This window comes from Muscardinus avellanarius (assembly GCF_963383645.1).
Source record: "Muscardinus avellanarius genome assembly, chromosome: 1".
Lineage (NCBI taxonomy): Eukaryota > Metazoa > Chordata > Mammalia > Rodentia > Gliridae > Muscardinus > Muscardinus avellanarius.
This window is the reverse complement of record NC_137786.1, coordinates 85,297,101-85,369,189: the sequence shown is the minus strand read 5'-3', so window position 1 is coordinate 85,369,189 and position 72,089 is coordinate 85,297,101.

The window sequence follows — 72,089 nt, the reverse complement described above, 5'->3', positions numbered from 1 at the left end:
GGTATCCCAATTAATCTCAAGCCTCCACATATGAGAAAAAACATGTGATCCTTCACACTAACTAATATCACTTAACATAATCTTAAATCCATCCATTTTTCTAAATATTATATAATTTGTTCTTTTTGTTTGCTAAATAGAGTTCTATTGTATGCTTATCCCATAGTTTTATAGTGCATTTGTTTGTTGATTCATAACCTAGGTTGGTTCTATAATTTAACTATTGCAAATTTGGCTGCTATAAACATGTTTATGCACATATTACTTTGGAAAGATATTCCAGAAGTGGTATATCTTGATTTTATGATGGATTCTTTACCAATTTTCTGAGGAATATCCACAATGATATTCATAGTGACTCTACTAATTTGCAATCCATGGTGTAGAAGAGTTCTTATTTCCCCAAATTCTTGCCATTATTTATTGTCTTTAGACTCCTTGATGATTGCCATTCCAATTGGAGTTATATGGAATCTTGGTGTAGTTTTGATTCGCATTTTCCTGATTGCTAATGATGTTGAACATTTTTCACATTTTTATTAGCCATTTGTATTTTTCTTTTGTGAAGTGTCTAGTTCAATTTTCCATTTCTTGATTGGGTTTTTTAAATACTAGGTTGTTAATTCTTTAAAGAACTTTGTATATTATACTATTACTCTGATAGAAGATTAATATGGAGAATGGGACACTTTTAAGGAAACTGTTACCAGTTCAAAGTGCTCTTCCTTAATTTGAGAGATGAATACTTACTTGTAAGTGGCGAATGCCCTCTGCCCCGTAGGCAGTATTCTTCTACACATCAGAGGTATGTGAAATTCATCAGGACCTCCTTGTTTTAAGCACATTGACAAGGAAGCAACAAAACATATTAAGGAACCTTATAGGGAGAAAATTTCCAGCAGTGTACCGAAATTTTCCCCAGTAGGGGAAAATTAAGTCTTTTCCAAAAACCTCTTCAGCTGAATAGAACTGACGTTTTTCTGCACTCTTACAAACTGTTATTTGAACATTATAATTGTCCCATTAGTTCAAGGAAAAAAGAAAAGAAATCTAAGAATAAATAAAGTTAGGTTTGAACAATTAACTTAATTATTATTTTGCCATAAGTTAATATATTTTCCATGCAGTCCTCCTTTTTCTAAGAAACATAAAACATGTAAATAAAAACAAAGCATACACTGTATTTTATGATTTTAAAAGCTCTCTTTTAAATTTTATAGTATGATATTTTACTTTTCTGTTTCCATATATTTAATATTAAGAAAATAAAATTTGACTAGGATCTATACCCTCACCAACATCGTTTAATAGTTCCTTTTAATCCACACAGGACTGGGTGGAGCCAGTCTTTGTTTTTGTTAGACATCTTAATTTCTACAAATTATGAAAAATTAAGATTTAAATATAGTCACACAAAGTAGTTCTGAATAAAAGCCATTAATATCTGTGAGACTGCGGTACATGTTTAGTAATGGCCTGAAAATGAAAATTTTATTAAGAGGTTTTATGTTTTGTCAGATATAAGTCCCACATCCTTTGCTTAATATTTTACCTTAATGTGTCTAAATCTTTTTGAAAGAACATAAGAAAAAAAATCTCAGTTGAATAAATACAGATAATTTCTGTACTTAGTGAAAAGTAATAAATTGTTCAAAAGTAAGTAATCTAGAATTTAGCAAAAACAAGATTAATCAGAAATGACTTCAGATCAAATGAAGTAGCTCCATTCAAAAGGAAAACATGACAACAAAATGTACAAAGGATCATGAACCTTCACCTCATACTCCCCAGACTTTTCCTACTACACTCTCCCCTCATACATGCATGCATATACATATGTCAGAGTTCATATTCATAGCAATTTTGCTTATAGAACTTTCTTTTCTTTCATAGTGTACTGTACACCTGACCTTGGCAATTTTATCAATGCTAATAGTTTCCTATATAGTATTGCCTCTGAAATAACTTTTCAATTTTAAATTATCTTTGCTTCTCCTGCATAAATCTAAATATGTAGCAATGGACTGTTGCTTCTTGACTCCAAGCTTTCTCTTGCTCATCTACTCCCAGATTTGCCCTTATTGTGATTTTGCCTTAACATAAAGACATCACCATTCCACTTCAAACCAATTAGCAGTTTCCCATTAATTGTAGGATGAAGGCCAGATCCCTTAGTGAAGCAGAACACATCCAATACAAGCTGGTAATTTCTTACATCTTTCATCTGAGCTTTTCATCCCATCAACCTTTTCTCTAAATCTCCAATGTGACCATATCGAGTTACTATCAATTGCTCATGCTTGTTCTGCCTCAGAATGCATGGAATGCCGGGGCAACATGCCCTTATAGAGATGCTTGTCCCCTCCTGTCTACTTGCCAAACTCCTCTTTATTACTTGAAACTTTGTTCACATGGCATAACTCTGAAAAGTTATTCCATCTCCATATAGATATATAATGACTTATTTACCTATTAATTTTTCACCCTGTCCATATGTTTCTATCACACACTTAATAGTTATTTATAACTATTTTTCACTTTTTTTGTTATGGGCTATTAAGAAAAAATATATACACAAGAAATATAGAATATAAATATAGAATATAAATAGAGGAATAGAGGAACTGATGGTTTTATTTCAAAAGAAGTTTGAAATTAACATTTCCCATCATGAGATTCATTCTTGAAAACAGACTCAACATTTATTCCTTTAAAATATGAAGCTTTGAGAAGAAAAATTACAAATTCTGAGGCAGCGAATATATTAGTAGCTGAATCCCTCATTAAGTTTCCATGGGGTATAAAAATATCCTAAGGACAAACCTCCTACACTCTGAAATGTAGCAAACTGGTTTCTACCCACTAATCAGCATCAATACAGTAAAGGGTAAGTCAGCACTTTTATAATGAGGCAGCTGTTCATAAATAGTTACAACATGTTTATATTAGTTCCTTTTGGGAAAATGTTCAAAACATCTATACTGAGAGAGCCAGCTATTATTAACTTACAACATTGCATTAAATTAAGCACATACATGTATATAAACACCTTGGCACAGTTTGGATATCTCTATCTACATTAAATTATGCTCATATAGTACAGAATGTGGTTAGATTAAAGTAGTCTTCTTGAAAATAATTGCTGCCTCTAATTTTTCTCAGCTCATATGTCCTGAAGTTAAAGAGCAAAAAAAAAAAAATGCATGTATTATATGTATTATAAAAGAATAAAGAATTCTTACTTGTACCCTTGAACATACCTAGATGAAGATCTAAAGGGTGCTCTATGTTTGGAGTGATTGCTGTGTTTCACAGCCTTATTCTCAGCTTTTATGGTTCAGTATTTCAATTTTATAACTATATTTCTAAGCTCTCAGGTGTTGAATTAAGGTAATCAAAATTACTAGAGAACAGTATATAAACAAGAATGAAAATTTATTGCTGACTATATCTTTCAAGTATGTTGAGTTCCCATTTCTTGCTCTTGGGACAGGACCTTTCTGAGCTATGTACCTGGGATATTTAGTTCAAAATCTTAAATTTCCTTAGTAAACTACTTTCCATCCCTTACAGCAAACTGAAAATACAAAACAATATCCAAAACTATACTCTTCTAGCTATAAAAATCAAGTTTGCATACTATCTCCATCCTCTGTTTGTGACTCTCTCCTTTGTTTCCAGCCTGAATCATCAGAGCCCAGTGGAGTGCAGCTGTGGTCAACAGTGAGATTACGAGCAAGAAGAAAACATGTGGAGGACAACAGTAACTTTATTCCCAGAACCATACCATAATCTGGGTTCTGGGAAAAATGGTGCATGTCCAAATCAGAGTGATGTGGACATGCCTAGTAATATTTAATAAGTATGTACACATTTGAACCAACATTCTTATAAAGGGTATTTCAAAGAACATGGCCCATAGTTGTGGGAACCTTACACTTCTGTGAGTGGTGTTCTGCAAACCAAGGAAACTCTTGTACAGCATCTTGTGCTTGAGTGTGGGTGAGAGGCAGTCCCTACCACTATACTTTGAGCCTCATGGTGCAGGTGTCTACATATTGTAGCTTCTTAGGTAACCAGAGTGCTACAGGTAAGGTCTCCATGGGTAGTCAAAGGACCCAAACTTTTGCTAAAGCATCAGCTGCATCATTACAAGGTGCCAGGTAAGCCTATTCCCCAAAACATGATGTACAATAGCTTTTTCCCACAGGTCCTCCCACATATCCTTGCAGAACAATGGGTGGTGCCAAATCAACCAGTCTTGTAGTGCCCATTGGAATAGCAACTAGGTTAGTATCTGGTAGACTTCCCTGCTCTCTATACAGACATGCAATGGCCTAGTCTCCTTCATGGGAACTAACCAGATCACCAGGAGCTTGGCCCATTGGCTGGAGCAGCCAGCACTAGGGCCCTATCAAAATATTTTCATGGTGGGCTATAAGGCCACAGCTGATCACATGGGCAGGTGCCTACTGTAGATTCTGATACAATGCTTCCATAAGTATTGGGGCGTTCCCTTTCTCCCAGGAATTTCAGGCATCTGGGGTGTTAAATGCACTGAGTTCCAAGGATGTTATCACTCAGAAATGCCCTGGCACCATCAAAGCTTTCTCTTCCACAAAGGGACTTGGGGCATCTTCCGTTTCCATGAGTTCAGAAGGGGTAGTCACTTGGAGCTACACTGGTCCCATCAAACTATATAGTTGCTCAAAGAGTTTCAATAAACTATGCTCAGTGCTTTAAATATGTGCCCCACTTTTTCAGTGTGGGTTTTGGAACAATCTTTATCCAGGAGGTTTAAGTCCAGGATCTCAGACCTTTCAGTACTGGAGGTTGTCTGCAGCATCACTGACCCAACAACTGCAATGGCTCCACAAGCTAAAAGGACAGCATATATGGCTGCTGTTTTTCAATGAGCAAATAAGCAGTATGCATCTGCTCTTTCCCATAGCTGTGAACAAAATCCAATTGGTCTTTTCCTAGCATCTTGCTTCTGTCATAACCCCCATCCAAAACCTGCAGTATTTACTGACTGTTGAGAGGAAAGGAAAATCATTCATCTACATGCAGAGTTTGTGTCTGTGTTGTCACCCTCTTAGTGGCAGTAAATGCAGTTTTCATTTCATGAGTCTAATCCCACATTGCCCCTTATAAACAAAGTGGTTTCTGAGGCGCATAAGTATGGCTAAGTGGGATATATATGTTCACCTAAAACGCCAAAGACCCAGATACTTCTGTAAATGTTTGGCCATTTCTGACTGAGGATATCCTTGTATCTTATCTAACACTGCTTTGGAATCACCTTTGTCTCACTGGACCAAACAAGTCTCAAGAATTTAAGAGTCCTCAGGTCCTTGTACCTTGTACTTGCTGGCAGCCCATTTCCATTCCTGGGGAGGGACTCAAAAACTGCATGCAGCTCCTTCTCTAACTCTGTAAAAGAATCAGAGGTTAGTGTAATTCCATCCATATAATGGTACAACCCTACAGACTCAGGCTTCTGCCAAGAGGCCAAATCATAGGACATACAGTGTAACTATGCAGGTATCTCTAGGGCAATACTGAAAAGGTCCATTACCACTCTTCTTAGTTAAAAGCAAATGGTTCTTGACTTATCTATGTAATGTCAATGAAGTAAATAGCATTTGCGAAGGCTACAACATAATGAAACTTCCCAATTCATCCCAACTCTGAAATGTTGGGTACTGCTGCATGCAAAAGTGGTGTGACTTTATTTAACTCCCAGTAATTCACTGTCCTATGCCAAGAATCATCAGGTTTTCTCACTGGCCACATAGAAGAGTTGAATGAGCTATGATTGGGTTAATTACACTCGCCTCTTCTAGCTTCAGTGCCCTTTGTCCGATTTCCTCATGCCCTCCAAGGTGACTTGAACTGTTGTCATAGCTTAGGGAAGCTGAAAAGAATCACTTTGGAGATATCCTCTAGTAAAGTTCTTTAACCACATGCAGCCATAGCTGGAATTCTATAATAGTTTCCTGAACAGTCAATTCCTGTAACATACAAACACAAGATGCATTCAGCTATGGGAGAATATATATATATATATATATATATATATATATATATATATATATATATATATGTGTGTGTGTGTGTGTGTGTGTGTGTGTGTGTGTGTGTGTGTGTGTGTGTGTTATACATTATATATTTTAATGTACATTATAATGCTTAGGAGACAAACATCTAATTTCCAAAGTCACTGAGACATGTCAAACTTTAATGAGAGGGCCCACATAACTTTCTATGGAAGCCTTTAGTCTGGTAAATTTGTTCAGATTGCCAAAGAGTAGGGTGCTATTGCTCCCATAAAAACTAATGCCCAGGATGTATTGCACATTGTTGGTGGGACCAATAGATAATCAATTATACATGTGACCTTAGGTCAGCTGGTTTTCCAGATAACCAGGTACCCTGGCTAAGTCTCTTCTAGTCACCACCAACCACTGCCACCATGGTAATCCCCACCATGTGCCATCCACCAGAGTCCTGACTCTCATCCCACACACCTGCTGGGACACAAACTGGGGCTGTCATGCCAGATACTCCATCTCATCCCCACTCTGAAATTGAGCTGTCCTCTGAGCCTCCAAAGTCCACATCTCCACGATTGCAGCTGGGATGTTCTGTCCCATCATCAGAGCTGCTGAGGTACACTAGAATGTCTGGCTCCAATACTTTTAAAGCCTTTCAGATTTCTGGCTGGGGACATGCCTAATTCCAAATCCTCTGGTGGGGAAAAACAGCCAGATATTCTGATATTGGGAACCACAGGGAAATAGGGAACAGATTCCCTCCTATCTGGATTTTTACTCCAGAGGCTGTTCCTATAGAAGGGTCCTAGGGGCACTCACCTCATTCTGTCGATTATGCCAATTGTCCGAGACCAGCAATGACCAGCTTTTGTTGCAGAGGAGGTTTTAGCAGTGATATCCCCAACAAAAAGAATCATATGGAATCACCATCTGGAGGAAAACAAGAGCAACTTTACTCACAAATTTGTCCTTCATATAGGGTTCCAAAAAAACGGCACAAGCCAGTGTGACATGTGCCTGAATGTTACACTTTGTCTAGTCATACATAACTATGGACATATCTTCAGCTGTGCAAGATGGGTGCACATCTGTGGCTGAGCAGGGTGAACTGGGTCATATCCTCACCACCAGCCTGTATTTCCTCTGGGGCCTGAGACTCCATCCTCTGCTTCAAACTCCCTCCTTTATTTTCATCCTAAAATAATCCCTTGCCAGGCTCTATTTCATGATGCTTCTTCTCTAATGCAGTAATTCAGTGTCTTTCAGAACACCTGGTATTTCCACACACAGGAATTTGCCTAAAATTAACCCTTTCCATCGTCTTTCCCAGACTTGACTCTGACATTTTATCTTTATTAGTATTTTCAGTGCTAGGGATCAAACACAGGGCCTCCTACATGCCAGGTAAGTACTGTACCTTTGTGCAACATTCTCACATTTAAGATAGCTTCACTGATCAGCAACTACTAAACTAACCTGTCATTCTTGTCTAGGAGTGGATAATAAGACATAATTTAAATTAAGGGATAAAAATAATTTTATTTTTTCTCTTGATTTCTTGTAGTTATATTACTTATAAAAATCTAAATAAATCTTTCAGCTTAACTTGCTTTTAGTTGACTAAACACACTAACTTTTAGACACCAGACAACTAAGCAATATATTGTTAGTATACCACTAACCTTGCTATATATAAAACACATCTGAAGTGTAGGTTATGATAATTTTGCCAAGGATACACTTCAGGGAACCAAAGGCCATTTTTACTAAAAATATTGGATCTTCACTTGGGCCAGCAGATGCCCAGAGAGTGATAGAAATAGGATAAGAATTTTTAGCCTCTGTATGTTTTTCTCTTCTGTGTTGCCTTAACTTTTAGGTCAAATTCTACTCAGGTTTGCTTATAAAAATGCAGATCACCTAAGAAATGCTATATGTAAAACTATAATATAGGGTTGACTTGAGCTAGATTTTTCTCCCTTGTCACTTTAAGGTTGCAGATGCTTACCAGCTGTCATGACCAGAAATATCAAACCACAAAATGAGTAGGAAGAAGTGGCTCCAAGTTTCTGGAAGATCACTACTTATACCCAGAAAAGACATCAATATTCTTCCCTTTTCTATTAAGTCTCTCCTTATTCCTTATTATTCCTATCCCATATCTGTATCCACTTATCTATAAACATTCTATGAAGTTCATAAGCTGATTTGTGAGCAAAGATCCCTCTTCTTCATTCCTTGGCTACTGATTAAATGGTTTCTTTTTCCCAACAATCATCTATTATACACTGGAAATTCTGTGGGATGAGCTTCTGAACTTGAGTTTGATTTGAGTCATCTCAATTTTTCTCATTTTGGGAAACTTGCCAAACATCTTAAATCTTGATTTTCCATACATTTTAACTTGCTATTTTTATAAAATTTTGCAAGTATGAGGGAGGTCAGGTAGATAAGGTAATTGAAACATTAAGAAGTGAATATAGAGAAACTCTTCTAATTTTTTTATTCTTTCCCACCATTATCATTATATGTGCCTTTTAGCTTCCTATTATGGTTTCCACGTAAGATATAAAGTAGTTTTGGTCCAGCAAATCTATTGTGTGATTGAGTGCTAAGATTTATCTTATTGAAGAATAGAAAATGATTCTTTGAATTTCTGGTTCATTAGAGAGCCAGCCTCAAAGATATTGTTGTAGGTGTTGATCAATTTTAAATTATATAGAAAGAATGAGTCAGGTGATCTATTGTACAACATGGTGACTATGTTAGTGAGCTCTTAATCACTGTGGACAAAGTATTTGGTAAGAACACCTTATGGGAAAAAAGATTGATTTTGGCTCACAGACTGAATGAATTCAGTACATGACTGATTGGCTTCAAGGCAGAAACATCACAGTGGAAGTGAGGTATGGTAAGATTATATATAGGTATATATTATGTATAATATATAATGTTATATATAAAACATATATAATATATAGAGAGACATATATTGAAACAAGAAAATGTATTTTTAATATGAAAGCCAGTGGGAAAATATCTCCAATACACTTTCTCCTTAACCAGGCTTGTTAGTTCCAAATTTCTGAGAAATGCATGTCATTACTAATCACCATGAGTGCTGTTGACTATTTTCATTGAATTATCTATAGATCAGACAAGAGAGACTACACAAAAGATCCAGAAAGATAGCCAGACACCATACTAGAAATTTGCTCACTACAGAAATACCTTGAACTATTAATTATCCAAACTAGGAATAGTTCATCAAGAGATATATCTATTGGTTAAAGGACAAAGGTCACACAAAAGAGAATATCCTTGGGCAATATTAACCACCCCACATGTAAATGGTTTAAAAAAAAGAGAAATCTACTTGGGCACTGTTAATCTTGTCCCTGAAGAGCCTAAGTAAAATAAATTGCTGCTGACAAGATAGTGAAGGCCCATCAGAATCAGAAAATGGCCAAAATGCTGTAATTATCTTGTGATTAATAGTTACCAGAATGATGTAAAATTATAATGCAGTAAATTTAAAACATCAACTACCAGACTGATGTAATCCTCAAATAACTCCTCCTACCCACCCCTCACAAAATACTTTTGTAAAAAATAATAGCTGGCAAGACCCAGATGCATTTCTCACTCTGGGGATGGCCCTGTTCTCCTTTGAATGTACATTTTTTATTTCCTACAGAAAATTCTGTGTCTGAGTGATTAGTGATAAAATTGTTTTTAAATTTTTATTTTATTTATTTACTTTTTTATTTTTAGCTTATTTTTTCAGAGAGTCTTTTTTTTTTTTTTTTTTTTGGTGGGGTGGGAGAGTCTTTTTGGAAGGAGGGATCAAAACCAGAACACCACACCTGCAAAGCAGGAGCTTTGTGACTGAGCTACATCCCAGCCCCACTTAGTTTTTTATTGATACATTACAATGTTACATTAGGATGACATTCAGAGTGGTACTGATGCATATGTACTCAGCACTTAGCCTCCTCCTGGCTCCCAGCTCACTTGCTCCCCTTCTCTGTACTTCATTGATAATTCTGTATGTGTATATCATGGCGTTTGAAGTTTTTCCTTAAACAGATATCCTTTCCCCACCCAATTCCCTCCTCTAGACCCCTTCCATCACATTTTCTGTCACATAAGCCAAAAACTCCTCTGGCCTGAATTTTCTTTCCTTCTCTGCCCTGTGGGAATTGCTCTGGATCCTTTATAGATTCGTGTCTTCTCCCAAGACAGAAGGCTGTGGTTTAGAAAATTCAGTTCATTTATGGCATCTAGGGAGAAAATAGGAAAAGACAGGAGCTAGGCAGAAGATATACCCCCAGTGACCTACTTCCTTCAACTAACTCCCACATACTTGAAATCTAATCAGTTATCAATGGATTAATCCATTGATAAAACAGATTCCTTTAAGCTATAATGATTCCAGTATTACCTAAAAGCCCACCTTTGTACACAAAACTTTGGGAAACATTCCATATCAAAACCATAATAGTAAATATAGTTAATAATAATATATTATTTTCGAAGATAACTAAAAAATAGAGTGTACCTTCTCATCACAAGAAAATAAGTGTGCAAGATAATGTCTAAATGTACTAAGTTCATCTATATATTCCACAATGTATACACATTTCAATACATCATGATGTATGTGGTAAACATATATAATTTACTGCTTAAAAATAAATTTATTCCAAAAACACACAGTTGAAAACTAGTGGTATAGCTCAGTGGTGGAATGCTTGCTTAGCATGTCTTGATAAAGCACAGCAGAAAGAAAAAAATCTAGTTAAAATAACAGATATATGCTACTCATGAAAGTTCATAAATAGAGGCTAGTGAACATCCTAACCTGACTCTAGTGAGAAATGTATCTATGTTGTAATTTATTAGAGATTAGAGTAACCTAAATATTTATTAGAATTAGGGTAACAACTTTTTTTTTTTTTTTTTTTTTTTGCAGATCTGGGATGGAACCCAGAGACATTTGACCTCCAAGCTACAACCCCTGCCCAATTTTTTATTCTTTATTTTGAAACAGAGTCTATCTGAGTTCCAAAGGGCCTCACTAAGTATCTGAGGCTGTCCGAGAACCGCGATCCTCCAGTCTCAGCCTCCCAAATGCTGGGGTTACAAGCGTGCGCCACCACGCCCAGCTGTCACTTAACTTTTTGTGGGGTATTTTGACAAATACCCCATCAATTTTAAAAACATGATTCTCATTGACAAAAATTTAACAATAAATAAAATATTAAAACGAAGTACAACGAATGTGAGGGTGATCTGGCCGCGATATCTGTCACCCCATTGGTTGCCAGGGTTGGTGCCCCTTATCTAGCTGGCTAGACATGTGTCCCCTTCCTCTCTCACCACTCTATATGCGTCCCTCCAAAAGCTGCTTCGTAGTTGAAGAGGATGACCTTCCCCGAGTAGAGAAGAACTGGCCTTCAGCTAAAGGTATATGAGTAGCTGCGCTCCCCTGCTAGAACCTCCAAACAAGCTCTCAAGGTCCATTTTTAGGAGAACGTAGGGTAGTCAAGCTTCCAGGACTCCAGAGACATCCAAACGAGGCGCTGCACGTGGCAGTCTGCCTTTCTTTAAATAAAGAATAAAAAACAATTAAGTACAAATCAGGCATGGTGGTACATGCTCACAATCCCAGTGCTTGGGAAGCTGAGGCAGGAGGATTGGATCACTGATTTGAGACCAGCCTCAACAAACTAGTGAGACCTGATTAAAAACTAAATAAATAAAAAATTAAATTAATAAAAAGGGCAGCCAGGCGTGATGGTTCACGCTTATAATCCCCATGCTTGGGAAGCTGAGACAGGAAGATCGCACAGGTTCGAAGCCGGTCTCAGCTACTTAGGCTCTCAGCAACTTAATGAGACCCTGTTTCCAAATAAAAATATAAACTAGGTCTGAGAGGATAGCCCGGAGGTAGAAATCCCCTGGGATCTACCCCCAGTACCACCAAAAATAAATAAATAAATAAATAAATAAATAAATAAATAAATAGGGCTGGGGATGTAGCTCAGAGATAGAATGCCCCTGGGTTTCACCCCAGCACACCACACACACACACACACACACACACACACACACACACACACAGATACAGAATATAGATGGACCTTCTAATATTACTTCTCTGCTTTCTGTGGGTTTCTCCTTTTAATTTCTTCTCCAAAAAGTTTCTTGAAGATTTTTCATTTTTTTTCTCTCTCTATGCCTGTAAAGATCTTGCCTAAGCCTGACAGGGTGGCGTACACTTGTAATTCCAGTACTTGGGAGGCTAAGACAGTATGATAGCAGGTTAAGGCCCAGCTCAGCAATTTAGCAAGACTTTCAGTAACTTAGTGAGATCCTGTATAAAAGCAAAATATGGCTGGGGGTGTAACTAGGTGGTAAAATACCCTGGGTTCACACGCATGCACCAAAAAAAAAAAAAAACAAGACGTACAAAAACACATTAATATATTATTAGGTCAGCACTCTTGTCTGACTGAGCAGAAAAGCACTCACATTTTAAAAGTGCATGATGCTGTTAGCAGTCAGTTGGCCCTCAAATTATAATTCTCCCTATTTAGCCTATGCTGACCACAGAGTATCTAGTTACTAGTGTTTACAAAGTACTTTATGTAAATTGATGTGCAATGGCTTTAGTTAAAAGAACATTTTAAGGTCTGTACTGCAAATAGCACAGCTCAAAGCATGTGTAACTATTTTCACTCTGGCTATTTCTTGTTATACTGGTTAATTAAAACTTTATGCTTGAAATAGCTTTGAACTACCCATAAAAATCTTTTTCAGAACTCAAAATAAAAATAAATGTCTGAGAAAAAGCTCTAAATTACTTATGCGCCAAGGGTAGTATTTGCATTTTTATATCAATCATTTTAGCATTTTTTTCTTGTCAAGCCTAATCACTTAAAGTCATTGCTCTTAGTGTTTGTAAACCAGATTGATTATATTTTACAATAGAATCTATTTATCAAAATAATTTATTTCCAAATATTTAAGCCAAATTTTTTTATTGTATTTGCAGAAAAAGATCCCACCTCCTAGTAGTCTATTGAGTTACAAATGAATTAAAGCAACCCACTAATAAGGTTGACTCCTTCTGATCCAATTACTGCCTAAAAGCCACCTATGTCCACACAAGACTTTGACAGTCATTCCATATCAAAACCATAGCTGTTGCCAGGCTTGGTGGCACACGCTTGTAATCTCCGCACTTGGGAGGCGGAGACAGGAGCATCGCGCAGGTTTGAAGCCAGCTGCTCTGCCTTAAGAGACCCTGTTTCCAAATAAAAATATAAAAAGTGTAGCCCGGAGGTAGAAGGAGTTCCAGGAACCCCAGTACCACAAAAAAAAAAAAAAAAAAACATAGCAGATATTGTAGTTAATAGTAATATATTGTGTTTGAAAAATAAGACAATTGAATTTTTCTTTTCAACACACATATGCATGTTAAGTGGGATTAGAAAGCAATTTTTAATTTTTACTGGTGCATTGTAGTCATACATCTTAATGGAATACAAGATGCTAGAGGCATATATGCACACACAAAGTGTCATTATTAAAGAACACTTTCTTTTAACTTTCTTTTCCCTTTCTAGTCCTCTGCATTATTATTTGCTTTCTTTTCTTTTCTTTCTTCCAAAATGAGTTTGAAAATAGTAATATTTAAACATAACATTGAAATTGTAAACATGAAGTATCAACTAAACAATTTGTATTTACCCCTGCCTCTTACACCTTCAGGTTGCTCCTTCTCCTCTCCCTCCCACCTGTCTCTCCCTCCTCCTCCTCCTCCTCCTCCTTCATTGTAGTTAAAAATAAAAATTAAAAAGTAGAACATAACCTATATTAGTGTATTGTTGTACATGCCAAAATATTTCTTCCTGTCAGACTAAAGCTTTATATCCATTACACAGCAAATTACCATTTTCTCTTTCCCCTAGTCCCTACCAACAATCCCTCTACTTTCTGTTTCTATGAATTTGGTGACCTTAGAAACCTCACATAAATGTAATCTTATAGAATTTGTTATTCTGTGACTGGCTTCACTTATCATAATGTCATCTAGTTTCATTCATATTGTAGCATATGGCAGGATTTTCTTCTTTTTAAGGGTGAATAATGTTGAATATACATCCCACATTCTCTTTATACTCTTCACAATGGACATTTGGGTTGCTTTCACCACATGGGTATTGCGAATAATGCTGTATGCCACAGAATCAATTTTAAATTAATGTTCAATTTCTAAAATTTTTTTAATTTTTTTATTGGTTCATTGTAGTCTTACACCTTAATAGGACAAAAGACTTTGTAGAGACATACATACACATATCACCCAATTACCCCTTACCTGATCACCACCCCATCCCCTCCCCATCCCTCCTACTCACGCTTGGCTTAGTGATTGACTTTGATATGTTTGTTTAAGTACATCATGTGCTTTAGAGAGTTTCGTTCTTCGCCCTCCCATCCCCTCAATTAGGTTGTTTTATTTGCTCCTCTATAGGATCTCCTTCTTCATCTAGAGTTCCTTCTGTTACACATTTCTCCCTAGCTTTCATATATTAGGGAAAGCATCCGATTTCTTATTTTTGTGACTGACTAATCTCACTTCTGAGGATCCTCCATACTGTTTTCCAAAGTGGTTGCACATATTTGCAATCCCACCAACAAGGTTTTAGAGTTCACACTTCTCCATATCCTCACCAGTATTTGTTGTTGTTTGTGTTTTTGAATGATTGCCAATCTATTTGGAGTTATGGGAAATATCAGAGTAGTTTTCATTTGCATCTCTCTGATTACTAATGATGTTGAGCATTTTTCATGCATGTATCGACCATTTGAATTTCTTCTTTCGTGAATTGTCTAACTCACTTGACAATTTTTGATTGGGTTATTTGTGTTCTTAGTGCTGAGTTTCTTGAGTTCTCTGTATATTCTAGATATTAGTCCTCTATCAAAGGAGTAGGTGACAAAAAATCTCCCATTCTGTTGGCTCTCGATTGAGGTTCTTGAGTTTTCTTTGTTATACAGAAGGTCTTTAGTTTCATGCTATCACCTTTTAGTTTCTTGTGCCCTTTGGGGTCTTGTTGAGAAAGTTTTTTATCTGTGCCTATATGTTACAGTGTTGGAACTATGCCCTCTTCAAGGAGCCTCAAGCTCTCTAAATAAAATATAAAATTAAGTCTCCTACTTTATTACCCAGCCACAGAAAAACCTTATAAACTTATGGTATAGTTAATTGAAATTTATATTTTTATTTTATAAATTGAATTTTGGAATAGAAAAGATAGCAGTTTCCAACTAAGAAAAAGTTTTATTCAACCAAATGCAGAAATGCTTCTTAATATATTATCAACTGTGTAGCACATACTTTTATTTGTTTCTTAAATATGCACCTGGTGTATTCTATTTTATAAATATTCAAGCCTATTTTGAATTTGTATTAAATGATTCCCAACACTAAGGAACTGTATTTAAAATATTTATATCACTCACTAGTAGTTCAGAAGGGTACGCCATCTTCTATTAATCTGCTGAGTTTTTACTCATCAGTATTTTTAAAAATACAAACACATTTTTTCATGTAAATTCATGCTAATTTGAATATAAAAGCAACAACTAGACTGAGGCTATATTAACAAGTAAAATATATTACTGATTAAAAAAACACCATTTATGTGCAAAAAATTTATTCTAGAACTATTTTTTAAATGTTAACCTACTCATTTTTCATATTTCCACTTTGGACAGATAATTCTGTGACTACCACAAGTAGAGATCTATACCTGCATCTTGGTTGTTCTGGTTACACTCAGACTAAGCTGCTCTGGTCTTTAATGATAATAAGATTATACCTTTTCTACAACCTTCCTCAAGCTAATTACCAGATTTGCCTCTCAATTTTATACTGTGAAGGAGAACACAATCTGCTTAGGCTGCAGAAGTAAAGAAAACTGTTCACTATAGAAAGGTGTATGTTTTGAGTGTTACTTCCCAAAATGCATCTTAATGTCCAGAATGTTCCACAGGCATGCAGATATTGATCCCCTTGTGAAGGCTAGGTTTGTTTATTTTTTTTTCTCAGACAGTGAGCAGCCTCCTACCTATTCCCAAATCATCAGTGAATATCTACCTTTGTAACAAAATGTCTTTGATTAATTTTTAATGGCAAATTAGCCTAATTCATCTCAATTTTATCTCAAATAGAATGTCATCATGACCACAACTATAGCAACTATGTTAACTTAATAACTTTAGCATAGAAACTCAGATTTAGACTATGGATAGGACAGAAATACATACCTATTTTCTGTGAGAACAAAAATAGTAGAATCAGATACCACTTAATCCCAGTTCACGGAAGACTAAAAGGGAGATTTTCAAGTTTAAGGCCAATGCATATAGTGACTTAGTGAGACCCTGCTTCAAAAAGAAAAGGGCTTGATGTGTAGCTATGATGTGAATAGCTCTGGGTTGGATCTCCAATAAAGAAGAGGAGGAGGAAAATGAGGTGGAAGAGGAGAAAAAAGAAAGAAGAAGAGGGTAGAGAAGTAATAATAATAATGACTCTTATAAATAATTTTTTCAGTATTAGTAATTTGTAAACTAAATTACTGCCATAAAATTTTTATTGAATTTGTGAGAAGCCAAGGCTGATTTTAGAAAATTTGCAGCGATTAGCAATTAAACACATATCATCTCTCTGTCATTCGTATCTCAGGCTTTAAATAAAAATTAAGACACATTATGAGTACTTTTCAACAAATGTTATTGAGCTTTCATCAGAGTAAGGGTCTTTGTGTCTTTGCTCTTAGAACAGCTTCTTAGCTCTTTTTTTTTTTTTTTTTTTTTTTTTTTGGTGGTGGTACTGGGGTTCCTGGAAGCCCTTCTACCTCTGGGCTACACTCCCAGACCTATTTTCTATATTTTTGAAACAGGGTTTCTTAAGCCAGCGTGGCTGGCCTCGATCCTCCTGCCTCTGCCTCCCAAGCGCGGGGATTACAAGCGTGCGCCACCACACCCGGCTAGCTTCTTAGCTCTTTATGTATAATAGCATGAACTCATAGTCTCCACCACCTTGGAAAGAGATAGAAATGTAAATATCAAGGGGTTTTGGATATCTGCTAAGCTTGGGGTTGGTTCCTCTCCTTGAGCTTTAAAGACTGGAAGGAGCTTGAATTCTAAGAGGAATGTCCTCTGTGACATTATCCTCTTCTACCTGGCCTAGACTGAGGAAAAGGTTTGCTTCACTGATCACAAATACCTATGAGATTGCCAATACTGGCTTATAACCTTCACAAAGCAAGAAGCAAAGCTGCTTTTTAATTAAGAAGGTGGGACACTGTTTGCTACTTAACTTCCAAAGGCTTAAGTGTTGAACTATAAAGGGTAGCAATTAATGTAATAAGAATAATGACTTAGCCAGGTGTGGTGGCGCACACTTGTAATCCCAGTACTTGGGAGGTTGAGACAGGAGGATAGCAGGTTCATGGCCAGCCTCAGCTATGTAGTGAGCCCCTCCATAACTTAGTGAGACCCTCTTTCAAAATAACAAAATAAAAAATAGGGCTGAGTGTGCCAGTATTGGGAAGAGGTTTCAAATGTATTAATGTACCAGTATTGGGAAAGATTTCCAATTTTAAAATATATCTTTGGTAGTAAAGAAAGCCAGGAGCTTCAGGAAAAAGGGCCTTTTTACGTTTCTAAAGAGAGGCAGACTCCCTCCAGGATGGAAGGAAATCCCAGATTCCAGATAAACAACTTAACACATTTTGGGAGTGTAACAAAAGTTATGGGGTCTGTGCCAGAGACAGAGCTGTCCCCCCTTGCCTCAGAGGGGCAGATCTGGCTGGGTTGGAGATAGAGCCCCATACCTGGACTAGAGATAGGGCAGCACATCTAAATATCAAAGTACCTGCCTGCCGCAGATCTGGTCGGGCTGGCTATATGAATGGCCCAAATATTTTGTATTTCAGTGAATTTGTTTGAACCACCCCCCTCATGTCACTCTTGAATGGCATTGGGCTATAACTATCTTCTGTATTTCTATCTTTTTAATAAACTTCTTTAAATCTTCAGCAAGAGTCCAGGCTAATGTGTGTTTATCCTTAGCTCAGGACAAGAACCCGTGCTTTTTATCTTTTTGTGGTTTGAGGGAAATTGTGTCCGGGACCCTAACAGGGGTCCCCTGGGACAGTTTTCCCAAACCGTAATATGAGCATGTAGTTCAGAGGTAGAATGAACTACCTCTGAACCCCTGGGTTCAGAACCTATTACCCAGAGAGAGAGAGAGAGAGAGAGAGAGAGAGAGAGAGAGAGAGAGAATGATTTATTTTCATATAATTAGACAGATACTAAAAATGTTTCAGAAAATAGAGCAGAGAACTCTGGTCCTATTCCATCATCTCTACATTAGGCAATTTAAAAATTCTTTCAGAGAATCTAAGGCAATATTTTAGAAGTGGTAGAATGGGAGGAATGCATCCCTATGTCCCAAGTTCTTTTGTATATTCATATATATTTTTTCTATTAGCCATTAAAATTTTTGTTTCTTTGGTATTAATAATCGAACCTGGGACCTTATGTATAGTAAGAACACATTCTGCCACTGACTTGCATTCCCAGCCAAAGATAGATTTTTGGATTATGCCCATTCTGGAGATAGAGAAATTAAGACTTAAGGGAAAAGAGCATTTGCCTTATCATATGATGAAAAAGTGGCTGAACCAGTATTTAGACCTATAGTTTAACTATAGCACCATATAAAATGTGTTATTTTTAATATTACCAGAGATCATAACTTTGCTTGAGGACAAAATACATTCCATTGACTATTTAGTTTGGCCTCCAGAATAATTTAGAACAATTTAAAATTATTTTCAAATACTCAAAAAGCAGAAAATCTTACATAAAAAAGAGCTGATATTTCTCACTGTGAACGACAAGCTGGAGCTTACAGTAGCCATGCTTTTTAGTTGGTAAATGACTTTACACCAGTTTCACTGATATTAAGATATACATACTTTCAAGACTGCTTTACTTACTGTTTTTGACTGAACTCCATCTTCCTACAATTTATAGATTGAATCTTTAAACTCCAGTATAAATATATTTGGATTTGAGGTGCTTAAGGGTGCTTAAGAAGAAAATTAAGATTGAAAGAGGTTATAAATCTGGGACCTTAATCTGATAGGATGAGTGTCCTTATAATAAAAAGAAACCCTAGAGATTTCACCCTCTCCAAACCGCAAAGAGGCAGTCATATATGAAGTCACAGAAAGAAGATGGCAGGCTTCAATCCAGGAAGGTTTTTTGCCAGAAACCATCCTTGCTAAGATGGTTTAATCTTTAATTTTGGATTTCTAATTTCCATAACTGTGGAAAAATAAATATCTATTGTACACCATTGAGTCTGTGATTTTGTTATAGCAGTCTAAGCAGACTAATACATTTACAACAAAAATTAAGGGATGTCTTACATTTTTGTAAGGTTTAAACTATTTAAAAGAAGCACATATTTTGTATTACATATAAAAATAGAGAAAGTCAAAAGTAGATGAAATATTATATTTCCAAATAGAATCTAATATCCAGGAGGATAAAAACCATGATCTGGTCCATTTATCATTGCATTCCCAAGGCTTACACATTATAGATGTTCAATAATTATTTATTAAGAGAATGAATCAATATTTAAGACCCATCAGAGTGGAAAGAAAGTAAATGGACTAAATCTAAGGGACTGGGTTCCATTTCTGATTTCTTTATTAGCTGTAAATATGCTACATAACTTCATAATCTTATGACACGGTGATTTTAAGTTAATCAAACTAAAAGAATAAATTCATTCTTAAAATTCCAGGACATTAATAAAAGTTTCACATGGAATTGTTACAATAAATTGCAGGCTTACTCTTGAACACATGAAAAACAGTCGTCTGAGCTAAAATTCCTACAAATATTATCTATCATTTAGATATTTCAGCTATAAAAGGATGAAAAAGAATTCACATGACATGTCTTTGTATATAAAAAACAATTTGAAGGGAGAAATCAGTACAAAGCAGGCATTTTTAATATGCTATAAATTTTTAACATCTTAAATTTCATTGAATATCTAAAAATCTTATAAATAAGTGGTTGTTATTGGACTCTGCTTTTGAATTTTTTTTCTTTTTGGATTCTTAAGTTATAATTATTAATACATATTAACTATGCATATTTATGGGATTAATTGTGATATTTTCATACATGCATACATTGTGCATTTATCTTGTCCAGCAAGGGGATCCAGAGAAAGAGGGGGGGTGAGGAGGAGGAACAGGAGAGATCTGATGATGTTGACTATTGAAATAATCCTCTATTCATACATGAAGTTACCTGATGTAAAGACTATCGAGTATGTTGATATCATATTCTATTATTTTAGTGGATTTATATATGTTCTAATAATTCTGAGGTATACATTATGCTTTTCTTTGATATAATTGTATCATCTTAAGCATGGATAATTTAACTTCATTTCTAATTTGAGTGCCCCATATTTCTTTATCTTGCCAAATGTTCTTGCGAAGACTTTAAATAGTTTATTAAAGTGGTGATAGGGGACATTTTTTTCTTCTTCCCAATATTAGGGAAGCACTTTCCATTTTTCCCTTTTTAATATCATATTAGACATGGGTTTTACATGTATAGTGTTTACTAACTTGATATACATTCCTCAAGTTAGTAAACACTATAACTTGTTTAGAGTTTTATCATGAAGGGATGTTGAATTTTAGCAAATGCATTTTAAACAACTTTCTGTTATCAGTACTAGAGATTGAGCCCAAGAGCAGTCTACCTCCGAGCTATACCCCCAATTCCTTTCTAACATATTACATTTTTCTGACATATATACATGTTAGATTCTCCTGTCTCATCCTCCCAAATGTTGGGATTACAAGCGTGCACCACCATGCCCGGCTGACATATTTTTATTCTTTATTTTGAAACAGGGTCTCCATAAGTTGCAGAGAACCTCACTAAGTAGCTGAGTCTGGCCATGAACTTGTGATCCTCCTGTCTCAGCCTCCCAAGTACTGAGATTACAAGCATGAGCCATCATGCCCAGATTGAGCATCTATTGAAATATGTTCTTGTCCTCCATTCTGTTGATGAGCTGTAAGTAAAATGTTATTAAAAGTAATATTTTAATACTGGAAATGCATTAATAAATTCCCTACTGCAGTCAATGTAATTTTTATAGAACTAGTAGAGTTGTAGAAGTATCTAATTTACTTTCTAGAACAATTAATATACTATAGCTAATAGAATTGCTTAGAATTTTTTTCTAACATATATACATGTTAGATCCTCCTGTCTCATCCTCCCAAATGTTGGGATTACAAGCATGCACCACCATGCCCGGCTGACATATTTTTGATAATGTTTCATCAGATAACCATGTTGATGATTTTTCCATAAAGGTACATTAATTAGCTATTACTTCAAATCCTGTCAGTGCATAAAAGTTACCCACCTTCCTTTATTCATAGCTAATCCTAACTTTCTTCTTTATGCACTGCTTTCATTAGTAAACCAAAGAAATATTTTAAGCAACAAATAATTGTATCAAATGATGAATGATGCTAGTAACCATATTCAAATAAGAGAAAAATAGGATGTCTATTCATTTAATTCACCTTTAAACATTCAGAGAAATTTTTAATGTTTGAATGAAATGTCTGGCAGAAAATAACAAATTTAAAATTTAAAAGTCACAAAAATAATGAAAAAAAATTTGGGGGGTACTAAGGATTGAACTCAGGATCATTCTCCCTCCAAGCTACACATCCAGCCTGTTTTATTTATTATTTTGAAGTATGGCCCCCCTAAGTTGCTAAGTGTCTTACTAAATTGTTGAATCTGTCCTTGAACCTGTGGTCCTATCTCAGCCTCCTATGTACTGAGATTATAGGCATATGACACTATGCTTGGCTTGATGGAAATATTTTTAAGAATGCAAAAATCAAACATCTCTAACATCTAAATCTATGTAAAACATTTATATTATATGTTACAATCAATTTAAGCTACATTTGGCATGTACTTTCATCATAATTGAATGGAAATAGTTTTTTTTTATTTCTCTAACAACAAACAGATTTACTCAGCCCACTTCCACATTTTTCCAGATATCCTAAAGAGTAATCAAATGAAACTTAGAGCTACATATTAAAATATTTCTATGTATTGGTCCATTTGTTTCTATGCACAGACCTGCAAACTAAGGTGTGTGTTTGTGTGTGTGTGTGTGTGTGTGTGTGTGCGCGCACGCGCGCACTTATGTTGTAATGCACTACAAAATTGGGAGAATATTTTGTAGTATTTTAGCAGTCTATCAATGGTCTTTTCCCAGGAGAAAGCACTTCCTATTGTCAGTAAAAGTCATATAATAAATATTCAATGTAACATGAGGTGTGGTGGGTGCATGCCTGAAATTATAATTTTTGGGAGCCAGAGACAGGTGAATCACAGGTTTGAAGCCAGCCTTAGCAACTTGACAAGGCTCTTAGTAACCTTGTGAGACCTTGTTTCAAAATAAGAAATAAGGCAGGGAGGTAGAAGGCTCAGAGGTAGAAGGCTCAGAGGTAGAAGCCCCTGTGTTCAATCTCTAGTAACACACACACACACACACACACACACACACACACACACACACTTCACGCACATACTTTTTGAGGAATTTTTATTCAACACTATGTGCCAAAGAACTTTTGCTAGGCACTAGCAATTCATCAATAAGTAAGAAAGACCTGATCCATGTTCTGTGAAACCTATTTCTTAATGAGAAAAATAATAAAGAATAAACATTCAAAACAAGCACAGAACAGTGTTAGGTTCTGTGGGAATATATTTACATGCATTTACATTAGTCAGGGAAGGCCTTAAGTAAGAATATGTTTAAGATGAGATTCACAGAATTAGTAGCATTTAAACAAACAATTATAGGGAAAAAGTATCTCAGGCTTGATGAGGAGTAGCCCAGCAGTGAAAACTAGCCCCATACTTCCATAAATCTGTGAGAAGTCATGGGAGCAGAGTAAGAAAGGAAGATGATGCAAAAAAATAAGAAAAAATAATGAATATTAGTTAGCAAATAAAAGACTCTAGAAAATGAAGAAAGATTAGAATAGCTTTCTAGTTTATAAAAGATAAGAAAATTCATTCTACAAATTGACAATCTATCCATAAAAATATATCACATGCAGAATGCATAAAAATATGTACAATATGTATAGGCTAAAATGATAAAATGAATAGTAATTACATGGTATATACCATATATAATACATAAATTATTTAAAATATTTTGATAATATCTTATACTTTTCCAATCTTCAAAATAATTAGGATATCATTTATGCATAACCATATCGCTCTTATTTTAATATTTATAGAAATAGAATGGATTGGGTAAAGATCCTTTGAATAATTTGAAAAATAACGAGTAAATAGAAACTCATGACAGAAAAAAATTAAAATAACAACATGATGAACAAGTACAAAATAGAGAGTAGCAGCAAGAAGATTTAAAATTTAAGAGTGCTCAATTTTCAAATAATTAAGAAAGAATCCGTTATCTGTATATTCACTAAAAACTGTGGCAACCATAGCCAGTTTAGGTCAAATGTTGTTTCTGACATTGGATCATGTTATATTTATCAACATTTTTTCCTTCTTTATGATTGGAAAATAAATTAATGTAACACACTATGAGTGCAGTCAAGGATAGTCTATGCGTCTGTTTTCTTGTCCAAAATATCCAATTCTAAGTAAACTGTCACTGAAAAAAGAAATCTTTCTAACTGCATAATTCCATTACAGTAGGGTATTGTGCTACACTCAGTCTACAAATGCTGTTATTTCTTGTGTGTGTGTGTGTGTGTGTGTGTGTGTGTGTGTGTGTGTGTGGTGCTGGGGATTGAACACAGGGGCATTCTACCTCCAAGCTACACCCCCAGCCCAATTTTTTATTCTTTGTTTTGAAACAGGGTTTCTTAAGGTTACTCAGTGAGGGCCTCATTAAGTAGCTGAGGCTGGCCATGAACCTGCAATCCTCCTGTCTCAGCCTGCCAAGTACTAGAATTACAAGCGTGCACCACCACACCCAGCTACAACTGCTGTTATTTTGGGGGTAGACGGGTTGGGACATCCTGAAGTGGTTGGACAGTTCAGATTCTTGCTTTATCAGAGATAAAACAGGCAGGTCAAGTGGTCTACTGGGTCCTTATCAGAGTGTAAATCTCTGAGAGAGCTTACTCTAGCTCAATTAACAATCAGGCCCTTTTCTTTTACATAATGCTAAGAAACCACAAATGAAAAACGATTTTGGATTTTTTCCCAGAAATGACTCTAAGAGCAAAGGCAGAAGAGGCAACTGTGGTTTTGTTCTACTTCAGCATAACCCCATCTCTTTTTTTGTAACAACTGAAGCAGCAAGCCAAGCCAGAAAATCCTGTGCTATTTAAAATTTCACCAATGACTCACAAATGCCTGCTGAGAGTTTTTCTTATTGAACCTGGCCACTGTTCATAACCCAGAGGAAATAGTTAGAGAAGCTGTGTTTCCTTTCTCCAACAGCAGAGGTTGAAAAGGTAAAGAGAATTTTAGAAATGTTTTCATGTGGCAAGAATCAAGCAGCCTAGCAGGTGTACTGCATCGACAGAACTGATTTCCCCCAAGCTTTATCCAAATCTTCCTGTCTTTTTGCTGTAGCAATAAAACTATAAAAATTTGAGGAAAGAAATAAAACTTAATTACAAGTACTTTCTAATACTGCATAAACATTTACTTTAAAGTGAAAACATAACAAAGATATATATATATATATATATATATATATATATATATATATATATATATATATATATATATTTCAGAGGTAGAGCAGTTGTCTAGCATGTGCAAGTCCTGGATTTAATACCCATCACTAGAAAAAAAAACATGCTAATAGAAATAGTAAGCTTGTACTGCTCATCTTTCTTAATGATATTCCAAGAAAGCTTTTTTATGTCTAGTTAGGACTTATCATTGCTAGCATGTTGTTAACAGGAAATCTGCATTCACTTATTCTAATGGCATCACACTAAAAGAGGATCCTGAGCCAGGCATGATGGCATACGCCAATGTACTTAGAAGACTAAGACAGGAGGATTGCAGATTTGAGGACAGCCTCAGAAATGTAGCTAGAATCTCAGAAACCAAGCAAGACCCTCTGTCAAAACAAAAATATAAAGATCTACAGGTGTTGCCTAAAGGTAGAACAACCCTGGCTTCAATCCCTAGTACCAAAGGGTAGGGGGAGAGAGACATATCTAGTACCTTTTTCTGAGGCAGAGGGGATCAGTTCAACTTTATTTATTAATTTTTAAAGACCAAAAGTTGACATTTTACATGAGGAAAAAAGGGAACATTTACATGCATAATCTTCTTTGGAGCAGATGCTGTTGGTACCCTGCTCATATCTTTTCACCTTCTTTTCAGTGTCACAAAGAGATATTTAAAAAATTCTTCTCCATGAAACAAACCAGACATAAAGAAAAAAACTATGGCCCCAAACAACTCTGACACAATGAGAATGGAAGTCCTAAGTATAAATTATGCATCAGTCTTTGGAGAAATTCTGAGGTGTTTTCTCTACATTCAGAGACTTCAAAGAAAAATTGATCATCAGCTACGCACTCAATATCACTTTTTATTACTTTTATCACCACTTTCTCAAGATGCTTCCTGAGAGTTCCTCCAAATAAGCGATTTTGTACCTAAATCATTGTATCAAGAGTCTGGTTTTGGTAGACTAAACCAATATCCAATACATTTGTATGTGTGTGTGGTATTGAGAATTGAACCCAGGGACACTCTACCTCTGAGATATACCACCAACCATAGTGTGTGTGTGTGTGTGTGTGTGTGTGTGTGTGTACCTGTGTGTCACTAGAAATCAAACTCAGGAACTCTCTACCACTAAGCTACACCCCAGTCCTTTTTAATTTTCATTTTGAAACATGGTTTTGCAAAGTTTCTGAGGCTGGTCTCAAATCTGGAATCTTCCTTTTCAAATACTGGGATTACATGTATATACCACTGTACCCAGAAATATCATGATACTTCTAAAACAGTATTCTGTTCCAGTAAAATTGACAATTAAAAATCCTTTTAATATTTTTTAAATACTAATTTCATATCAATAAAAAAAACTTGCTTAAGACAGACTCTCCTGTCTTCTTTGGTCTGGGCTTAAAGAGTAAATCTTTGGGAATAAGGGCAGCAATGTATAGCAGTCCCTTACCAGTTCCAAATCATGCTTGTGTTGTTTTTCTTTTCCTTATGTTGTTTCTTTAATTTTACCTTTGCAGAGTGACAAAGACAGATAACAAATACCAGAAAAACAGTTTGGACAAATTAAAACTTTCAGAGAATACTGAAAATATGAGCAATATAAGTAATATAACATCACCAAGAACAAAAAAAAATGTATTACTAAAAATATAGTCTGTAAGCACATTTAATCTATGTAGAAAAATAAATCCCAACCCAAAGAGCATCAATACAAATAAAATAGAAAGAGTAGATAATAAGGGATAAATCAATCCAATAATTATAGTATATATTCTCTTAAAATCTCAGTCTATATGACAGAGTTTGGCTTCCAAGATTCAAATGCATGATTTTATCGTGTAACTTTGAAGTTTGACATTACAGAAATTTTCTAAAAATTTAAAATGTCAGTCTGAACAGTAATTAAAGAATAAAGAAATTACATCAAATTTGAAAAACATATTTTATCTTTTAGTAGCAAATGGACAATTTCTTTTTCATATGAAGTCTTTGACACAACAGAATAACTGTTTACTAACCAAAATTGACCCTACCACCTGCTTTGCCAACTATCTTTATTTTTCTTGCATTTATTTTTTGTTTCTTATGTGTATGCATAGTACTGGGGATTGAATCTAAGGCTTTCTATCTCCAAGCTATACCTTCCGGCCCTATTTTATATCTTATTTTGAACAAAGGTCTCAATGAATTGCATAATGCCCCACTAAGTTGAGGTTTGCTGTGTGTGGACCTGCAATCCTCCTGTCTCAGTCTCCCAAAGTACTGGAATTACAGGTATTCACTATCCTGCCCAGCACTTTTTTTCCCCCTAAGGAACTCGCTGGCCATTTGATAAAGAAAAGAAAATGTAGCACCAAACTGTAAAACCTGAAACAATTTAAAGTCTAAGAAAAAAATTTCAATATTTCCCCTAAATCAGTATTCAACTTTATAAAATTCTACTCTAAATATGCACAACATTGAACACATTCTTATGATAGCAATGAAGATGCAAGGTACCTGTTAGGACTGTACTGGCTATCATATACTCAGGAAGAAAATGCTGAAAAGAAAGTGAGTGGTTGTAGCTCTCAAATAGTGTAAAAGTTGACATCTTGTTCACTCTATAAATGGAGGGAACATTCTAGGAAGAGAAGTTTCTTGATGAATATCTTGATGAATATCTTGATGAATATCTCCCCTTTACCTTTTGGAAATTCTTGAAAACTTAAAAATGAATACATTGAAACTGCATTTCCTTTTTCCAGCAACAGAGGTTGAAAAAGTAAAGGAAGTTTCAGAAATGTTTCATGTGGTGAGTATCAAGCAACCTAGCAGGTGTACTGTATTCACAAAACTGACCCCTCCCAAGCTTTATCCCAATCTTGTTGTCTTTTTGCTGTAGCAATAGAATTACAAAAATTTGGGAGGTGTCAAATTAATTACAAGTACTTCCTAATAGTGTATAAACATTGATGGTAAAGAACAATGTTTAAAAAGATGTAGCACTTTCAATATTTCTTGAGACATCCTCACATACTAAATATCCACCTTGATATATGAAGATTTTACTTCATGAAATGAGAGGAATTCATTCACAGGATATTAAATCCTTTCTATGTACAGATCAAAAGTTTTATTTATCATTTTACATTCTCAAGTACTGATACTTTTTAAAATTTCTCTAACGGTTTATTCATGATTCATGGAAAAGTCTTAAAAGCAATTCAGAATGAAGAAGGTAGAATTTCAATTTTTCTTCATACCATATTTTGGAGATTTTAGCAATTTTTCATTCTTTGTGTATAATCTTCCCTTGGCATCTTATATACTATCAGTCTTTTGAGAAATTAGAAACTTACATTGCCTTACCCAAAATTTTGGAATAAGATAAATAGACAAGATATATCTGTACCATTGAAAGTCTGAATTTAGTGTGAAAACCAGATGATTTTAATTAGTCATTATCTATATTTGACCAAAATAACTATATTACCTCTTAGTTAAAATTTTTAATTATTTCTTATTATGCTCAGAATAAAGAGAAAAATTTTAACATGGGTCACAATATTTCTTTTCCCTTTGCCCTATTAGAATAACTTTTATACATCCTTTAGTATTAACATTTAAAAGTTCTTCCTATGATAATTCTCAAATGCATTAGGTATCTTCATTATGATGATCCTTGCCTTTATATCTAAAACATCTATAGACTTTTCCTTCTAACTTTTAGATATATGCAAGCCATATTTATCTATTTTTCCATGTCCACTCTTTAAACCAGTATGATTTCTCACCAACTGCTTCAACAGTTTTCATTTTCTCTTTGCTGCTCCAGAGTCTATTCTATATGTAGCAGATAATAAGCTTTATAAAAAGAAGTAACACCTGTAATAGCCTCCTATTAAACTTACAGGAAGAGAAAAAAGCAAATCCCCTCCCATAGTCTACCACATATCCATTACCTCGTTCTTGCCTACCTCTCCAAAATAGTTTCACATATTTCCAACTTGCTCATTTTATTATAGTCATAAAGTCCATATTTCTGTTTCCTAAGCACACTAAATCCATTTCCTATGATGACTAGTCCTAAATATTCCTCTGATAGAAAAGCTATTTCCCTAGATTTTTTGCTAGCCCTTTTATGTTATTCAGTTCTGTTTGTTACCTCTCCAGAAGGTGATCAGATTTCACTGCCTAACTCAGCCACTTAGGATGGCTTATACATTACTCATTTTACTTCACAATACCTAATATCTTACAAAATCATTGGTGGAATAATTATCTCTAGAGACTTTGTTGATACTGTAATCAAACACAAGATCTGATCTGGGCACATGGAATAATTAGATCTTTTTGTCTTCTTTGTAAATAATTAAGTAATCAAAGTAATGAATTAATGGATGAATGACATTTGTTATATTGTACACCCATATCTAACACAATGACTAATTATAATAAGTATTCAATGAATAAATTTTGAATAAAGAAATTTGATTTTGCTGAGTCTGTTTTTGCAAGGATTACAGAGGCTATTTCTTTCTTAAATAGAACAAATGACTAACGGTGTTTTATTTTTATGCAATACATAATATGCAGAGAAATAGACTTCAAAAAAAAAAAAAAAACAGCCCAGCTGGGAGTGATGGCACATGTTTGTAATCCCCACTCTTGGGGGACTGAGACAGGAGGATTGCGCAGGTTCGAAGCCAGCCTCAGCTACGTAGTGAGACTCTCCGCAACTTAGCGAGACCCTGCTTCCAAATAAACTGTAAGCTGGGCATGGTGGTGCACACTTGCAATTCCAGCATTTGGGAGGCCGAGACAGGAGGATCTCAGTTCGCTGACAGCCTCAGCTACTTAATGAGGCCCTCTGCAACTCAGTGAGACCCTGTTTCAAAATAAAGAATAAAAAATTGGGCAGGAGGTATAGCTTAGAGGTCAAATGCCTCTGGGTTCCATCCCCAGACCCGCAAAATTAATTAATTAATTAATTAATTAATTTAATATAAAATAGGTCTGGGAGCATAACCCAGAAGTCGAAGGCCTGAAGATTCTATACCCAGTACCACCAAAAATAAATAAATAAATAAAAGACAGCCCTTCTGTAGACTATATCCAACACAGAATTTATGATAACCAAAATATGTTAATATGTTGTTAGTAAAGAAAGACCTGATTGAATCATGGTTTATATAAATTTTAAGCAAAATTATATTGATCCTTGTATAATAGAAAATTTAAAATATTTTAGATGATAATTTAGATTATATGTAATTAATATTTTAAATGAATAATTCTAAAAATATATGTTATGTAGCAGAATGGTTACTATTGACCAATAACTCGGTGTATCAGAAGAGAAATCCAAGAAAAATTTTAGTAAAAATATAATTTTGATAAGGATGATTGCGGGTTCAAGATCAGCCTCAACAACTTAGCGAGAACCTGTTTCAAAATAAAATAGGGCTGAAGTTATAGCTCTGTGATAGAATGTCCCTGGTTCAATCTCTACAAAAAGATGGGGGTAGGGCACATTAAAAGTCACACTAACAAGTAGAAAACAAACTAGTGCCAGCAATATGCATCCAAGAATCATACTTCTAATTGATATCCAAATATGGCAAAATCCTGCTGATGGTCCTTTCTCCTTTAATTTACTAAAGACTTCACTTCAATTGTTAGAATTCATAACTGTGAAAATAGTAAACAGACTTTGGTTAAAACTCTTTTAAGAAACTGCATGCTGACAAGGTAATAAGCCTGAGATCTGAGGAATTCAAAGTTGGTTAATTTAAAGTACTGTTTCAAATAAATACAATCATTTCACCAGTACATTAAAAAACCACCTACTTACTTGACATTAATAAAATAATTATATACTTAGGTTGGAGAGATTTCTGTGAAATTTAGTAAATGGCAGTACTGTCATCTCTAATGTTGGTTCCTGAAAATAACTTTATAAATAGTTACTTACTCTTACCTAGGAGGAATGCTCATAAAAATGTCCCCCATTTTTATAACATACAGACATATTAAATATTTTACATTCTCTGGTTGCCTGACTTTCAAATACATATCACTTAATTCTTATAATACATCAATAACCCTGTAAAACATCAGTGTTACTTAGCAAAGGGAACTGAGGTTTCTAGAAGTTCATAACTAACACAGAGCAAAGCTGGGATGCAAACTCAGGAGTTTTAGTTCCATGATTTGTGTGCTTAAATAGCATTTTACATATCATGTTTATATGAAGAAGCTAAGTATGAAGATCTAATGACTTATTTGTGCTCATGTTATGAATTAAAGGTAATGTAGGTTTAGAAAGCAAATTGCAAATATAATTTTCCAACTCAAACCAGGATGGTACAGGTGCTGTCTGCAGCTGAGGTCTTATTAGAACCTCAAATGAAGACTGGTCCCATTCCAGCCTTTCTCTGATTGTCAGCAAACTCTTCATGTGACCATGAAACTGAGGTTTCCGTATTATTCTTGGCTATTACCTGGGGGCTCCCAGCCCCAAAGCTGACCTCATCCCTTTGCCACCTCTGCAAAGCCAATAAAAGTGAGAGCCTTCTAATTTAGTGTTGCAAGAAAATAAATTCTTTCAATAATCTGACAGAGGTTGGAAGTAGAGTCCCCAGCACGAATGCAGCTCAATGGAAAAAGTGATTCAGGCTTTTGAGACCTCAAGTAGAGGAATCGGATAATCTATGCCAGAATTTCTCTCACACAGAAATTTTAATTGGTATAAACATCAGATCTAGTCTACTGAGATGATATTTTGGACTTTAAGCTGATGTTTTAATGGTATGATATTTGAGGAACTTTACAATGGGGGAAATATATTTTACATATGATCCCAATAATGCAGGTCCTTGCACAATCCCATCTTTTAAATATAACTGAGATGCATTACTTGCTTCTATCCAGTAGACATAAAGGTGATGGGATGTGACTCTCATCATTATGTAACATTATAGATTCTGCAGGCACAGTAGATTAAAATAAGTATATCCCACACCAAAAACCATATACAGATAGATAGATAGATAGATATAGATATAGATATATAGATATAGATATATAGATATATAGATAGATAGATAGATATAGATAGATGTAGATATAGATATATCTATCTATATGCATATATATATATATATATATATATATATATATATATGCATACATACTTAGGAATAAACTTAACCAAGGAGGTAAAAGACCTCTACAAAAAATTTATAAATTATTAAAAAAGTTAAGTAAGAACTTAGAAGATAAAAACATCTTCCATGTTCATTTATAGGCAGAATAAATATCATCAAAATAGCCATACTTTCAAAAGTGATCTACAGATTCAACACAATAACCATTAAATTACCAAGATCATAACTTATACACATAGAAAAATAAGACCTTAAATTTATTTGTAACAACAAAAGAAACCCAGAATAGCCAACGTAGTCTCAGCAACAAAAACCACACAGAGGAATCACAATACCTGACTTTATACTACAAAGTCATAGTAATTACAACAACATGGTGCTGGCACAAAAACAGATACATAGACCAATGGAGCAGAATAGAAGACTCAGAAAAAAATCTACACACTTACAGCCAATTGATCATTTTGGTTTTAATTTGTATTCCTCAGTATCACAAATATTAGGATTTCATTGATTAAATTCACATCAAAAGATACATCTCACTAGGAAAAAATATATAAATATAAAACACATAAAAACTTTGCCACCTCTAAATAAGCCCTATTGCAAGGATGGGGTTCATTTGAATAAGACTCTTCTTGGACAAAGTATATAGAAAAACTTTCACTGTGATAATCCAATAAATCCTATCTATTAGTTGATAGTTTTCTTATTATTTTTAGAAACTTTAAAATTAGTTCAAGTACTTTAGCCATGGAATTCTAAGAAATAAATCTTTCAAAGTAAGTATTACTAGTGTGTCCCTGATACTTAATTGTGTTACAGTTATAATTACATTAACATATAACATTTATCTTTTATAATTTTATAAGTACATTATAATTATACATGATATTGAAATTTATAATGATATATTCACATATGCAAATGTCATCATTTGATCTGCTCCCTTCCCAATATGTAACATAAAATTATATATTTAGCTCTGAGAAGACTGAATTTCTTTTAAACAGAAAACCAAACATGTGCTGATCTATGATGCCAATAATAACAAAAGAACAATTATATAAAAACTGAAGCCAGTCGTGGTGGCGCACGCTTGTAATCCCAGCATTTGAGAGGCCGAGCCCAGGGGATCGCTGTTCATGAACAGCCTCAACTACTTAGTGATGCCCTCTGCAACTCAGTGAGACCCGGTTTCAAAATAAAGAATTAAAAAACAGGGCAGGGGTTGTAGCTCGGAGGTCAAATGCCCCTGGATTCCAGCCCCAGACTAGCAAAAAAAAGAAAGAAAGAAAGAAAGAAAGAAAGAAAGAAAGAAAGAAAGAAAGAAAGAAAGAAAGAAAGAGAAAGAAAGAAAGAAAGAAAGAAAGAAAGAAAGAAAGAAAGAAAGAAAAAAGAAAGAAAGGGACAAGTCCATCCAGCTGTGGTGGTGAATGCTTATAACCCTAGTACCTGGGAGACTGAAACAGGAGGATCAAAGTTTAAAGACCAGCATCAGTAACTTCACAAAACTCAGTAGCCTAGTGAGACCTAGTTTCAAAGCAAAAAACAAACAAAATAAAAATAAAAAGAGTTGGGAGTGTAGCTCAGAGACAGAATCTCCCTGGCTTCAATTCCCAGTACCACATACATACATATACACACACACAAAGAAAACAAACAAAGAAACCTGAATTCATTTGCATGAAACAATACTCTAGATTTTAAGAAGAGTCAACAAAAGGCAATAAACGTCAATGTGGGTTTTAGGGCCAAACTAGTATGCATTTGACATCTGGCCATAAATGATCAATAACATGATTCTGGACCAGTTTCTCCATCTTGAATTTCCACAACTATAATTGTGATATTTATATTACTAATTGGCAAGGTTGTAATGAGAACTAAATATTATAAAACTCCCAGAACATGACAAGATCCACCTGAGAGCTTTTCTTTTTCTCAAAGAGAAAGAAACCTAAAAGTAATTTTTGTTCTAACTTCCTTTCCCTGGCCCTTTACTCAGTTACAAACAAGGAAAATAATTTGGAGTGACTTGCTAGAGAGGTACGGAGATGAAAGCTCCAGCACTTTCTTTACCATGCACATTATACCAGGCTTTCCATAACATTTTCAAGTGGCAAGATCTTACCCTATAGTTTCTACTTCATTTAGTATGGTATCCTTGAAAATAACTGGCATTTTCAGTCTGAAAAATGAACAGTTTTGCTTTCTAAACTGGTAGCTATAACAAAATCAAACTTAAATTCTTTTTTTTTCTGAATTTTTCATCTTAAACAGTCATAACTTATAGTTTGTATGTAAATAGTATTCTTGACATTGCAAAATTTTATGTAAAACAATCCAAATCACAGGATAATTGTTACTTTAAGTATTGCATTACTGTGGAAGTGTACTGGTTGTAAAGGGTGAAGAATGCATTAGAAAGCAGTTGAGTTTAATTGTATCCTTGGGACTGCTCTGTTGAGCCTGCAGCTGCTTTTTTGAAGAAAAAAAAAGAAAAGCCAAGGTCTGAGATGTATTTTTCAGTTGGTACTAGAATTTTAGAAAGATTCCATGGCTAACCTTCAACTACTGAATAATATGTACAGATAAAAAGGCTTTAAAATGTATCTTCAAAAACACTGAGATTTTACCCAGCAACAATAACCCATTGTTTAATTGTTCTTTCTCTCTCATCATCCTGCCTTCCCCATCAATCACAAGGATATCGAATGATAATCCTGAGCAATAAAATGTGTGGAAATGCAGACCTTACAAGTAATTATCATAGGAAAATGTGCATGTGTATGTGTATGTGTATGCGTGTGTGCATTTTACTTGGGATTGATCTGAAGGCCATTCAACCTCTTAGCTACATACACAGCTCTCTTTTATTGTTTTATTTTATAACAGCATCATGGTAAGTTGCTGATGACCTCACTAAACTGCAGAGGCTGGCCTTGAACCTACAATTCTTCTGTCTCAGCCTCCCAAGTACTGGGACTAGAGGCATGTGCCACTACACCCAGTAGATTTTTAAAAAAACAAGATTTTAAAAAATTAAAGGAACTATAAACAAAGTATACTGAATTTCAAAAGTATGTGTGAAAGATATTTGTGTAGATAGGTCACTATAGCCTAAATACAAAGAATTCTACAGTTGTCCTTTAATATATCACTAATGTGGAATCTTTCCCCAAAAGGCCTGAGGTATTCTATATTTATCAAATGGTTCTCAACATGCCACTTTAAGGAAAACAGAAGGAGCTGTTAATCTGCCAGAAGCTATTGAAGTAGGATTCTAAGCAGTTTAGCTGATTGTCTCAGGTGATACTAAACCAAAGAAAAATCCAGAGTGAGAGCAGAGCACAAGTGAACACTGGGTCCACTAGAACTAAATCTGTGACCAACCCCCAACAAACACACACACTGTGCTCGAAACTGTAATAGGAGGGAGGATGAGTCTGATGGGTGTCATATTTGTATGTCAGAAAAGTAGTTTCTCGGATTATCTTTTCCAATGAATAATAACGACTTTCAAAACCTTTTCCCAGAAGGTATGGTTATTTAGGGAAATGAGGAAGAGCTGCTACTAAACAATCCATTCATAAAGCAGAAAAAATAATAATGAATAATTACACTTGCTAGATATTTAGTCAGTTTCTCATTTTGTAAGATACATATGCGCTATCAGGAACAGCTCACTACCGAAACACATTGTTGCTCTGGTACTAATGGAATTTTACAGTGGAAGACTGGCATGATCTTGGTCTTAACTTTTAACAATGTCTCAGTTTGATTAAACTTTAGACAGGCTTCTTTCTGACCATAAACCCCTGACCTTCCTTTTCTCACAGCATTTATTTGAGGGATCATTGCAAATTTCTTATCTTCTCCTTTGAAATATAAGTGTACCCGCCTGTTGTTGGTTTTACCACTCAGAAATGTCTTTTTCAGGGACTTAGGAGCCATCTCTGAAATGTAATCATCTAAGGAGGTAAGCCAAACATGAGAAGGAGGGATGAAGAGGGAATGAGGTGGGAATTGGGTTAGGGCTCATTGAGTGATGTGTCTATGTACCTCTACCATCTTGTACCCCATTAAGATGTATGACTACAATGCACCAATAAAAAACTTCTAAAAAGACAAAAAACATGCCTGTTAAGTAAAGTACTCTAAACCACAGCACACTTTCTGCTCATTCACTTTACAGTGGGTTTTCAGTTTATAAAGTACAGGCCCTGCCCTAAGATCTTAGAAGGCAGCTCCACTTATGACATGACTTCTATTTTTATGGATGACAAAATGAAGAGTCCTGGCAGGTAAGTAGGTCACTTCATACTACATTGTAAGTGGATAAGCTAAGAATTAAATTCATGTCTTTTGATTAGCTCACAAAAAAAGATAAGAAATTAGAGACTTGACTGAAAAGTTGTAAGTGTTAATGTATGATATAGTCAACAAATGAATGTAAGGTATAGTCTATATTTGACTGTACAAAATAATTGAGTTTTATATTTCTATCCCATGCATAGTTTGTAAACAGTGTTACATGTAAGTTAAGTATTCTAGGTTACTATGGAATGAATCTTGAAGAAGATGAAGCTGGATCAAAGCTAAAGTTCAAAGAACAAAAGTAAGTGAAGATCAAGTGGTGTGTGTGTGTGTGTGTGTGTGTGTGTGTGTAAGAGAGACAGACAGACAGACAGACAGACAAGTCAGAAAACAGCAGGCAAGCTGGGCATGGTGGTGCACACTTGTAATCCCAGTATTTGGGAGTCAGAGACAGGAGGATCACAGGTTTGAGGCCAGCTGTGGCAACACTGCTAGACTCCACAACCTATCAAGATTCTGTTTCAGATTAAAAATAAAATTGATTCATATTTTAGTAAGAAGAAAATAATCAAAGCAAGAATATGAACTGACATTATAACAAAACTATGACTTAAAAATAGTTATCCTATCATATAAACAAAATCCAAAGAAATCAAACGACTAACAAATTTTCTATACTCTATGACTAGTACAGCTCAGAAACAGGATAATAATGTATGTAATAAGTGGCACAAATTTCATTTCTTTCTAAATAATCATGTTTAAAATAAATTAACCAAAATGTTGAAATGTAAAGCCATGCAGGAGAGAAACAGGTCAAGCAATTTTTTAAATTAGACTCATTAATTTGAAAATAGATTTTTAAGTCAGTTAGTTTGAAATCAATGTATGCACTACATCTTCTTTTTAAAAGATTCTAACTCTCAAATTTCTCCCAATACTTAGAATTTACTTTAAGTGCCCAAAAAAGTAGAAATCAAAGTTGTTCAGTTTTGATATTTTATGAATAAAATTAGCATTTAGTCAAGAGACCAGTTTTTAAAAATATGACAGTGTGTGTGTGTGTGTGTGTGTGTGTGTGTGTGTGTGTGTGTTATGGAGAATAGAAATATTATAATTTGCCGGGTGTGGTGGCATACGCCTGTATTCCCCACGCTTGGGAGGCGGAGACAGGAGGATCACGCAAGTTGGAAACTAGCTGCGCTGGCTTAAGAGACCCTGTTTCAAAAAAAAAAAAAAAGTATAAAAATAGGTTTGGGAGTGTAGCCCGGTGGTAGAAGGGTTTCAAGTACCACACACACACAAAAAAAAGACATATTATAATATTTGGCTAAATCTCTGCTATTATACTTCAGTTTCTCACTTTTTAAAGGCAATGGAAAAATTATGACTTTACATCAGTCTATCTAAGCAGTTCTGAATAACACTATTTACCTTGAATAACTATAATTTATTTATCATCAATATTAATGATTCAGAATGAGAATAAAATTGCAATAATGAAATCCATAGCTGATACTAAGTCTTCAACTTTTGAAACTGCTAAAACGAGATAAATATAAGGCACATGCTTGTAATCCCAGCATTTGAGAGGACAGAGACAGGGGGATCAGGTTCAGCATAGCCTCAGCTACTTAACTAGGCCGTTTGCAACTCAGTGAAACCCTGTTTCAAAAAATATAAAGACTACAAAATAAACCTGGGGATCTGGCTCGGAGGTGCAATGCCCCGGGTTCCATCCACAGAACTGCAAAAACAAAATGAGAGATAAATAAATGAAATGGCCTGCATCTCTTAGAACCATGGTTTATAAATTGAAGTGGTAATTTTATCAAGCATTTGTACTTTGGGGAATAATAACTAGAAAATTTTAGTGAAGAATTAAACTTGAATCTGAGAAAACCATTTAAAACCCATATCCAACAAAAGAGGATTAACTCATTTCATTTGAAGACTGTGTTATTGCTTGTCTACTCTTGGTAAAGGGGAAGAGCTATATATGACCTTTTTTACACTTTTATACTTTTATTGGTACATTATATCCCCACATCATAATGTAGTTCATAGTGAGAGTGACATACATGCACAGAGCACTGAGTTTCTTAGAATATCAGATTTTTAAAATCAGTACTAAAGAGTTAAGAGTCAATGATAATTCACACATAATTTTTTCCCTCTATTGCCTCTTATATGGTCTACCATCAGTAGTGCCAATGATATTTAATGACTGGGGTATTACCCAACTTAGAGAATGTCATGGGAACCATGTCTATGTATATATGACAGATATTTCGTCATGGCTGTAGCCAGTGAAAAATATTATTCATAAAAACTAGAGTGGGTTAATTTCTTCCCCATCTAGGGGCTAAAAGTTGGGTCATAGAAATATTAGGGGCAAAGAAATGATACATTGAGTAATCAGGCTATATGGTAGTTATTTTGTAGAGAATATTAAAGAAAAAAATTCTTAAAACAAAAAATATGAAATACACACTCAAATTCATGAAGAAAATGATGCTCTGAAGTAAGAACTTGATTAAAAGAAAACAAACATAAAAATTTTAAAATTATAGATCATCATCCTTAATCCCACCATGATTGCAGCTGTGATTTGCTAAGTCAGCTAGGTGTCAGGAATTCCAATGTTCGCTTTATACATATTGCACCACTGTATGGAAACCTCACCCCTCTAACAACAACCTGAGTAGCATTAAACATAAAAAACCAGTGGCTCTAAAGGGATGAATAATGTTAAGAAGATTATAGACCAGGGAGTATTGCTTTCAAACTTAATTTTTCTCGTGTGTGTGTGTGTGTGTGTGTGTGTGTGTGTGTGTGTGTGTGTGTGTATGTGCGCGTATGTGTGTGTGTTACTAATGATTGAACGCAGGGCATTCTACATCCAAGCCACACCCTCAGACTGACTTCCTTCCTTCCTTCCTTCCTTCTTTCCTTCCTTTCTTGTTGTCTTTAACTTTGAAAAAAAGTCTTACTAAGTTGCTGAAGTGGTCTTCATACCTTTCATCCTCCTAAGTCTCCAAGTACTAGGATTATAGTATAATAGTATTACGTACCACCATACCTGGTATCAAATTTAATTTTTCTTCCAGTGTAGTACCTACCTACAAAAAAAAAAATAGAATCTTTCTCCACTGATGTAGAGAAAGTGGTATTGGGACCCAACAAGGCTAAAGAACCTAAGATTTAATTGACTATGAATATTTACCAATGTATATTAAGGAGAAATAAAATATATCAGAATTTCACTGAAATATTTATAGCATTTAATATAATTGAACGTGTTAACTTAAGTACTAAATATAATTTTGTCCATTTTTTCTGTATCTTTGTATTTCTCAAAAATGAATAAAATAAGCCGGGCGTGGTGGCGCACGCTTGTAATCCCCGCGCTTGGGAGGCGGAGACAGGAGGATCGCGCAGGTTCGAAGCCAGCCGCGCGCGCTGGCTTAGGAGACCCTGTTTCCAAATAAAAATGTAAAAATAGGTCTGGGAGTGCAGCCCGGAGGTATAAGGGCTTCCAGGAACCCCAGTACCACCACCAAAAAAAAAAAAAAAAAAAAATGAATAAAATCCTTTCAGTACTTTTAAGTTCTTAAAATTTATATATGGTCCATATGACTATTGATGAAAAATTTCCACACAAATCAGCTCTCCCTTCTAGATCTGTGACTTAATAAGGTATCTGCCACTTAAAAAGTGAGCTGCATAATATCAAAACAGATAATATGGTATTCAGTCAACGGTAACACTGCAAATACTAAACATGATGATCCCTGTCTTAAAGCATATCATTTCTTAGAACTAAATCAAACTTGGTTAAATTTTTTTCTAAAAATAAAATATTGAACAGATATAAATTCAGTGTTAAGAAAAATTAAGTAAAAAGCAAGGCTTAAATTCTAAAACCCATTTGCTTATGCTACCAATCTCTGGTGAAGGGAGATGGAAAAAGTTTGGGGACTTAATATGAGAAGAGAAGAAAGGCAATGATGGAATCTCTTGCTCTGTTCTTTTTTTTTCTGGTTTTGGTTTTTGACTAAAAGATAATGACTTTTAAGAAGTAGATGAGACCACTGGCTTCTTTGTAATGAAGAAGAAGTAGTAAAGAAGAAGTTGTAATGAAGAAGAAATAATTTTCATAAATTATATCCAATTATTTTAAAATAGTTTCCCTTCTTCTAGTGTTATCTTCCTGCTCAAACAATGTTTGATTTCTGCATAGCTTCAAAGCTTCTTCAATATTAAGAAAAACAAGTTTGTCCTGAAGTTTCTATTTGCTGCATATCACATTCCTGTCCAAAGTTTCTCTGATAACTCTTTCCCAAAGACTAGTTAAAATCTGTAAAATGATACAGTATGACTAATAGTCAATTTCATTCCACAATTGCAAAAGGTCAAAACAATACACTGTATTATAGAAGATTGATGTATTCCACTGGCTATATAAAGCAGAAAATCTGAAAGCCTCATTTTATTGCCAAAAATTTCAATAAAAATGCAAAGTAATACAATATGAATTTTCTATTCAAATGACAACAATAGTGAGAAGTAATAAAAATAGATATAATATTTCTGAGTCCACTAAGTCTTTTTAGGCAAATAATGGGCCAAATCTACCTAGACTAATACCATAAAAAATATCAACTATCAGAAAGCATAGTAAGAAACTAAATTTTTAATCCAAAATTGCAGATTACTGAGATCTATCCTAGAATAAATAAATTAAAATTGCTACTACTAAGGCCTAGGTGTTTATAATTTTAATTAGTTCTTTAATTTTCTATGTTTATACTGAAATATAAAAGCCACAAATTTAAAGGGAAAGTAAAACTATCAAATCTAATGGAAATATATCATTGATTATGTAGTAAGTGAGGCTTCCCCCCATAGAAAAAATAAATAAACTTTATTTTATCAAAAACATCATTGTATGAGTTTCTAAACTATTTTCAAAACATATCAAGCATCTGGTTACTTATGTTCTTTACTTTTAAGAATATCTAATAAATAAGTGATAGAAGCAGAAAAATTAAGCATGTTTTATATTTTAGAGAAAATTTTGTAAACAGTGTGTGACTCAAAGAAACAGCACAGACATGAGAAAAGATATGTAAGATATACCAACAGTAGAATAATTCATACACCAAGAAGTAAGGAAATAAAAGATATTCTATGTAGCATAACTTGGGCAAGGAAATGTTTACAGGTGTCTCCAAGACAAGCAGCACACTCCATTGCTATAGGAAAGGACCCAGGCATAATCAAAAGAAGTCTTATTTTATTGATTGGTCCAGACAACTATAAACTACTAATTTGAATAGTCTATGAAAATTTAGTGATAACAATGTAATTTCAGAAGCTGCCTTAATTATCTAAATGATGCTTTGTGTGCCAACTAGATTAGTATGCCAAGAAGCATTGTGCTTCACAAGAAGATAAAAAATGTTGACACTTTTTTATGGGGTACAATGTCAGTAAAAACAAAAATAAATTGCAATTTTAAAAAATGTTAGTAATTTAAAGAGTCACACATAAGTGAGAAAAATGTCAGGCAAACAAAAGCAATAGTGTGGGGTGGTGATAAAAAAAAGAAAGTATTTTGAACTTCCTGGTGAAAGGCTTTAGGGAATAATGATAATATTGTAGACTTGATGTTCAATGCAATGGAAAATTGATTAAGAACTCCAGGTACAGAAACGTGGGTCAGCATGACAGATGAAGAAGCCAGCGATGACAATAATAGCTAGACAGATGAAAAATACTCGATCCTGGAAATGGGAAATCAAGTGAAAATGAGGTACTAGAAGCCAAGCTAAAGATAATCAAGTCTATTTTATAGTGAGAAAAAGAGAGAGAAAGAGAGAGAAATAAAAGTGCAGGAACAAGAACATTTTATTAAAAAGAGAAGATAGCGGTGGTATTGCTTCCCTGAGGAAATGACCAAAAGCAAGTGATCAAAAGATATTTCTTAAATAAACCAATTAGTGATTTGGTATGACAAAAAGTTATATTCAACAAATAGGTGTTTAGTACACATAAAGTATTGAGAATTAAGTTTGTTGCTAAATATTGGAAGCAAAAATGGTGTTAAAGCTTTTATTCAACACCATTAGGGAGACAGTGACATTGCCAACTGTGAATGAAAATATATATTTTAATCTTCATGCATTGAATTTTGGTTTCACTGTGACTTAGTCATAATGTCATTGACTGCTTGGAAAATATTTATTGTTGACTGCCAAAAAGAAGGCATCTCCAAGTGCAATTTGAAACCTTTCAAGCTTGCTAGCAAATTGAATGTTAAAGTCAATAGAATTTGCATTTATGAAGATTCATAGGCATTGAAGTGAATTTTTCAGAATGTTTCTATCTTTCTCAACCCCTGGGAAAAAAGGAGAAAAATGAGACATTAAACTGAGTCTTGCAGCTCACCTCCTCTGTCATTTATGACACCTGACTCTATATCTTGCAAAATTAGAGTATAATGTCAGCAAGCATTTGGTTGATGGTTGGAGAGAATATTAAATGATGCCGTTAGTCACAAACAAATGCCAGCAACAAAAATACAGCATTGATTTTCTCCTGGATTTGCATATTCCCTACCCACAGCCACTATGATACAGGAAGAAAATGAAAGTAAAAATATAGGCATTGTTCAGGGCCTATTTGCAAATAATTGTGCTTTTTATCTTGGAATATTATAAAGTATTTTTATATAAGGGATTTGAATCATATATGTATAAAATTAGTAGTACTGGAAAGCAAACATCATTAATATATCTTACTTTCCTCTGAAATAACAGTCCCTAATATTGGACCTTGTCAATACAAAAAGGTCACAGCTTTTTTGCTATTTATATGTCCGCTCAATATTGACACAGGTCTGGGGTAATAGATAGTAAAACTTTTAAAACAACCACAATGCATCAATGTGAGGAAATGCTTTTTTCACACATTTAAATCTCTAAAATCATGATCGGGAGAATTTTTACCTTCTAGGTCATTCACAAAATATAACATGGATTTAGATGTGATGAGATATAGTTAAGACTAATAGTAATATCCAGCAATAAATCCCCAAACTATCTTAAAATTTGTGACCTACCTTTAATATGGGGTACAAAAGAGGTGGGAAAATTCTTACAGGATCTATGAAATTTTTGTATGGGATGTGTTAGTCACAGAATTGGTGGAAAATTTTGCACAGTGAGGTCCTTACATGGCCAGTAATTTATTTAAAATGGCCACTTTCACCTTCACTTGGACACAAAATTTAATTCCTAAGAGACAGATAGAGCTTCTCAGGTAATTAAAGAATTTGTTTCATTTTATGTTTGGGGGGGAAAAAATAAGTGTCCAACAATGTGAAAGTAGCAACTATAATTACCATTACTAGAGCCATTGTAAATCACTCCTGTGACCATTCTATTTTAATTATATGGCAGAATGAAGTGGTATCACTGCCCAAGACAGAATGTTTGCTGTAAAATCTGCCACAAAGGAAGATGAAATACTAGAGTTAATGACTAAAACACCAGCATGGGAATCCAGAGACGATTTCTGTTTAATTTGTCTCCCTGGTTGCTTAACATGGCCAACATTCCCTAGGTTGTAAAATGGAAATGGTTATATTTTCAATCTCTATAAAATAAAATGCAAACAAAATAACCAAAATATGTAGCAACTGTTTCTCCTTGGAAGAAAAAAGATTATACCAATTGAAATAAAAGGAAAAATGCTCAGTATGATAATTAGATCAAAATTACTCCTCATTGAGATGAGTATCAATTTGAATTATGAATTTCCCAAGTTATAAATTATGATAAGGCCAGGCGTGGTGGCGCACGCCTGTAATCCCTGTACTTGGGAGGCGGAGACAGGAGGATCACGCAGGTTCGAAGCCAGCCGCACTGGCTTAAGAGACCCTGTTTCCAAATAAAAATATATAAAATAATAGGTCTGGGAGTGTAGGCCGGAGGTAGAAGGGCTTTCAGGAACCGCAGTACCACCAAAAATAAATAAATAAATAAATAAATAAATAAATAAATAAATAAATAAATTAGCATTTATTAAGAAATATTTGTAATTTTAAAGGTTTCATTTTCTATAACTCTGAGTATTTATGGCTTTATTACTCTCCTCCTAAAAACTCCTGAATTTTCCCTCTAATTCACTTGGTGAGCTGCTCACAGATCCATGAAGCTTGTGGCCAACAGATCTGGTATATCTCTAGGAAGTAGAATTTGTGCCTTCCAAACTTGTTTACGCAGGAGATATATAAATACAGGTGGTCTCCTAAGCAAGTTTCAATTGTATTTTTTATCTGTGGTCCTGGGAATTGAACTCTGTGCTCTTTCACTGAGCTACACTCCCAACACTTTATTTTTAATTGTAGGTAGGATCTCATTACTTTACTGCATGCTGGCCTCAAACTTGTGATCCTCCTCCCTCAGCCTTAAGTACTGGCATTATAGTTTTGTACCACCCATGTTCAGTTTCAATAGTACTTTTAATCTAAGGAGATAAAGGCATAATAACATTAGAAAAATATTCAATAGAGTGATATTTTAAGAGAGAGAAGGTAGGAAGATTCTGGGAAAAAAAGTTATCTAAGCAGAGATAACGTGTGGTAGTTGCATTAGAACAGAGATGCAAAGACTTGGATATGTGTCTTGGCTTTGTGACCCCTGCAAAGCCTCAAATTGCCTAAGCCTTTGCTCTCCATTGTCTCAGAATTTGAGGAAACACCAGCAATAACTACATTCACCCCTTTTGAGTTTCAGAGAGATTAAGAAACATGCTGACAGACCTAAATCCTGGGAGGGGCCTCATCAGCATGAAAACACAGTCCACAAATCTTGTCACTATACCCTGCTACCCTTGCTTATCTGAAAAATTGACCAATTCAACTACTATGATAGACTACTAGATATTTCATAATTCCAACTCTCAAATTGAATGTTTCCTCATTGAAACTACTAAAACCTTAAGAAGTCTTAAATATTTGCATAGAAAACAATTTTAAGCCAGAATTGAAATCAAAAATGGAAGAAAAAGCATCCTCTGCTCTGCCATCTTAAACTTCTTTAACATTTATCCTGAATCATTTTTACTCAAGGTGATGTTTTGTTTATTTACTAGTCCCATTTTCAAAAGGTTCTCTGTTGCAAACTTTCAGGTATCCACAATAAAACCACATTAAACTAAGTAATAAAATGCCATTATTAGAGTGACAAGAATCTTCCCTACTGGAACTTATAATGCTTGCTTCCCTACCAACAGGGATGTTGTGAGGATTAATGAGATATTTAGAAAGCATTTTATGCATACAGAGAAAAGAGCCTCATAAATGTAAAGGAGAAATAACAGCGGTTTATCTCCCCTACCAATGGAAGAAAAGCTGTCTAAACAGATGGACCTATGGTGGCATCTTGAAATTAAGAAAACACTACCTGTGATAATGGAGGTTTCAGATAAAGGACTTCTTGAGAAAATAAAAGTAAATTTCATAGATAAATGATTTTATCCATCAAGCACCTGTTTAGGGTGATCAGCTATCTTAATTTTCCAGGTATTGATGTATTCCTTGGAACGCAGGACTTGCAGTACAAAACAACAAAACAACAAAAGTACAGGGGTGTTCCAGGGTAAAGTGTGTGGTTGATCACCCTACAGCTTTCATTTTCCTAATAGCTCTGACAGCCTCATTTTCTAATATTCTAACTCACACTTTGAATTAAATAATGTACCAAGATTATAGAATGCTTTGAGAAAATGTTTTAACAAAAGAATTAATGTCTAAAAATGAAATTAATTCTTGCTTTCTAAGACTATTGCCTTAAAATAATAATTGAAAATAGTCTGATGAATGAGGGAAAGTGCAGTGAGCTTTCAGTCCAAACTCTGGCATCTGATTCATCTGCTGATACTACAACCTCCTGGGACACGTTTTCTCTGCTTAAGATATTCTTCCCTACTTTGTGTGTTCTGCTTCCACTCCTAAACATGTGCTCCTCAAAATCAGGCCACAGAGGGATTTTCCAAGGGAGAATATCTTCAAGATTACTGTGCATTGCCTGATCATGTAGAGCTCTGGTGTTCTAAGATATGGCTGGATAAAGCAGTTCTCACAATGTATTTTATTTGTTGAGCAATAAATGACACTGAAGATCTTAGAAGAAGAAAAATATCTCTCATACTCTTGGATAGACAGAATAAAGACAATTAAAATTGTCACGACACCAAAAGTGATCTACAGAGTCAATGGAATCCCTCTCAAAACAATGTCATCTTCTTACAGCTAGAAAAAAATCAGTCCCAAATTTTATGTGGAAAATGCAAAAGCACTTCTATCACAAACTTATCTTTTAAGTATTTTTCTTTTCCTTCCCCTATCTTAACACTCTTTTTTCTTTCTTCAGAATTTGAATGTTTACAAATACCCCACAAAATTTAAGGCATGTAAGAAGGTAACAAAATATTTTATAGAATACTTAAAAACACTGGATTTTCTTACCATTAGGGATATTTTAACTCTGTGGGTATCAGATTGAGGGTTAAGGTGGAATAAAATATAAGCTTCTGAAAGTTTATATTTTATAAACTTAAAATATAATTCTATCATCAGAACCTGTATTAATAATTTATTTTTTTCTTATTTATGTTAATCTAAAACATCAAGAAATAAAATGCTCCATCATATATGTAAGGAAAATAATGAGATCAAGCAATAGAAATAATACATATTTACCCCTGGCCTCATTGTTAACACTTTTTTTATAATGCTGTAGAGAAAATATACTGCTCTTTCTCTTTATGCATCTGCATTTGCCACATCAATTTGACAAAGCACACATTATCAGAAAAAGTGGAAATTAACTTTAAAGCTTCATTCTGTGGTGACCTTGTTCTGTACTCATTGATCATTCAAGGGAAAAATAATAAAAATCTTTCACGTAGCTACCTAATCCTCATTTTAGTATATTAACTTTATAAGTGGAATTATAGCTGCATTCTTGCCACTAGCCCCTTATTGCTTAATGCCGATTTGACTGCATGGTTTTGTTATTTACTTATTTATTTATTTATTTATTTGCTTGTTTTTTGTATTGAGACATGATATTTGATATTTGCACATTATTGAAATTTGATGCATATGAGTCAGAGTGATAACCATTTCCATCACTTCTAACATTAATTATCTGAATGCTGGAAATTTCATAATCATATTTCCCTATCATTTCAAAAATATTTCTTAGATTTTTTTTTTTTTGCGGGTCTGGGGATGGAACCCAGGGGCATTTGATCTCCGAACTACACCCCCTGCCCAATTTTTTTATTCTTTATTTTGGAACTGGGTCTCACTGAGTTGCAGAGGGCCTCACTAAGTAGCTGAGGCTGTCCATGAACCGCGATCCTCCAGGTCTCAGCCTCCCGAATGCTGGGATAACAAGCGTGTACCACAAGGCCCGGCTTCTTAGATTGTTTTAACCAAGAGTTATTGAACTTTCCATCATTTTTCCTTGTATGATTCCCATTCTCTTGTGACCACTATTCCAATCTATTATTTTTTTGAGATTGACTTGTTAGTTTCTACAAATATATGAGAATACTTAGTATGTTCTTTTTTTCCTGTGTCTGGCTTACTTTGCTAAAAAGAATGACCTCCAATTCCATCCATGTTCTGCAAATGATAAAATTTGATTCCTTCAGGTGACTGAATAATATTCAATTGTTAAAATTACCATACTATCCCAAGCAATCAATAGATTCCGTATAGTTCCCAGCATAATAGCAATAGCTCTCTTCACAGAACCAGAAAAACCAAATCCAAAAATTTATATGGAAACATAAAAGACCCATTATAGCTAAATCAATCCTGATTAAAACAAAACATAAATAACATATAGATTGCTTTGGGTAGCATAAAAATTGTATCAATGTTTATTCTTCTGATCCATGAACATGCAATAGCTTTCTAGTTATTTTTTCCTCTATAATAGCATTGCTCTAAAACTTTTATCATAGAATCTTTTACTTTCTTTCCTGTTTAGATATATTTCTAAATATTTTTAATTTATTTTTATTGGTGCATTGTAATCATATATCACATTGGAATACAAGACTTGAGAGGATATACAAGCACACATCATCCAATTAGCTCTCATCCAGTCCCCATCCCATTCCCTCCCCCTCCCTCGATCCCATGCTTGTTTGGTGATTAACTTTGATACATTTCTTTATGTACCTCCTGCGTTTTAAAGAGGCTCCATCCTCCCCTATTCCATACCCTCTGATTGGTCACCTTAATTGCTTCACTATAGGGCCCTTTCTATGGCTCAACCTCTTCCTGTTGCCCCTTTCCTCATAGTTATTGCTGACTAGGGGAAGCATCTGGTTTTTATTTTCTGCGATATTTCTCTGGGCATGCTGCGTTACAAGTACCAATCCCACTCTTGATGGCCCCAGTAGTGACCTGGCTACCCAGTGGACTGATCCAGACCTCGCTGGCTCAAGCAGCAGCTTTGCCTCATGGGAGGCCCCGATTCTGGTCTTGCTGGCCCCGACACTGGCCTACCCCTCAGCTGGCTCCGATCCTGGCCTCGGTGGCCCCAGCATTGGCCTAGCCTCAAGGCAGGCTCCGATCCCAGCCTCGGAGGCCTCAGTAGCGGCCTTGCCTCATGGAAGGCTTTGATAGGCAGACTCCGATCCCAGCCTTGGAGGCCCCAGCACCGGCCTAGCCTCATGACAGGCTCCATAAATATTTTATTTTTTGAATGAGATTGCTTTCTAATTTTTCAGCAAGTTCAATATCGTATGTAAAAATGCTACTGAGTTTTTATATTGATTTTGCTTCATGATAATTTATTGAATTTTTTACCAGTTCTGTCACCTTTTTGATGGTGTATTTAGCTTTTTTCTATGTACAAAATCATGTGATTCAACCTTTCTTTCCAATTTGTATGGCCTTTATTATTTTTTCATTCCTTGACTGCTCTTGTTATGACTTTAAGTATTATGCGATGAAGGTAAGCATTCTTATATTCTTCCCAATCAAAATAAAGCATTATTCAAAGCCATCAAACCAAGTAATATTTGAAAGACTTATTCTTTTACTGGCTGCATCACTCCCACCAGATATTTTTTTCAAACCTTTACGTATAAATGAAAACAGTATGATCTTTGTGTGTGTGTGTGTGTGTGTGTGTGTGTGTGTGTGTGTGTGTGTGTCTGGTATAGGAGATGGAACCCAGGGGCCTTTTACCTCCAGGCTACACACTCAGACCTATTTCATATTTTATTTAGAAACAAGGTCTCAGTAAGTTGCTGAGAGCCTCCCTAAGCTGCTGAGGCTGACTTCAAATCTAGGATCCTCCTGTCTCAATCTTCCAAGTATTGGGATTATAGGCATGTGCCAGCATGCCAGGATTCAGAGTATTTGTTTTTAAGAACTAGAAGCATCAAACAGGGAATGCCGTATGTAGGAAAGTCATGTAATAATGATATAAGCACATTCAGAAAGTTATGAGGGTGGGTGAAAAAGAACAGAAGAGAGTCAGTCAAGCTACAGTTGAGGCTTGGTCTACATCATGTTACAACTAATAAAAACAAGAACTAAAGAACTGGGTGAAATGGTATATGCCTGTAATATCAGAGACTTGGAAGACTGAGGCAGGAGTGTCACGAGTCCATGGCCAGGCTAGGCAACTTAATGACACCCTGTCACTAAAAAAGCAAAAGAAATTAAAGGCTGAGACTGGGGATATAGCTCCATGGTAAAAAAAAAAAATATATATATATATATATATATTGCATATATGTGATATATATATATGTATATATATATATATATATGTATGTATGTATAGTGTGCAGTGTGTTTGGCAACCAAGGAAATGTAGACTTTAAAGGATACTTGAAAGTTCATAGCTAGCATGACTCAGAATGAAAATGCATCCAGTAATAGAAAGGAAAGGAGGTAGAATACAGGATTGATAAACATAGAGGAAGCAGAACACATTCCAAATCACAATTCTCCTACTGTGTACCTTTGACTTATTTACTTAAGCAAAGCATTTAAGAAAATGAAAGCTAGCCAGGTGTGGTGGCGCACCCTTGTAATCCCCGTGCTTGGGAGGCTGAGACAGGAGGATCACACAGGTTCGAAGCCAGCCTCAGCTACTTAGTGAGGCTCTCAGTAACTTAGTGAGACCCTGTTTCCAAATAAAATAGAAAATAGGTCTGGGAGTATAGCCCAGAGGCAGAAAGCCTCTGGGTTCCACCCCCAGTACCACCAAAAAAAAAAAAAAAAAAGAAAGCCGATATACTCTATTTGAGTTGTTCACATACAATTGCAATTGCATGAAATATTGCTATGCATATACAAAATAAATAGCAAATCGATATCATTGAGTTGCAGAAGTAACTGAGGCTAGCCACGAACCTGCAATCCTCCTATTTCAGCCTCCCAAGTACTGAGATTACAAGAATGCACTACCACGCCTAGCTAAGCATACATATTTTATGGTCTCTTTTAGGAAATAATGTGTAGAAACTAAATAATTTACTTTATTTCAAATACTATTTGAAATACTCAAATACAGATTTTCCTTTCCTTTGGTAGCTGGAGATATGATACTGAGGTTTGTAATTCTCAAAATTAATGAAATGCTCCCTTCTGTGCACATTAACTTTCCACTTCTCTTTTTTTCTCTTTAGTTTTCACAAGAGATGCATCAACTAGGCTTCTTTGGAAGCAAAATATTCTAAGTTAGAAGAAAATAATTCATGTTCAGAATACAAGCTGGACACAGAATTAAGTAAGTGATCAGTTAACAGTTAATAATTAACAGATTCAGTAAATAGGTGGGACAAAAATAGGGATAGACAGGGGAGATGGTGTTGACTAGACAATGGAAAGCAGTTCTTGGTTCTGATCCAGAGAAGGACATAGTCTAGTTTGGGCTGAGGGCACCACCAACACAGGACTCGCAAAAAGAAAAAAATACTTTAGAGATGATAAAAATTCCATCACTATTTAAAAAGAGCTCATTTATGTTTATTTTTTATCCAGTTCTGTCAAATAGAAAAACAAAATCAATACAGCAATGAGGTTTGAAAAACAAATTTTGAATATAACAAAGTGAAAAGACTTGATAAAGTTAAGTGTAAATAATATAAAGAATGTGTCTACAGCAAGAATAAGTTAGTGGTATAAAGAATTCTTTTATCAATATTTATTTTTAAAGTTCAACCAATGACTGAACTCAAAGAGCTTTTATCTGTGGAAAAGCATGATTGCAAATAAAGTCATTTGTATTTCCACAGAGGATAAAAGATATGAAAGGGAAATTAAATTTTCAGTGAAGCAATTGCCAACTACTTTGCCATTTAAAATGGACTAACCCAGCAGATGCACAAAATATGCTTTATTTCATTTTTGACCTTCAGGGGTCATATTATTTGTTGATAAGACAGCATATAAGAAACTGAACAAACACCGGTAATAATCACTATAAGTCAAACCTTATGAATACAAAATGTGGTCAGTCTTTTTTTAAATTCAGAATACATTCCATTTTAAAATGGACAATAAAAAATATTGGAAAGACTCAGTAATCAAGGACATAAAATTGGTATCATTATTAAGAAAATAACACTGAAATTTCAATTCATTAAATTGCCTTGTTTTCTTGCTTCCCATAACTTTGGAATCTCAGTTTATTACTCCAAGTTGAGGAAAGTTCTTTAGTAGAACCACACTAATCATTAATTGTATGCAATACTTTACTAGGAACCAATTTTTAAATTATTTCATAAACACAGAGCTAACATTTTCTATGTGTCACTTCTTTTTAGCTTTTTTTTTTTATTGGTGCATTGTAGTCATATATCTTAAAGGGGCACAAGATGGTAGAGGCACACATGCACACATCACTCATTTTGCTCTTCCCCAATTGCCATCCCTCCCAGCCCTTCTCATGTACCAAACCAAGATGTCCATCAATAGATGAATGGATTATAAAATTATGAGATGTGTACACAATGAAAGTTTACTCGGCCATAAGGAAGAACAAAATTATGTCATTTGTAGGGAAATGGATGGAACTGGAGAACATTATATTAAGTGAGATTAGTCATTTACAAAAAGTAAGAAATCAGATGCTCTCCCTAATATGTGGAAGCAAGGGAGAAAAAAGGTTACAGGAGGAACTCTAGATGAAGAAGGAGAAACCACAGATGAGCATATAGGGCAACTTAACTGAGGGAGATGCAAGCAGGAAAGAGGAAAATTCCTAATGTACATGATGTACATTCACAAACATAATTATGTGCCACTTCTTTGCTAGTTGTGTGTTACTATATGAAAACCTCATACCTGCAATTCTTCTCTCTCAGCCTCCCAAGGTTTTAACTAATTTTTCTATCTACAAAAACCTTATAAGAAAGACACCAAAATTATTCCTAATTTGTAGATGAGAAAAACCAGCCACAGAGAGTTTAAATAAACTAACGTTCCCACAGTCACACAGCTAGAAGATGACAATCCCAAGAAGGTACTCAGATAATTAAGTCCCAAGGTAATTTCTTAATCATTATGCATTGTTGCTTTGCAAGACTCAGTACTTTCATAATCTGTTCATTCTTTCAGGATTTTAAAATTAAACTTAATTATAAGTTTTATAATATAACTCACTTGTAAAAAGATATCTTTAGTTTTAAATTAAAACATTTTTGTATTGAATTTTAAAATATATTTGACAGTTAAATTATATTTCCTTCCTTTTTTGGTGTCGGAAATGAATCCAAAGGTACTATATCTTCCAGCTACACCTGGGGCCCTTTTTTAAATATTATTTTTGTTTTAAAACAGAATCTCACTAGGTTGCTGAGACTCTCAGTACATTGCTGAGGCTGCCCACAAACTTGTTTTCCTCCTGTCTCAACCTCAAAAGTACTAGAATTATCAGCTTGTGCCACCTGAATTTTTTAAATTTTATGTGAATACTCTTATTAGTGCATTACAATTATATATCAGAGTGAGCTTCACTATGAAAGAATATATATATATATATATATATATATATATATATATATATATATATATATCTTGGTATATTTTTTCCATATCCTACCTGTACTATCTCCTCTTCCCTCCCTATACATGTTAGTGAAATAGTGAAATTGCTAGTAATAGTTTCATATATTGCCATAGTATTATTTGAATTGTTTTCTTCATCAATCCTCTTTTTACCCTTATCAAACCTTCCTCTTCCAGTCCCCTACCAATATTCTATTGGTCTCTCTTTAAATTTATCTAAAGATCCTTATGCATTCTCTCTAGCTTTTACATATGAGAAAAAAACATTTGGCTCTTGATTTTCTGAGACTGCCTGATCTCAGCATATTCTCTAATTCTATGTATTTTTCTACAAATACCATATTTTTATAGTTGAGTAGAATTCAATTGCATGCATATACCACATTTTTTTAAACCATTTATCTGTTGATAGACACCTGGGTTGGGCTTCTAATTTGGTATTTGAATTGCGCTGCTATAAACCTGTATACATGTATCACTATAATATTCTAACTTTAATTCTTTTTGAAAAGTACTAAGGAGTGGTATAGCTGAGTCATATGGTGATTCCATTTTGCTCTTTTGAAAACTTCATTACTAATCTCCATGGTAATTGTTCTAATTTACAATTTATTCTAAAAGACCAGTATTACCTTGATACCAAAACCAAATAATATTTCAAGTAAAGATAATTACAGATCAATATCCTTAACAAACATAGATATAAAAATTCTAATAATCAAAGCCACGTTAAAAAGATTATCACCATACTCAAATTGATATAATTTCAGGGACTACAAAGGTGATTCAACATATACAAATCAATAAATGCAATTTATCATATAAATGGAACCATGGACAAAAATCACATGATCATTTTAATAGATGCATAAAAAGCATTTGACAAAACCCATCACCCACTCAGAGTGAAAACACTAAAAAATTAGAAAGAAAAGAAACTTACCATCATAAAGGCAAAATGTGACAAAAGCAAAACCAACATCATACCTAATGGGTAAAAACTGAAGGTATTCTTTTTTTTTTTTTTTTTTTTTTTTGGTGGTACTGGGGTTCCTGGAAGCACTCCTTCCTCCGGGCTACACTACCAGACCTATTTTATATTTTTGAAACAGGGTCTCTTACGCCAGCACGGCTGGCTTCGAACCTGCGCGATCCTCCTGTCTCCGCCTCCCAAGCGCGGGGATTACAAGCGTGCGCCACCACGCCCGGCAATGAAAGAGTTTGACTCCTATCAATAGATTACTAATTTGGAAGAAGTCTGAACCATGAAAATGAGTAACTTTAACCAAAATGCATTTTACCACAAGATTCATTTCCTTATCTACAAATGCAGATGTTTAAAATATGAACTATACAAATAAAGTTACATCAGTGCAACAATAAGTATCTTCTATCAAATAATTTTATTTCAAATTGGTCCCTGTAAAGAGTAACATGAATCTTTTTCTCAAATGTGGCTCCTTTAAATATTATGTGCCTATTCAAGTCAAACAGGTAATTGTATTTTGTTAGGTTTAATTTCTCTTCAGACAATGATTGGCATCTGATGGGAATAAGTTGGCAGACAGTCCTTTTAAGTAAAGAACTTCTTGCATCCACCACTTTCATAATGGTCCTGTCCTACATTGTCCTCCAGTAGATAATATCAAAAATGCAATCTTGGTGTAAAAGAGTTAGTTAGAGATAATCCATGGAAGATAGAGAATTAAGGCAGAGTTACTTAAAAAAGGACTGACCATTAAGATCGTATCTAAGTTGAATGGAGAAGACTATATCTGAACCAGGAAAAAGAACCTTGGGGTGAGCCTAATGAATAAGGCACAAAAATAACATAAACACAGATGTGAAGCCTGAAAATCTGAAGTGTGTTTTTCAAACATAGAAAGTACATGGAAATTATGGCAAATATAGGAACTTAGCTTCATGGTATTTCTTTTTAATGTATCTGCTGAATTTGCAGAGGCATATATTGATGAGTTGCTCATAAATCCACACTGGATCATCTTGCCAACCAGGCATTGAGATCCTCCCTGTGGGCTTGCTATTCTGTGACACATGCCTGATAACATGAGGTTGAGGAAATGCTAAGACATTTTTAGGTTCTATTTGCCCACAGTTTCAGATTTTAAAAATACTGTAACTGGCTTAGCTTCTTGGCAAAGGAAAAGAAACTTAAATTATCTGATTCTTTTTTTCCCAGGATTCTAAATCGGTTAGAAGTCTTGCAAGTTATATTTATGATAGACTATAAAACACATGGTAAATGTACATGAGTTTAGGAAAGACGAGTAAAGAGAGGGACTAGGTAGAAAGTAGAGGGGTGCTGTATGCTAAGCTATAAGGCAGTATTTATAGAAAAATCCACAAAGAGAAAGTTATAAGTACTTTGGTGGACAAAAAGCAGGAGAATGTAAAATTGATATTGTTCTGACAGTACATTCTGAATAGCCTAATCATTTGTCAGAAACATAAGATTTGTAAGCCAGCCATGGTGGCACACACCTGTAACCTCAGTACTTGGGAGGCAGAGACAGGAAGAGCACAGGTTCTCAGTCAGCCTCAACAACTTAGCAAAGTTCTCAGCAACTATAAAAATTATATTCAAAATTATAAAAATTTTGAATTAGCCAGGCATGGTGGCACACACTTGTAGTCCCAGCATTTGGGAGGCTGAGACAGGAGGATCACCATTCACAGACAGCCTCACCTACTTAGTGAGGCCCTTGGCAACTCAGTGATACCTTGTTTCAAAATAAAGAATAAAAAACAGGGCTGGGGATGTATTACAGAGGTAGAATGCTCCTGGGTTCTATACCCAATACCACAAAAAAAAAGGAACGAAGGAAGGAAGGAAGGAAAGGAGAAAGGAAGGAAGGAAGGAAGGAAGGAAGGAAGGAAGGAAGGAAGGAAGGAAGGAAGGAAGGAAAACAGGAGGGAGGAGGAGGAAGGGAGAAAGAAAGGTAAGGTTAAAACTTATTTTTGGAAATATTCAAGATATAATATTGATTTGGTATTTATTAACTTGAAACATTTTCCTTTAAGTCTTTCATCATCTGGTTTTACTACTACTCCCTGTCCTTGATTGAAAGTTTCTTCATTGAAACATTCTGATCTACAATCTAAACTGGATGTCCATCTAAATCCCAACCTAAATTTTTAAATTTTAATTATTGATTTATTTATTTAAAATATTTATTTTTCTTGGCACTGAGGATGGAGCCCAGGGTTATTCCGCCACTGAGTTACAGCCCCAGCCCTATTTTGTATTCTTTATTTTATTTTTATTTTGTTTTTTTTAATTTAATATTTATTTTTTATAAGTGGAACATATTGAGAGTGGTGTACATTTACATTGTGCTTCATGCCCTCCCGCCCAATAGAGAGTGTCCAGGTTAATCATGTTGTATTTATGCTATTACACATATTCGTATGTAGCTCCTCCATTGAACAACCTCAGCTTTCTTCCTCTCCTATTCTTCAGTTCAAGTTTTGCTGAGATTTCCCCTCCATCATCTGGAATGTCTCTGGTATTACCACTACTCCCTAGCTTGAAAATATTAGAGAAAACATATGTCCCTTCTCTTTCTGTGCTTTTACTAATCTCACTTGACATAATGTTCTCTAGTTCCTTCCATCTTCTTGCAAATGCTATTATTTTATTTTTTATAGCTGAATAGACTTCCATTGTGTGTATTTCCCAAAATTTTGCAATCCATTCATCTGTTGATGGAGATCTAGGTTGGCTCCATATTTTGGCTATTACAAACTGTGCTGCTATGAATGAACATGGGTATGCATATGTTAATGTAGTTCTCTGATTTCAACCCCTTTGGAAAGATACCCAGGAGTGGTATAGCCAGATCAAATGGTGGATCTATTTCCAGTTTTCTAAGGAATCTCCATACTGATCTCCACAGTGGCTGAACTACTCTGCACTCCCAGCAACAGTGTTAAAGAGTTCCTCTTTCCCCACATCCTCGCCAGCAACTGTTGTTGTTTGATTTCTTCATGTTCGCCACTCTGATTGGGGTTAGATGGAATCTCAGCGTAGTTTTGATTTGCATCTCCCTGATGGCTAGTGATGAAGAACATCTTTTAATGTATCTATTGGCCATTTGTATCTCTTCTTTTGTGAAAGTCTATTCATTTCAGTTGCCTATTTCTTGATTGGGTTGTTTGTTTTGCTAGTGTAGTCTTTTGAGCTCTTTGTATATTCTGGATATTAGCCCCCTATCAGAGTGGTGGCTGGAATAGATCTTCTCCTATTCTGTAGGCTTCCTCTTTAGGTTCTTCATGGTTTCCTTTGATGCAAAGAAACTTTTTAGTTTGAAGAGATCCCACTTAGTAATTCTTGCTTTAATTCCCTGCGCTTTAGAAGTCTTATTGAGAAAGTTACTCCCTGTACCTATATGTTGGATTGTAGATCCTATGCCTTTCTCTAATAACTTCACAGTCTCTGGTCTAATTTCTAAGTCTTTGATCCATCTCGAGTTGATTCCTGTGCATGATGAGAAATAAGGATTCAGATCCAACTTTCTACAAATGGATAGCCAGTTCTCCCAGCACCATTTGTTGAAAAGACTGTCTTTTCTCCAGCATACGAGTTTGGCCCCCTTGTCAAAGATCAGTTGACTTTAGATGTGTGGGTTTGTTTCTGTTTCTTCAATTCTATTCCACTGGTCAGTCTGCCTAATGTTGTGCCAATACCATGCTGTTTTTACTACTATTGCTCTATAGTATAATTTGAAGTCTGGGATTGTGATGCCTCCTGCTTGGTTCTTGTTGCTGAGAATTGCTTTGGTTATTCTGGGTCATTTCTTCCTCCATACAAAATCCATAACTGATTTTTCCAGGTCTATGAAAAATGTTGTTGGTATTTTAATGGGGATTGCATTGAATCTATAGATCACTTTTGGCAGAATAGCCATTTTGATGATATTAATTCTGCCTATCCATTCTTTATTTTGAAACAGGGTCTCACTGAGTTGCCGAGGGCCTCACTAAGTAGCTGAGGCCATCTGTGAATGGTGATCCTTCTGTTTCAGCCTCCCAAATGCTGGGACTACAAGTGTGTGCCACCATGCCTGACTTATTCAAAAATTTTTATAAAGTGCTGATTCTGATAGGTACTGAGAGTACCACGATTCTGATAGGTACTGAGAGTACCACTAGAGATTCATCTTTTCTCCATTCATATTTCTACTGCCATAATTCATTATCTCATAATTTTTCAACTAAATCTTAATGATAGTAGCTGTGTTCTGCCTGGTTCTAATTATGCCCTTTTCAGTCTTGTCTGTTTACTCTTCTTAGAATGATCTTTTTAATACACAACCTGATTTTGCCAAGTCTCTGACATATTTAAACTCTTTAGCATGGCATAGAAAAGCCTTAGTGCTGATTCCTGCTTGCCTTTGTAACCTCATGCCTTGCTACTCAATTACATCCAACCCTCATCTCTGAAACTAATTGTATCCAAGAACATGAATTTCTCCTTCTCAATGATGAACTTCAGTTCACTCTGCCTTTGTCACTTCTATATTTCTATCCATCACCCTTTGATTTTTCAGGACTCATTTCATGTGACACCTCCCCTAGGAAGCTTTCTTTAGCTAATCACGCCAAAGAAAGTTTTGTCTAGAATCTCCTCCAATGAGCCTTAATAAACACCTAAATGCACTTTATCCTAAAGCTTTGTACAAAGTGTAATTACTACCTGTATATTGTGTGTATCCTCTCAGACATTAATAAAGCATTAATCTTGGTAGCAGGGAATGTATCTTATTTGTGCTTGCCATTTATGTCTCTTGAAAATTTTGATGAAAAGATACTCAGAAGAATATCTCATTTGGATAAATAACAAACATCTGAAGTAGTTGACAGGCTGAAAATTATATCTGACAGGAAATTTAAAAAGCAACAAAGAAAGCTGCCTCTCTGGCATAACATGAATATAAAAGTAAGTTGCAGTTGGAGGAGAAGTAATTACAGGAAACTTCAGTGAGAGACACCTTGTTTGCTTGTTGTTAATGACAACAAAGTAGCTAATATGGGCAAAGTCAGCGCTGAGAAGTAGAAATATAGAAAAATAAAGTTAGGAAGTTCCCTAAATAAATTCCTGATAAGTATCATGAAGCCCTTTGAGGCTGAGGTAGGAGGATCACAGTTTTGAGACCAAGCACACACATCAACATAGTGAGACCCTGTTTCAAATTTTAAAAACTAAAAGGACTGAGGGAGTAGCTTAGTGGCAGAATGCCCCTGGGTTCAATCTCTAGAACCACAATAATAAATAATTAAATTCCTGACACAATCATGAGTAACTGAATTTAATAAAACAAAAGTCTCTAAAGAAATAGATGACACTGAATAGAAAGCTCTATGAAAAAATCATATATCAAAAAGACAAGTTCAAAAGATAAAAGAGAATATTATTTTGTCCACAATTTACTCTAAAACTCTTCAATATAAATGTGTGTGTCTGTCCACAACCTCAAGCTGCACATACTGGGAAATCAGTAACATGTATTCTAAGGATGTGCATGACTCTAGAGAGAGGCTTAAAAAATGTTTCGGCTACATTTGTAAAAATTTTTATGAATTAGAATATTGTTTGTTAGAAATGGAAAGAATATTGTTTTGATGGAAAGATTGCTCTTTCAAAATTTTTTGATTAACTGGAAAAATAAACTTATTTTAGAAAAAATAGTTGGTTCTTTACTTAAATAAATATATAAATATATGCAGTAATCTCTCTATATATAAAGTTTATTTAAAGCTTTATGGTTTTATATGAACTAGAATATATAGTTTACTTTAACACACATACACATAAATAGGTATCGTATTTTGTTAGTATTTTTCTTAGTGTTTTTTGTCTGTTCTAAGATCTCATCCAATATACCTCACTACTCTACTGTGACAGTTCCTCATTTTCATTGGTCTTGATGACATTGACAGTTTAGAGGGATACTGACCAAATATTTTATATAATTTTCTTTGTTTGTAGTTTATTTAGTGTTTGTCTTATGGCTAGACTACAGTTATGGGTTTGGAGTTGAAAAGAAGAGAGAGATAAAGTGCCCTTCTCATTATATAATAACTAATGATGTTAAATTTTATTACCTGCAGAGTTTTGGGGATTTCTCAAATAGCACATTATTTCGGCCTGTTTAAATATACACTTATTAGAAGCAAGTCACTAATGAACCCACAATTAGGGAATTATGATTCATGCTCCAACTTCTTTGAGGAGAGGAGTATATCTGCATAAATTATTTGAAATTATTTTATATAATAATTTGTCTCTTCATTACTGTTTATTTTACTACTCATTTATTCATATCACTATAGACAAACATATTTATTTTATAATTTGGGTCATAATTCATTGATATTTATTTGGCTGCTCAAATCCTTCCAACTTTGGCTTTTGAGCACTTGTTCAGGAGGCTTCTGCATCTCTTTAACATACTTTATTGTTTTCCTTTTTCTTACTTTTTGACTCTTAAAGATTCCCCAAGTTAAGCTCATATGCTTTTCTCCTAACAGGAGAGCTAGTCATTTCTTAAGAAATATTCATTTCTTCAAGGAGCACTGTTGTTTTTTTTTAATTGAACAACAAAATTAAAAACAAGATATGACCACTGAGTGTTTTTATTGTTAATGGACTGTCACTGCTTCTAGGCTCTCTGAGAAGACAGAGCTAGGAAATATATGCATATTCTTGCCTGTGTAAATATCCATAATTACTTATGTTTTATCCACCAGTATACCTATTAAGTTAAATATGAGCTAATATTAATATCTCCAATATCAGTCCAGTACGACTTGGGTCATTCTACCCTTCTCTGTTATTAGAAATTTCCCAACCCAACTGCAAACTAGTGCAGCCACTATGGAGATCATTCTCGGATATTTGGAAATGGAACCACCATTTGACCCAGCACACCTCTCCTGAGCATTTTTCCAAAGGAATTGAAGTCAGAATATTATAGTGATGCATGCATATCCATGTTTATAGCAGCAAAGTTCACAATAGCCAAATCATGGGACCAGCCTAGATGTCCATCGATGGATGAACAAAAAGGATGAAATCTTAGCTATAAAGAAGAACAAAATTATGTTATTTCTTGGAAAATGATGTAATTGGAGGATATTATGCTAAATGTAATTAGCCAGTCTCAGAAAGTGAATAGTTGTATGTTTTCTCTCATATGTGAAAGCTGGATAGAAAATGGAAAACAAAAGAAACTTCAGATAGAGAGTCAGGGACTCCAAAGGAGTGATATAGGGGAAAGGAGGATGGGGAATAGAATGGTAAAGACAGTAACACGTGGAATAATGCTGTGTATGTATATTAAGTTACCAATGCCAATCTCAAAGACATATACAGAGAAGGGGAAGGAGGGTTAAGACCTAGAGAAAAACACTCCAAGAGATGTGTGCATGTATGCTTCTACCACTCTGTGCCTCAGTATGATGTATAATTACAATGTACCAATAAACGTACATAAAAAAGAAATTTCCCACCCCAACTGTGAGCAATATCATTTCTACATCTATCACCCATTTATTTTATATTTAAGTTTTAACTGTACCATAATCTTCACACTGACTCAGAGAATTGTTTTCTCTCTGATACTGGACAGATGTATTCTACTGCTGAGTTTGACTAGATATATCCTACTGCTAAAACTTCTATATTTGCTGTAGGTCTACATGACAAGTGTTACTGGCACACTAAAAAAATGGAGCATCTGAAGTCATGTAGGTTATAAAGGTAGTAACTTTTTGTGTTTATTTGCTAGTTAAAACCAGAATATATGTCAGAGTTTTATCTGGGTTGTAGGGATGACAAAAATAGCCTTAAAACCTTAACTTGTTAGAAAATACCCTTATTTACCCAAAAGAGCCTAATATTTTTGCATGTGCATATGTATCAGCTCTCATCACAATGTGCAGTAAAGAAGAAATTTACAGCTGAGGTGGGCATGGTGATGCATGCTTGTAATTTCAGTACTTGGCAGGCTGAGTCCTCAGCTACTTAAGCCCTTCACAACTTAGTGATACCCTGTTTAAAAATAAAGAATAAAAAAATAGGACTGGTGGTATACAGAGGTAGAATACCCCTGGTTTCAATCTCCAGTACAAAAATAAATAAATAAATAAATAAATAAATAAATAAATAATTTAAAAATTGTTTTAGATATGCAACTATTCATCTACTCTCAAAAATAGATTCTGAATGATATTAAATTTATGTTTCACTATAAGGATATACAAAGAAAAAGTTTAGTTTAATTCACGTGTGGAAGAATACTGGTATAGACCAGCCTTCCTGGCATAATGCCACCTGCCATATTGGACTTTTTCAAATATCCCTTTCTTTCAGAGCATGGCCCATCAATGGCCATCACCAAAAGAATGTGAGATACTGAGATATCTCTTTTCTTCTACTTTGCATCTATATTTTTTATCAAAGAGAAAAGCCTTCAAACATAAAAAGACATGATCAATTTATGCAAGAGCAAACTAAAGAACAAGATTATAAGGGGAACTTGAAAGGTTAACATCAGCTTTGCTAATAAGATCAGGTATGTTGATTTAAACTAACAACATTCTGGAGTACTGAATCAAACTTCAGAGGAGATCCCAGAATTTTATTGTACACAGCAATTTGGATACTATACAATTGGGATACAATACAAAATAGATGATTTCCAAATATTTAGAAGAGGCTAAATGTGTGGTGCTTTGTGTATTCCAAACACATAGTAGTGATATACAGAAGTTATAACATGAAATGTTTGTATTAATATAAAAGAATTTTTTTTAATATTGAATACTTAAAGATAGAAGATACCTGAAAAGACAGTGAAAGAACTGCTTATAATTATTCAGGTACTTAGATTAGAGATAAATATAGAAAATATACCATTCATCAAGCCTCTAAGAAGGCCTCAAAGATGGTTCACAGATGACATTGTCCAGCCTCATGAGTGTGGACAATGTAAAATATTCAGTTATATTGCTAGTAAGATAAGGGGCCATTATACTGTACCTTTCTTTATAACTCTTCTGGCTATAGGATTGTAACTAAAACTTTTTTAAAAAAATTTTAAATATACTCAGATAATAAAAGTGGGCTTAGAGTAGATAATAAATCATATTATTTGAAGATATGTATTTTCTTCATAAAAAATTCTTTCTTAGTGGTGTCTTAGAGTTCAAAGTATATGTCAGTTTATACATTTTAGTAAATAAATGACATGGTAAAAACAAAAATGAAGCCCAAGGGGCCCTAACTTCAATGTGGCCCAAAACTTGAAAAAAAATTATTAGTTTTAATAATTTTAAAAATAGAAGTACTTTAATTCAAAAAATTATAGAATAAAAACTGAAAAAAATTATAAAATATATTATTCTTATTCAAAAAATAAAATTGAGCTAAAAGATTTACAAAATTTCTAATGAAAATATTTTTAAAAGTGCCTAAATGTGCCTAAAAATTTGTTATAATTATATGAGACAAGTCTAAATGAAACATTTACGTTACATTTTTAAGATACAGTTTTATTTCTCCTAAAATTAGAGTCACTTCCTAATCTGTGTAGGTTTAAAAACACACATTATTATTATGTTTTATTGATGCATTATAGTCTCACATCGTAATGTAGATTATGTTGACAATGGCATACATTCATACAGTATTTGATGCCTCCTGTCTACCCATTTCCTCCCTCCCAATATCAGTTGTCCACATTAGCAATGTTATATTTACATGTATACATATAATAGCAGGTAACATTTCCATTAATGAACCTCAGCTTTCTTTCTCCTATACCTTTCCTCCCAGGATCCACTGAAAATCTCCATTATGTGGAGTCCCTCTGGTATCCCAAATACTCCCTAGCTTGAGCATATTAGAGAAAACATATGTTCCTTCTCTTTCTGTGCTGGGATAATCTCATTTAACATAATGTTCTCTGGGTGTTTCTATCTTCTTATGAATGACATAATTTTGTTTTTCTTTATTGCAGAGTAGAATGCCACTGTGTGTATTTCTCATAATTTTGTAATCCATTCATTTGTTTATGGACACCTGAGTTGGTTCCAGAGTTTGGCTATGGTGAATTATGCTGCTATAAATGTGGGTATGCATATATTACTGTACTTCTCTGACTTCAACCCCTTTGGAAAGATACTCAGTAGTGACATAGCCAGATCATATGGTGGATCCATTCCCACTTTCCTAAGGAATCTCCACACTGATCTTCATAGCAGCTGAACTAGTTTGCACTCCCAACAACAGCGTAAAAGAGTTCCTCTTCCACCACATCCTTGCCAGCATTTGTTGTTATTTGACTTTTTTATGCTTGCCACTCTGATTGGAGTTTGATGGAATCACAGTGTAGTTTTGATTTCCATCTCCCTGATGGCTAATGATGTTGAATATTTTTTCATCTATTGCCATTTATATCTCTTGTGAAGTGTCTATGCAATTCAGTTGCCCGTTTCTTGATTGGGTTTCTTTGTTTGTTTGTTTGTTTTGTTTTATTTTGTTTTGTTTTGCAGTACTAGGGATGGAATCTAGGGGCATTCTTCCTTAGAGCTATACCTCCAGCCCTATTTTTTATTTTTTTATTTTGAAACAAAGTCTCTCTGAGTGTCAAAGAGTCTCACTAAGTAGCTGAAGCCGTTTGAAGTCCTCTTGTCTCAGCCTCCCAAATGCTGGGATTACTAGTGTGCACCACCACACCTGGCTTGGTTGTTTGTTTTACTAGTGTAAAATCTTTTAAGCTTTCTGTATATTCTGGATATTAGCTCTGTATCAGAGGGATAGCTGGTAAAGATCTTCTCCCATTCTGTAGGCTTTCTCTTTAGATTCTTGATGGTTCCTTTGATGAGCAAATCATTTTAGTTTACTGCTATCACACTTGTTAATTCCTATTTAAATTTTCTGGGAGATCTTGTTGAGAAAGTTACTGCTTTTGATTATGTGTTGAAATATAACATAAGCCTTCTAATAGCTTCTCAGTTCCTGGTATGATAACCAGGTCTTTGATCCATCTTGAGTTGATTCTTGTGCAGGGTGAGAGGTAAAAATTTAGAGGTAAGAATTTTTCTACAAATGAATAGACAGTTCTTCCAGCACCGTGTGTTGAAAAGACTATTTTTCAGAGTATTAATTTGGCCCCTTTGTCAAAGATCAATTGACTATAAATGTGCGAGTGTGAGATTGATTCTGTATCTTCTATTCTGTCCCATTAATCTGTATGCCTGATTTTGTGCCAATACCATGCTGTTTTAACTACTATCATTCTGTACTATAATGAAGTCAGGGATTATGATGCCTCCTGCATAGTTTTATTGCTATGAATTGCTTTGGCTATTCTGGGTCTTTTGTTCCTCCATATAAAATTCATGACTGATTTTTCTAGGTCTGTGTAAAATATCATTGACATTTTGATAAGGATTGCATTGATTCTGTAGATCACTGTTGGCAGAATGGCCATTTTGATGCTATTTATTCTGCCTATCAATGTGCAAGGGAGATTTTTCTATTTTCCAAGATCTCCTTAAATTTCTTTCTTTAGTGTTTTATAATTTTCATTGCTGAGGTATTTTACATTTTGGTTAGGTTTACTCCCTGGTATTGAAATTACTATAAATGAATTTTTTTCTGTATTTTTTTGTGTATTTATGGTTGGCATATAGAAAAGTTACTGATTTCTTTAGGTTGATTTTATATCCTGCTACTTTACTGAATTAATCAGCTCTAGTAGTCTTTTGGTTGATTTTCTGAGTCTTTTAGATATAGAATGATCTCATCTGCAAAGAAAGATATTTTTAATTATTTCCCTATTTGAATTTTTTGATGTCCTTTTTTTGTCCTTTTATACTGGCAAGAGTTTTAAGGACTATATTAAAAGGAAATGGTGATAGTGGGAATCCTTATCTGGTTCCTGATTTTAGAGAAAATTCTTGCAATTTTTTTCCATTTAGTATGATGTTGGCTGTTGATTTATTGTATATTGCCTTAATAATGTTGAGATACATTTTTTCTATTCTAATTTTTGCAGTGTATTTTTTAACATGAATGGGTGTTGAATTTTGTCAAATGCCTTTTCAGCATCTATTGATATGATCATGTGATTTTTGTTCTCAGTTCTATTTATGTGGTGAATAACATATTTTATTTTGTGTATTTTGAACCAGCCTTGCTTTCCTGGGATGAAACCAACTTGGTTGTGGTGTACAATTTTTTGATATTGTTTTAAATATGAATAGCTAGCATTTTGTTAGAATTTTTGCATCTCTCTTCATAAAAAATATTGGTCTTTCATTTTTTTTCTTGAGATAGCTTTATTTGTTTTTGTTTTTTGTTTTTTGTTTCTTTTTTTTTTTTGTGGTACTGGGGTTCCTGGAAGCCCTACTACCTCCAGGCTACACTCCCAGACCTATTTCATACTTTTTTATTTTTGGAAACAGGGTCTCTTAAGCCAGCATGGCTGGCTTAGAACCTGTGTGATCCTCCTGTCTCTGCCTCCCAAGCATGGGGATTACAAGTGTGTGCCAATACGCCTGTCTTGGTTTTGATATTAATGTGATACTGGCCTCATGGAAGTAATTTGAAAAAATTCCATCTCTTTCAATTTCCCAGAACAAGTTGTGGAGTATTAAGCTTATTTAATCTGTAACAATTTTGTAGAATTTAGCTGGAAAACTTGTCTGAGCCTGGGATTTTTTTTATGGCAGAATTTTTCTTGCTGTTTCAATTTTTTTTTGGGGGGGTCTGTTTGGGCTTTCTATGTCCTCTTGGTTCAATTAATGTTGCTTATATGTGCTTAGAAATCTATTGATTTCTTCCATATTTTCCAGTCTGTTGGAGTATGATGTTTCAAAATAGTTCCTGATGATCCTTTGAATCTCTCCACTGTCCATGGTGATTTCTATTTTTTCATTTCTAAATTTAAAGATTTAAGTTGATTTTCTCTTGCTTTTGTTTAGGTTGACCAGGAATATGTTGATCTTCTGAATATTTTCAAAGAACCAGCTTTTTGTTTTGTTAATCCTTTGTATTGTTTTGTATTCTTTATATTATTTATTTCTGCTCAGATTTTAATTATGTTCTGCCTTCTACTGGTTTTGAGATTAGACTGCTGCTACTTTCTTAGGTCCTTGCAATGTGTCATTTAGTTGTTTAATTAATGATTTCTGTTTTATCTATATGAGCAATCAATGCTATAAACTTTCCCTTTATACCACCTTCAAAATGCCCCATAGATTATGCAATGTTTTTTCTCTATATTTCTTTTTTTTTATTGAATGTAAATAGTATACGTTTACACTATATTTGATGCCCTCCCCCCCGCCCCCATTTTCCTTTCCCCCCTCCCACCAATGGCTGTCCAGGTTAACCATGACTTATTCATACTTTTACACATGTTCAGGTGTAGACCCTCGTTAATCAAGACCGATCATCCTCCTCTCCTATCTTACCATCCAAACTTAGCTAGTATTTCCCCTTCAATAACTGGAGTCCCACTGGTATTCTTTGTGTTTCCTAGTTTGGGCATATTAGAGGAAACATATGTATCTTCTTCTTTTGTGCTTGACTGATCTCACTTAACATAATGTTCTCCAGGGTTTTCCATCTCCTTGCAAATGACATAATTTTGTTCTTCTTTATGGCTGAATAGAATTCCATTGTGTGTATTTCCCACAGTTTTGCTATCCATTCATCTGTTGATGGTGATCTGGGTTGGTTCCATATTTTGGCTATTACATATTGTGCTGCTATGAACATAGGTATGCATATGTTGCTATACTTCTCTGAATTCAACCCCTTTGGAAAGATACCCAGGAGTGGTATAGCTGGATCATATGGTGGATCTATTCCTAGCTTTCTTAGGAATCTCCACACAGATCTCCATAGTGGCTGAACTAGTTTGCACTCCCACCAACAGTGTAAAAGAGTTCCTCTTTCCCCACATCCTCGCCAGCATTTGTTGTTGTTTGATTTCTTTATGCTTGCTACTCTGACTGGGGTTAACTATACTATAGAGCAATAGTAGTAAAAACAGCATGGTACTGGCACAAAAACAGATATACTGACCAGTGGATTAGAATAGAAGACACAGAAACAAACCCACACATCTTTAGTCAATTAATCTTTGACAAAGGGGCCAAACACATACGCTGGAGAAAAGACAGCCTTTTCAACAAGTGGTGCTGGGAGAACTGGCTAACCATTTGTAAAAAGATGAATCTAAACCCCTATATCTCACCAAACACAGGAATCAACTCAAGATGGATCAAAGACTTAGAAATTAGACCTGAGACTGTGAAGTTAGTAGAGGAGATCATAGGTTCAACACTACAACATATTGGCATAGGCAGTAACTTTCTCAACAAAACCCCCAAAGCTCAGGAAATTAAAGCAAGAATAAACAAGTGGGATAACATCAAACTAAAAAGTTTCTTCTCATCAAAGGAAACTATCAATAACCTTAAGAGGAAGCCCACAGAATGGGAAAGGATCTTTACCAGCCACCATTCTGATAGGGGGCTAATATCCAGAGTACACAAAGAACTCAAAAGACTCTACACTAGCAAAACAAACAACCCAATCAACCCAATCAAGAAATGGGCAAATGAACTAAATAGACACTTCACAAAAGAAGAGATACAAAGGGCTAATAGATACATGAAAAGATGTTCTTCATCACTGGCCATCAGGGAGATGCAAATCTATATTTCTTTAGTTTCAATTTTTTTTATTTCTTCCCTTAGTTTTGATCTGATTCACTCCATACTCAAGAGTGTATCATTCAATCTCCATGTATTTAAATAATTTCTTTTGGTTTTTCTGTTGTTAATTTCTACTTTCATTGCATGGTGATCTGAAAATATTCAAGGAGGAAATATGGCGACCAAGAGAAACAGTGCATACGAATCCTGCTGTCACTCAATCACCATTGCCTCAAAAACAGTGCTCTACAAACTCAGAAAATACTATCAATAGAGGAATAAAAATGATAAACAAAAGGAACAGAGAAAAAGATTAAAAGACTAACCAGAGAGCAAAAAAAAAAAAAAAAAAAAAAAAAAAAAAAAAAAAAAAGCCCTGACCACCTTGTGACTCTGGGCATCACACCAGCGCAGTCTTCCCTCACAGCACTGCATTCCAGAGATGAAAATGAAAAAAAGAATTTGAAGTAAAGCAGCTTTAGATCCATGGGTTGTAAGTCAGCAGTCCTTCCCATGCAAAGACCTATTACAACTTCCAGGAGCTCACCATGCCCTCCAGGGATCAAGAGTGAAGCTCAACACTAGAATAGAAACCCACCAGCCTTTTGGCCAAGGGCACCACTGCAGCACCATTACACCAGAGGCAGCCACGCTTACCAGAGATCCAGACCAGTGTACGCCAAAATTGTAAGTGAAACTGTGGTCCCCACAGGAGAACTTTCAGCGCTGTGCCCTTAGGAACTCGTAGAGCCACAATAAATGCCCTGAGTCTGAGATCTTGTGGTTTAACCAAGTGAAGGAGGAGTGGTGGCAGAGATTACCACACTCTCCAGAGACCCAGAGTGGTGCTCAATAACACTGTAAGGGAGGATACAGTTCCCATGGGAAAATGCCCATCCAGGCACCCCTAGGGACTTGAGCAGCCCCAATAAACACCCTGGGACTGAGACTTTCCAATACAACACAGAGAAAGTGGGAGTGGGGGCTGCTGTTGGACATAACAGAAGCTCAGATAGACTCAGGCTTTGATCAGCTGAAAGTGTTGGAGGAAAGTCTAGCTTAACACGAGACCCAACTAATAGGAGTTCCATGGATCAGCACAGACCTCCCAATCATGGCAAATTGGGAAAAGTCATACGAGACCAGACCTAGCTATGAAGAACAGAAAGTACTACTTTAAGTTCAGTCTCAGTGGCATACACCATCAATTATGGCAGGGAGAGACTGAGACTACAAATATGTGGAAAGCATGGAGGATGACCTGCACTTAATACTAAATCCAGCTACAATGTTATTGACCATCAGATAGACAGAGAAAAACTCAGAGAACCAAACTCACAGCGGGAAGGGTGCCAGAGGCATTTGGTATCTGCATAGAGAGAGACTCCAGTGGACCTATCTGCTGAAGAGTCATTTATTTATAGAGTTGCATTAATTTGTTGTTGTGATTGTTGTGGGTTTTTTTCTTTCGGTGTATGTGTGAATGTATGCCTGATTTTTTTGTTTTTGTTTTTGTTTTCTTGAGAGTCTGGGGATGGAACCCAGAGGCATTTGATCTTTGAGCTATATCTCTGCGCTACTTTTTTATTCTTTGTTTTGAAACATGGTCTCACAAAGTTGCAGAGAGCTTCACTAAGTAGCTGAGGTTGTCCACGAACTGTGATCCTCTGGTCTCAGCCTCCCGAATGCTGGGATTACAAATGTGTGCCACCACACCTGGCTTAGTTTTTATGTTTTTTTTTTTTTTAACCCTCTTTCCAAACCCTCTCCCAAGTTTCTTCCTTTGTACATACCAACTCTCTTCTCACTATCCCTTTCCTATCTTTTTTCTGCTTTTTAACTCTTCCTTGTCTGTATCAAATCCACTTTATATCATTATACCAGAAACTCTACATTCGTTATGAGAATACTACTACATTTTTACTATCTCTAAACTCTACTCTATACTACATTACCAAACTCATACTTTCATTCTACTTGACTCTATTTGACACTTTACCCTATTCTTCGATTTACTCCTGCACTTCCCTCCTTCCTCAACCCTCACTCTTGAAAACAATACAACCTGCCTTGGATATACCAGCTGACACCTAGAGACTGAGAGAAATTCATTCAAAACAAGAGATGAAAACTTCTGAAATCATGAGAAGGAGGAAAAACAATGGAGCAATGAGCTCCCAAAACTTCAAACTTACAGAACCTGATAACACAGAATTGAAGAAATCTCCAGGAGGTCAAATCAGAAATTTAATTGTAGAAATAATACTGGTAGGATCATAGGTTCAAAATTAGTGCTCAGTAACTTACTGAGAACCTGTTTCAAAATAAAAAATAATAATAATAAATTTAAAAGATCTGAGTGTATAGGTCAGTGGTAAAACACCCCTGGGCTCAAACCTCAGTAACACACACACACACACACACACACACACACACACACACACACGCACATAGTGAGTTCTACAACCTCCCAGTACTACTACCCTGGGGACCAAGCATCCAATTATGTAAACGTTTGGGTGATGTTCAAAACATATCTAAATCAAAGCAGATGTTGATATGCTGAGAACGTGGAAAGAACAAAACTTTAAACTTATAGCAGAAAATATATATTAATTAATTAATTATTTGATTTATTATTTTTAAAAAGGCATCTGTGTTAATATATACCTAATATATATATATATATATATATATATATATATATAATTTTTTATTCTTTTTTTTTTTGGTTGTGGTGGTGGTGCTGGGGTTTCTGGA